Raw genomic sequence first — 72,089 nt, 5'->3', positions numbered from 1 at the left:
GTCGAGGCTTGGCTAATCTCTCCGATTCATTCCCGGGATGTAGAGTTTGTATTTATTCAGTTTTGATTGTAACCATGAACATACTACTTGTAATTATCTTTGATTGATCTATGAGTATATTTAGTATTTCTGTGCATTCAATCGGTTTAGGTTTACGTTGATCAGAATGATTAGTTTGTCGGTTGTTATAGTAATTGCTCATAGGGTTGTTTAACTAGATTGAATACAACGAAGCAGACAATTGCCCTTAGTTGAGTCACACTGGCAGGGACCGTTTGATAACCAATGTCGTGTGTTAGCGATTGTTGGTGCCTAAGGGTTAACTTGTTAATCAGTCTTTAGTCAGTCTGTGATAACTAATCTGTCGGTTGCATGAGAAACTGTTTACTTACATTCTTGAACCCCGGGGATGATTCATCTTTGTTAATTGCTTGGATTCGTTAATTTGCTTAATCATTATTGAAGCCAACTTATTTGCTTGTGTGGTCAGCACTAAAACTTACTACTTCATAATACTGAAACTTGTTTGCACGATTTGCGTTGACCACATACTCCTTGTGTTCGACACCCTACTTACCTAGCTTGCTTAGGTGATTAGGAACTGATTATAAGTGTTTTTGACTAGATAGTGATAGTCTAGCATCAAAATTGTATCTTTAATATGGGTATAATTGAAAAACACAATGACCAAAATATATAACATAATGCATACAAAACCCAATTAAAAACACAATGGACAACCAAATAACACAATATAGGAAAACCCACCAACTTTTTTTTTTAATTTTTATATAATCCCCCGTATTACGGGGTTGTTTTATTTCATTTCTAATGTTTATATATTTTTTAGGATTTTAATTTTATTTACTATAAAAAAATTTAATAATATACTTAGAATTTGATAATGAAAGAGTTTCACAAATAAATAAGATGTTATAACTTAGTTTAAAAGTTATCTAGGTTTGGTGAGACCCATTACCCGCTTTTTTTTTACTATAAATATCTTAGTTATAATTAATATCTTTTAAAAAAATCGAATATTAATTTTTAGTATATCCTTGTTTTATAGTTTATAGGATTTTTATATCAAATATTTGATGGATTAATTTTTAATATAATGAGATGTTATAACCCGTTTATAAGCTATATGGGTTTGATGAGACCCATACCTGTAAACTCGGGTTAAATGCATGAGAAGCCTTCATTTACAAATAAATCAATATGGTGGCTTGAGAGAATTTATGGAGGTTTCGTTTGTATATATTTAAGATAGACAAAATGGCAAAACTGGTCCTTTATGTTTGCATGTTTTTTCAATGGTTGTCCTTTAGCAAACTTAATGACAGAAAACATCCTTTATGTTTAAAAACTCTATCACGTTATATCCTTTAGTCCTAACCCCGTTAACTTTTCTCGTTAAATATGGTCATGTGCATTGCACATAAGGGTAGTTTTGTAATTTAACATAATTAATTTAATATATAAAATTAAAAGAATAAATATATGCAACCCAGGATTCTATTTTATCATCAATCCAGTCCCCGTTCACGTTTTTTCTTTTTCTTATCAATGAATAGATCTCTTTACTTGTATGACTTAGATGTCTCGTATTTCTCGAAAAAGTGATTCGATTGATGGGATTTGGTATGATACTTATGAGATCGATGATATCGATGAGATTGATATTCAAATATTTCTTCTTTGAGCGTCTTGATTTGACCCCATAAGCGGGACCACCACCCAATAGCATGTTGCCGCCTAGAGAAGCTCCTAATTGTTTCAGAGCAACTAGAAAGAGATTCTTTAACCAGAAAGAATTCGGTTCAGATGTAGGATACCTATCCAGAAGTTTTCGCAACTCAATCATAGATGATGGAATCATCAAAGATTTGACCTTTTCAAACTTTGTCTGTAACTCACTAGAGGCCCCGGAAACAAAGAGAAGCCAAAAATTTGTATCCATTTTTCATGAAATTATGCATGGATCAGATATATCATGGCGAATTCTTCAGAAAAAATTATGTCTTCCACAATGGAATCTGATAAGTGAGATTTCGAGTAAGTGTTTCCATAATCTTCTTCTGTCCGAAGAAATGATTCATCGAAATAATGAGTCACCATTGATATCGACACATCTGACAAATGTTCGGGAGTTCCTCTATGCAATCCTTTTCCTTCTCCTTGTTGCTGCATATCTCGTTTGTACACATCTTCTCTTTGTTTTCGGGGCCTCTAGTGAGTTACAGACAGAGTTTGAAAAGGTCAAATCTTTGATGATTCCATCATCTATGATTGAGTTGCGAAAACTTCTGGATAGGTATCCTACATCTGAACCGAATTCTTTCTGGTTAAAGAATCTCTTTCTAGTTGCTCTGAAACAATTAGGAGCTTCTCTAGGCGGCAACAACAAAAACCATCTATCTCTCTCACCCTCTCCAATCATCCACCATCATCTCTCCAATCATCCACCATAACTATCCAGTATCCACATCTTCTTTCTATCAATATTCTTATTTCTCAAAACCAATTATGAACAAGCATCAAAGGTTTCCGGAAAATCGAGTAAATACAAAGTTCAACAAGCAAATAGCCACCACCATAACCGCCGCCGCTACACCCTTTAACAATAACGACCCGACAGCACAATCAGAATACAACAAACTACAATCGTGTCAAAATAAGATTTAGTGGTGGAGTTTGGTTTGTTCTAACATAGATCTAGGGTTTCGATTATTGTAGATCTAGCCGAGGAGGAATGGGTTGATTTGATGGCGGCGGCGGCGGTTTCTGTTGGAATTACGTATGCCCGAGACACATACTTATACTAATGTGGCTAACTGTGTTTGATCCAAGTCGGGTCATACCCAATAACAAGCAAGACAACACCAAATGTATTCTTTTAATGATTTGATCATTTAAACGAATACCGAACACTACGTGTTTGGAAATTGGTTTTCTAAACAAACACACTTGAGGATTTAAATAAATTATCTGGATAATTTGTTTATATAAATTAATTATTTAATTAGTTAAATAATTATATAAATGTATGTACATTTTATAAAAATGAGTTTTATAAAATGAATGGAGATGTTTTAAATGGTTAAAACAAAAAAAAAAAAAAAAAAAAAAAAAAAAAAAAAAAAAACATAACCGTCCACCCCATGTGGGTGGAGAGTTTGGTCCAATCCTAGGCTTTGTCTTCTTGTGATGACCACTTTATCTACCTCCATTCACAACACATGCATTTGGGTCTTGTCTTTTGAATTTTTCAAGTGTAGAATGAATTCATAAACACTCTCTCTTTCTCTCTAAAACTCACGGCCATTTGGGCAGAAAATTGGGTGTTTTTGTGAGCTTGTATAGTGTTCAAATCCTAGCAATTAATTGGTGTTGTTGCTACAAAGCTTGGGGTATACTAGCTTGAGGGTTCCTACCTTGCAACCTTGCCATTTGGAGTCATCATCTTCTTCATTCACCTACATCTTCTTCTAAAGGTAGAAGAGGTACATTTTACATTATGTTAGCATTTAGTTCTTGTAATATTGATCCTTGTATTTCGGGTTTTAGTTTTACATAATGGTATGTTCATTAAACAAGTTCTAAAACTAAGCTTCCGTTGCGTTTTTCATGCTAAAGTGGTTAACTTGAAACTTTGATAAACTTGTATAAAACTCAACAATGGCATCAAGAGCCGGTTACAAGGACTTATGCTTCTTTTGTGTTCATACATTTCGGATTTTTCATGGGTGAAAAGGGAGGTCCGAAAATTTGGTGGATTTTACCCCTCATGGTTTTGTAAGATCTTGACATGCATGGAAAGATCTTAGGAAACCATTTAACATTTGGATGATGAAATATCAAAATTGTAAAAATTTTGGGGGGGGTGGCCGTAGCCTCATGGGGGGGGGGCCGTTTTTTTTTTTGGTGAAATTTGGGCATTGGTTGCTTAGGTTGCATGCTTAGAACATTTGGTATGTTTGGATGTGTCATAACCGAAACCTAGACCTTGGATGTGTTGATTGTTGTTATGTGTATTTTGATTATGTTTATTATTCAATATGGTTGTAATAATTCATAATCTTAGGCTTGTGTAATTTATTTATTCATAAGTTGGTATGTAATAAGTAGATTAGTTGCATTTTCTTTTTTTTAGAAAAATATGTATTAGGATACATTTTGTAAAAATTAGAAGTTGCAAGATTTGGTGAAATTGGTTGGGCCGAAATTTTGGGCTTGTTGGGCCTCACCGGCCCATCATGGGATTCAAGCCCATTAGGCCCATAAATTTCACTCTTGGGTCCAAGAAGACTTTTGGAAGTTTGGAGCCCATTAACAAGCCCAAAAAGAACACAACAACTTGGAGAGGATACTTGAAGCATTTGGATGCAAGGTCAAGTGGGAGTCAACATTCCATCCTTGTGTCATGTTTTGTCCCTTAGGTGTGACTTATGACCTACACTTGTTTCGGCTAACAAGTATGGTCAAATTTAGTGGTTTTCGGTTATGACTATATTTTGCATGTGTATGCTTGGTTGTTTGTTTTACTTAATGTAATGTGTGGTTGATAGATATTAGGATATCCAAACCGTCACAAAGGAACGACAACAAGCATAAAACGGGTTCTAATATATATTTGGTAATATCGCGTCAATTAGTTTAATTAAATGGGTTTATTAAAACTAAGCGATCACTCACATATAATAAAATTGGTTTTATTATAACTAGAACCTTGAAAATTGGTTTTCAAAATCGCCATATTACTAAATGCATGTTAGGATATGGCATAATGTTTTTCAACTAGAATATTTGAAAATTTAAAAATCCCTTTTTCATATTACCAAGGAAACAAGTCTAACACCATCCTTTTGTATGACACTTAACGTATTAGGGAACTTTTAATGGGATAAAGGTCACCTAACCATTTTGAGCAGACTAATATACTTAGGGTAATATTAACATATTTGTGGGATAAAGGTCACCTAACCACTTGTATGTTAATCTTACATGTTTATACAAGTAGGACGACTTGAATTGGAAACCATGTGATAAAGGTCACCTAAGCATGGGATCCAATGGTGTTGATGGGATAAACATGCCAACACGAAATAAGGATTTCGAATGGTCCCATACCTCTAGAAGTTGCAAAGGGTTGCAATTGTCAAGGTTGACTACCTTGTTAAATCAAATAACGGGATAAAGGTCACCTAACCGAAATTTGATTTATCGTTGGATTCTAGAATTTAATTATTATTTTAAAATCTGGAATAAAAGGGTATTAATAATTAAATTGTTTATAATACTAAAATAAAACTTTGTTAAATTTTGTAGATGGCCGCTAACAATGCAAACACCTCTACCCATAACACCCGTAACCTATCCTTAAGAACCATCCTTGAAAAGGATCGTCTAAACCATAATAACTTTATGGATTGGTATCGCAACTTGAGAATAGTTCTCAAGCAAGAAGAGATATCATATGTCTTAGACGATCCCATTCCCGACGAGCCTGACGTGGAAAATGAGGAGGCTTATAACGATTGGGTCAAGTACACCAAAGATTCGGTGCAAGCCTCTTGCCTCATGTTAGGGACTATGATTCCCGAAATCCAAAAGGATTTCGAGCATCATGGGGCATACGACATGATAACTCAGTTGAAGGAAATGTTCCTTCAACAAGCTAGAGCGGAACGTTTCGAAACGGTTCGAGCGTTTCATGCATGTCGTATGGAGGAAACCCAAACCGTCTCATCTTATGTCCTAAAGATGAAAAGCTACATCGAAAAGCTTCGTAGGTTGAATTGTCCCGTGTCTAATGAGTTGGCTACGGATTTGATCCTCAACTCTTTGACCAAAAGGTTTGAAACCTTTGTCATGAATTATAACATGAATGGGTGGGACAAAAGCATTGGTGAGCTTCACGCAATGCTAAGAACGGCCGAAGCGGGAATGGGTAAAAAGGCTTTACCCGTTCTAACAATCGATGAAGGAAAAAGGGGACATAACTCCAACCCCAAAGCAAGTGTTGCTAAGGGCAAGGGCCACGTCCGAGGAAAGGGAAAGAGGAAAGCCATCACGCCCACCAAACCGAAGGAAAAGAAGCAAAAGGTTGCGGCGCAAGATCCATGCTTTGAGTGTGGAGAGATAGGTCATTGGAAAAGGAATTGTCCGACCTATCTCAAAGCGTTAAAAGATAAGAGGGATGCGGGGCATACCTCAGGTATTATCTTTACTATACATATTGAACTAAATGTTATTTCTTCAAATACATGGGTACTTGATACCGGATGTGGAACTCACATTTGCAATTTGTTGCAGGGGTTCAAAAGAAGTAAACAACTTAACAAAGGGGACATTAGTCTCTTTATGGGCAATGGAGCAAGAGTTGAAGTCCAAGCCCAAGGAGACTACATGTTAAAGCTTCCAAGTGGTTTGGAAGTAATTTTGAAGAATGTTTTGTATGCTCCTAAGTTAAGGAGAAACATTATTTCCGTGTCCCTTTTAAAACAATGTGGCTTTGATCTTAAATTTATAGATTATGATATTCATGTTTTGATGAATGGCATATTTTATTTTAAAGCTATACCCATGAATGGTATATATGAAATAGATCAAATTGGTACGTCACATAGTAGTTCAATGTACAATATCAACACCAAGAAACTCAAGAAGGACTTGGGTGATTCCTATCTTTGGCATTGTCGCCTTGGACATATAAGCAAGAATCGCATGCAAACTCTTCGCAAGAGTGGTATTCTAGAAACAAATGAGTATGATTCATTTGATGTATGTGAATCTTGTTTACAAGGCAAAATGACAAAGCAACCCTTTAATAAAACTTTTGAAAGGTCAAAAGAATTATTGGGTATCATACATTCGGATGTATGTGGTCCTTTTAGACCAATGACTAGGAATGGTGAAAGATACTTCATTACCTTTATTGACGATTATAGTCGATATGGTTATGTGTACTTATTGAAACACAAAGATGAAGCTTTTGAAATGTTCAAAGACTTCAAAATTGAAGTAGAAAGACAACTCAAGACCACAATCAAAGTACTTCGTAGTGATAGAGGAGGTGAATACCTAAGTGGTGTTTTTCAAGATCATCTTAAGAGTTGTGGAATTATTTCACAACTTACTCCACCTGGAACACCACAACATAATGGTGTGTCTGAAAGGAGAAATCGTACCCTATTAGATATGGTTCGATCGATGATGGCTAGAAGCACTTTACCTCTATCATTTTGGGGCTATGCTTTACTTTCCGCTGTTCGCATATTGAATATGGCTCCAACCAAGAAAGTGGAGAAGACACCTTTTGAAATATGGCATGGAAGGGTTCCATCGCTATCATTCTTAAGAGTTTGGGGTTGTGAAGCTTATGTAAAGCAATACACCCCAAACAAATTAGAAGTCCGATCCACTAAGTGTATCTTTATAGGTTATCCTAAAGATGATTTAGGATATTACTTTTACGACCCTAGTGAGCAAAAGGTTATTATTGCTCGAAAGGGTAAGTTCTTAGAAACTAAGTTCCTTAAGGAAGGAACTAATAGTAGAACAGTGGAACTTGATGAGGATCAAGAACCACAAGATGATACACAATTGGTTGATACTAGCACTCAACAAGAGGTTGTTGAAAGTGATCAAGTGGTTGATCAAAACACACAAAACGTTCGCAGATCTGGTAGAGTTAGCAATCCACCTGAAAGATATGGATTTTTTGTAGAAGGTTGCTACGTGGTAGATTCGGATGAACCAACCACATACCGTGATGCAATGTCCAAGAATGATTGTGACAAATGGCTTGAAGCCATGAACGTTGAGATGCAATCCATGTATGACAACCAAGTTTGGGAATTGGTTGAACCACCACTCAACTCCAAAGCTGTTGGAAGTAAGTGGGTTTTCAAAAGAAAAACTGATATGCATGGAAACTTGGATACTTATAAAGCAAGACTTGTAGCTAAGGGTTTCACTCAAACTCAAGGGGTTGATTATGATGAAACTTTTTCGCCTGTAGCAATGCTAAAGTCTATTAGGATATTATTTGCCATAGCTGCACATTATGATTATGAAATTTGGCAAATGGATGTCAAGACCGCTTTCCTAAATGGATATCTTGAGGAAGATGTCTATATGGTTCAGCCTGAAGGTTTTGTCGATCCGAAACATCCTAATAAAGTATGCAAGTTAAAGAAATCAATCTATGGATTGAAACAAGCATCTAGAACTTGGAATCATCGTTTTGATGAAGAAATCAAAAATTTTGGATTCATCAAGAACGCTGATGAGGCTTGTGTGTATAAGAAAGCTAGTGGGAGTATAATAACCTTCTTAGTATTGTATGTCGATGACATTCTACTATTTGGAAATGGCGTTCCAACCATGGAAAGCGTTAAGGCTTGGCTTGGAAGTAGATTTTCCATCAAGGATCTTGGTGAAGCTGCCTATATTTTGGGAATAAAGATCTATAGGGATAGGTCAAGGCGCTTGATAGGTTTGAACCAAAGTACATACATTGATAAAATCTTGAAAAGGTTCAAGATGGAAAACTCCAAGAAAGGTTTGGTACCTATTCAAAGAGGGACTATATTGAGTTCAGCTCAATGTCCAAGCTCAAAGGGTGAGCAAGAGATAATGAAACAAATCCCATATGCTTCTGCTATAGGATCCATCATGTATGCGATGATATGTACTAGACCGGATGTGTCATGCGCTTTGAGCATGACAAGCAGATACCAACAGAATCCAGGAAACAGTCATTGGATGGCTGTTAAGAACATATTGAAATACCTTAGGAGAACTAAGGATATGTTTCTGATATATGGATCTGGTGAGGAGGAACTCGCTATAAAAGGTTACACGGATGCGAGCTTTCAAACTGATCGAGATGATTCTCGATCACAATCTGGGTATGTGTTCACTCTTAATGGAGGAGCTGTCTCTTGGAAGAGCTCAAAACAGGAAGTGGTAGCATTATCCACTACAGAATCAGAATACATCGCCGCTTCATTGGCAGCTCAGGAAGCTGCATGGTTGAAGAAATTCATTACTGATCTAGGGGTGGTCTCTACCATTCAAGACCCCCTAGAAATCTTTTGTGACAACGAGGGTGCGATTGCTCAAATCAAGGAACCTCGTTCGCACCAAAAGACAAGGCACATAGAGCGGAGATTCAACTACATAAGGGATGAAGTTGAAAAAGGAAAGATATGTATTCGCAAAGTTGGAACTGATCAAAATCTTGCGGATCCATTCACGAAGCTCCTAGAAAGACCGAAACATGAGCGTCATGCGAGTGGCTTAGGACTTCGATATTCTAGTAATTGGATTTGATCTATTTTGTATTTACGTTTAAAAGACTTTTGTAATTTAACTCTTTTATATGATTATGGAATCTTGAGTTAAATTCTAATTTTGCATGTTTAATCCATGAATAAGTTATCTTATTCTAAAAGTCCGTAGTCGATCACATTTGTGGGAACAAATATGAAGCAAGACTATTATGAACTAGAATTGGTGGATATTCATAAGGAATGAATATGGAGCATAGGTTTGCTGCCAAGGTTCATAGATATTTGTGGGATACAAATATTGGACTGACCCGCTCTCAATATTACTACATGGAGTCGATGGACCTGATCATTAGTAATTTTGAGTAAAGGAGAATTTCATATTATCCTTAGACCTGAGATGTATACTGGGTCTTGATTTTCACCAAGTATTACACTTTGACTCTCCCCTTCGCTATTCGTAAAAGATGGTACATAAGGATGAGCTCGGGTGGAGTATAAAGTGATAGTGAGAGGCGTATACAGTCAAGATGGAATTTGTTCCTCTTATGTGTTGAGAGTTTAGATGTCTAAGGCCTGATAAAGTTGAATTGTAAAGAGAATGATCGCCTATGTCTCTTAGATCCAACATGACATCTAGTAACAAAGGGATATAATGATAGATTCACCTAAATCATATCAAGTAAGGGACTTGAAGGGATGATGTTATTGAATGGCACTTCGTCAAACACATTAGGGGTGGTGAACTGTTGTTAGGCGGTATTCACCACTTGCATTAATTTTCTATGTATCTCGTGCAAGTGGGAGATTGTTGGAATTACGTATGCCCGAGACACATACTTATACTAATGTGGCTAACTGTGTTTGATCCAAGTCGGGTCATACCCAATAACAAGCAAGACAACACCAAATGTATTCTTTTAATGATTTGATCATTTAAACGAATACCGAACACTACGTGTTTGGAAATTGGTTTTCTAAACAAACACACTTGAGGATTTAAATAAATTATCTGGATAATTTGTTTATATAAATTAATTATTTAATTAGTTAAATAATTATATAAATGTATGTACATTTTATAAAAATGAGTTTTATAAAATGAATGGAGATGTTTTAAATGGTTAAAACAAAAAAAAAAAAAAAAAAAAAAAAAAAAAAAAAAAAAAACATAACCGTCCACCCCATGTGGGTGGAGAGTTTGGTCCAATCCTAGGCTTTGTCTTCTTGTGATGACCACTTTATCTACCTCCATTCACAACACATGCATTTGGGTCTTGTCTTTTGAATTTTTCAAGTGTAGAATGAATTCATAAACACTCTCTCTTTCTCTCTAAAACTCACGGCCATTTGGGCAGAAAATTGGGTGTTTTTGTGAGCTTGTATAGTGTTCAAATCCTAGCAATTAATTGGTGTTGTTGCTACAAAGCTTGGGGTATACTAGCTTGAGGGTTCCTACCTTGCAACCTTGCCATTTGGAGTCATCATCTTCTTCATTCACCTACATCTTCTTCTAAAGGTAGAAGAGGTACATTTTACATTATGTTAGCATTTAGTTCTTGTAATATTGATCCTTGTATTTCGGGTTTTAGTTTTACATAATGGTATGTTCATTAAACAAGTTCTAAAACTAAGCTTCCGTTGCGTTTTTCATGCTAAAGTGGTTAACTTGAAACTTTGATAAACTTGTATAAAACTCAACAGTTTCATGCAATGGTGTTGGAGGTTGCCGGAAACGATGCTCGACTTTTAGCTAAGGTAGATTTGTCCGATCACTATAAGTCTATGACCCTCGATTTATCTCCTAAAAATCCTAATCAAACTCTTGGTCTTAGATTTGGAAAAGAAGATGAAGTGGTCAGCTATTGTAACACCCCGTGACCGCAGCGGAAACGTAAACGGGATGCGACAGACACCTCTGATATCAACCACATTGTTTATAAAGAAAACCGAATGCATTAATATACTTCAAAATTACATTATCTCGTCTTTCATTACCGTCTAGGTGATACACACATCATACAATACGGTTCATAATTCTATCTGCTATAATGTATCCTAACGTCCAGCACGCAAACCTTACACACATCAAGCACTTAGCACGTAATCAATCACTTTATCTTAGTTGTACCTGAAAAGCATGTGAGAAAAACGGGTCAACTACGAATAGTTGGTGAGTTTCACAATTCGAATAAACCATGATAAATCATTATCATAAATAAGCGATGTAATTATGCTGAGCCTACAAGTGAAAACTCTGTTAACCCCAAAACATATCGATTATCCTCCGGGAACTCTGTTACCCCAGGATACTTCCAATAACCTCTGGGAACTCTGTTACCCCAGAAACACATTTAATAACCTCTGGGAACTCGGTTACCCCAGAACACTGTTTCGGGCCTTACACTGTTAGCAACTCAGACAATTACCATCTTAATTCATTACCGTACGATTCCCGTACAATAAACATTATATAAATACGTTCATTTCCATGCGATCAGCATGTACTTAAATACTTTGATAAAAACATGCTTTCCGCCCCGGGAAAATATTTAAAACAGTTCAGTAAAAGGGGCTCGTGAAAACTCACCTTAGCACATGCAAGTAGGTAACAACAATCAATATCAGTTAACTCGTCCAATCTGTAATATGATCCCTACGATCATTATTATACAATTATTGTTTATATAATCTTTAATCTTATCAATCGGTACACCTGGGGACACTGTCAACCCAGCACTGTACCCGTTCTGGGGGCAAGGTTAACCCAGAAACACTTCTCCAGACTTAGATTGTGATGTCGTTTAGAGTTCCATGGTCACAATTTCTATTAGTCGTTTTCTCGTTTTGTGTGCCTAGCACGAATATCCGTTTTATGTTTCAAAAATGAGTTTGGTCACACACGACCCGAAAATAGTGGTTGTCTGATAATTTAATTTAAAATGTGAAATTATAGCTCGGTTTAGACGTCCCGATTGGCCGCGGGACCCGTTTCCGTCTTTGGCGTACCGGAAACTGTTAAAATAGATTAAAATTACTCAAATCATCCGAATTATTTTCGGATGATTTATTTTTACTTGTTTAGCTCATTTACATGAAAATAGTTCATTTTTTTAGGGTTTTTTGTACACCAGTCAGCTCGCTTAAGCGAACTTTACCGGTTTACGCGTTTTACTTTAAAAGTTTGATAATTAGCACAAATAATTATCCATTTACTCTCGGATCTTGAAATTTTGCACAAATCACTCTTTAACAGTGGGGAATTTTATAAAAATAAATTAATTCTTATATTTAACATTTACTTATCCATTTTTAAACACCATTTAAACACTAAATATGTCGTAAATATCAAACGATCTTAGAAAAATCCCAAATTTCTCCTGGATGTCCCCTGCCATCCACATAGTCCCCTGTAATTTTTCCAAAACCAAAATCTTCTTTTAAATGCCATTTTCACTAAAACCGAGCTAGAAATCCCTAGAACTCGTTTAACCGAAAAGCCTACTTAGACTTCTCCAATGGATCTCAAATTTTGTGTGTGACTTATACATGATATGAAAAGCTTATCCACAATTTTCCAGAATTTTTCATGATATTTAACTATTTTTCACTATTTTTGGCCAAAACCAAGCATTAAATTCACCAAATATTCATCCTTCATCCAAAAATTACCAAAAATTCACAGAACTCATATTTCCATGTGTTTAACACCTCTGTAAAATTTCGTGACCTAACTCTAAACGTCCAACAATCTGTCCAAAAACACATACACCGACAAAAACCGAATATACCTTTCGTTTTCCGACACTACAAGCTACAAACTCATCTTTCCGCCTTATCTACCACTAAATACAGAGCCTACAAACAACATACCACAATACCAAGCAAGTTATACTCACGATCAAGCCATTTCTTTCATGGTTACGGTTATGATACTAAAACAAAGATTTTAACCGTAAAAATTCGTTTTTGACTCTTTTAACTCCTTTCTTGGACCAAGATCCCTTGTATAACTTGTATACATCACTTGATCATGCAAGAATCGGTTTCCATCTCGGGTTTTCACCCTTTTTCACTTGGAAACTTCCTTTTCTTGCAAGAACACTCAAGAAACAAAGATAAACACGTACATAACACGATCATTACCTCGTTATTCTTGCTAGAATTGTCTGTTTTTGGATTATGAACTAGAGAGAAATGAAGGATGTTGAGTTGGGATTGTGTAAAAAAGAAAGATGAATGGTTTGTGGTTGTGTGTGTTCCGATCGGAACTATAGGATGGGTGGGGTGGGACCCACTTGTTCAATCTAGTCCACTCATTTGGATTTCCATGATCTGGATAATGTTTTGGATAATCTGGTTCAGTTCGTTTTTCGGTTAAACGTTTAATTCCGCTCAAAACGAGGCCAACACGGTCGTTTTTTCGGCTTAAAAATAAAATTTATATAAAACCGATTTAAAAACTTAAACCATGACATTTATTAGCTTAAAACGTCATATTATTAGTTATTACGCATCTTTTTCGGCTTGATCGATCGTCTCTTGCTCGGCTTGGTATTAAAGGTTTCGTTTAACGTACCGACGTACTTTTAAATCGAAATCCTTTTTCTGTGCCTTAATCTACTTATCCCGAAGCTTTAATACTTCGTAACATCACTAAACATTATATATTTCGTCTATAATGTAATCCCCGATTCGTTCGGGTTTCAATAACCGTTCATCGATTAATCGTAATTTCGATACGACTAGCTGCATATTCGAGTATAATTCGTACTGTGAATCTTATATACTCGTATAAGCACATTAATTCCTATATTCAGTATTGAATAACACGTAAATAGTATATTCCGGCTAGGGTATACCTGAATTTGCCGGAATCGTTACATTCTCCCCCCGTTACAAAAAATTTCGTCCTCGAAATTTTAAGCATCAACTACTTCCTTTTGCGGAAATAGGTGGGGGTATTTCCTTCAGAATTCACTCTCGCGTTACCAAGTATAATCTGGTCCTCGCTGTGAATTTCCACCTAATCTTAATTAATAACGCTTGGTGTGTCCAAACTGTTTAGTTTCCCGTCTATTATCTTTACGGAATTAGTTATGATATCAAGCATGTCCTCTATGAGTACCTCTATTACTAGTACTCTCGTTGCCTCGTCGCTTAGGCACTTTTCAATCCGTATACATGGCAAAACCTCATGTATAGAACTTAGTCACTAGAATACTTTAATCGGTAAACTAAATGACCAACCATAGAGATAGTTCTCATGGGGTCCAAATTATTAAGAAGCTATCTTCGGTTTTGCCAAACCTCATATCACCTCTCTAAGGTGATGCCTTAAAATACCTTGTCACCCCTTTCCGGCGACAATGGTTTCCTTTGAATATTGGCATAACTCCTTTGCCAATTACGCGATGCATTCAATTTGTCTTAAATATTATAAATCTGATTGGTTGATTCTCGAATGAATTCGACTCTTATGGCTTGATTCATTTTCAATTTAACAAATTACTTCACCCATAAAAAGCCTCAAGCTCTCGATGCTTCCTCCCCCGCCTTCCAATAATGGAAGTAGGATGACTATTTTGATTTGAGATAATTGAAAATGGCACTCCACGTCGAGTTACCATTTCAACATTATGAATTTGGGCGAGAATTCATTGTGGTAATCGTCATAGATTGGGATGAAATGTGAGGATTGGTTAATCAATTCGCGATTACCCAATTTTCCTCATGCCTTTGATATATAACTTGGAAATTTGCATCTCGAAATCCAATGTAATTTATTCCCACTATCATTGGCGAATTTTCTGTCATTGTGGCGTTCCCTAGGGTTTTCGGTGTGCAGCCTTATCTCTTGCATAACTTAAATTTTCACCAATATACGTAACCATATCTTTCTCCACTCTCGGTCATTAACAACATCCTTTCAGAGATCTGTATCATCAATAGTCAAATCCGATCCCGGATGTATGGATTATTTCGATCCATGCGCTTCGTCAATGATTAATTCACGAAGGTCATGGAGGGTCGGGATCCAAATCCGATTTTTGAAGTAGAGAATTTCGTGCACGCATTGTTCGAAATTCTTCTCATTGCCGTAAAGTTCCTCCTTTTCCAATTGTTCCTCTTTCAACGCCTCACGTTGAGCGACTCGAATCAGATCCGAAAAGTTCGACTGGACTATCATCCCCAACGCCCTCATTCGCAATGGCTTAACCCGATCTTTCCTACTAAAGGCATCGGTTACGACGTTAGCCCTGCCGGGTGGTAACGGATGTCACAGTCGTAATTGTTTAACAACTCTACCCATCTTCGTTGCCTCATATTTAGTTCTTTCTGATCGAATATGTGATGCAAACTTTTATGATCGGTGAAGATGGTGCACTTCGTATCGTAGAGACAATGTCTCCACATTTTAAGTGCATAGATAACCGCTCCCAGTTCTAAGTCGTGAGTAGTGTAATCTTACTCGTGTACTTTTAACTGTCGGGAAGCATAGGTTATAATCTTCATATACTGCGTCAACACGCATTCTAACCCTTTACGCGATGCGTCACGATACGCAACAAAACATCGTCTCCATCGGGGAGACTTAAAATCGGCGCTTGGCACAGTTTTAATGGTTTCTATCTTATTTGGTTCTATGCGAAATCCTTGTTGTTTTAACAACCTGACCAAGGGACTATGCATTCTTTATTCAAAATCACATTTTGAAAACTTCGCGTACAGCTCCTCTTGCTTTAACACTTCCACAATTTTCCTTATCCGTCGTTCGTGCTCTTCTTTACGTTGCGAATATATTAAAATATCATCAATGAATGTTATGACAAATTCGTCAAAATAAAGTTACAGACTCGGTTCATGAGTTCCATGAATGCTGCCGGCGCATTTGTTAGCCCGAAAGGCATAACTAAGAATTCATAATGGCCGTAGCGAGTCCGAAACACTGTTGTTGCATCGTCTTCCTCTTGGATCTCTCATTTGGTGATAACTATATTTAAGATCAATCTTTCTGAAAATAAATCGTCCCTTGCAGTTGGTTAAACAGGTCATTCACTTCGAAGAAGTGAGCACCTACTCTTGATCGTCACTTTATTCAATTCTCCCTAATCAGCGTATATCCTAACACTTCCGTCCTTCGTTTCCCAATTAAAACGGGTGCACCCCATGGTGACTAACTAGGTCGTATAAAATCTTATCCCACAATTCTTGTAATTGATTGGTTAATTCTTGCATCTTGGACGGGGCAAGCCGGCAGGATACTTTAGCAACAGGGCCAGCTTGAGACATTAAATCGATTCTGAATTCGATCTGTCGGGTTGGCGGTAATCCAGGGAGTTCTTCTGGGAAAACTTGTGGAAATTTGAGCATCACCGGGATATCTTTTATATGTTTTCTTTTAAATACTTTGGCAATCATGTTTGTCAAATACACCACGTCTTCCTGTCGTAAATATTATAACATCTCAAGGTGAGATTAGAGTGGCAACATAATGCCGTACACTTTTCTCTGTATCTAATCGCTTCATCGTCCGAAGGAGAGCTTCTAATCATCTTCTTTTCCTATTTGATCTCAGCCTCATGTTGAGTTAGCCAATCCATGTTAACTATTGCGTCAAAACTTCTTAACTTTGTTGGTCGTAGGTCAATAGGGAAAGGTTAATCGTTCAGAATAATAGGACAATTCCGAACAATTTAGTTAACCATTAGGGATTTACCGTTAGCGATTCTACAGTATAGGGTTCTATAGTTTCACTAATCGGTATCTTTCCAAAGGGTAGGAGATTAACAGGAATTAACTACTATCGACGACCGTAAAAAAAAATCACTGGTGCCTATTGATTTGAAACTACAACATACTTAATACCACCTTTGGATCATGACGTGCTTTATTCGTATTACTCACAAAAGCACGGCTCCTTGCTTGATCAGAGGTTGATGCTTGTCATGAGGTTCGTCTTCCAACTACACCTTGGTTCAACTTTGGGCAATTTCTCTTGAAACGTTCTGTACTGCCACATTCATAGCAAATACAACTGTTTGGCATAATTTGATTTCTTTGGGAGGATTGTTATTGAAGTTGTTGGATTCGGAGTGGTTGTACACGAATGAGTTGGGGTTGTCGGTTCACCTGGCTTCAATTGGTTCTACAATTAGGGCATTACGTCCATCTTTACCACGCCTGTGGCCCACTATCACTCGACATTCTTCTTCCTGCCGATAACCATATATTTTCCACATTCAGGGAAGGACCCTTTATGCGGTTCATGGTTTCACACCAGAACTAGTCTTAGTATAATTCTGGGTTGTAGGACATACCTACTTATTCACAAGTCTATCTTGCACTATACCTTTATCATTTCCCTTCTTTAACACTCGACGTCTCACCTAACGTCTTTCCATTCCGCTTCCCATAAAGTCAAATATATAAATGCTGGCTTGTGCCACAACCCTTCCAAAGGTTGTATATATTTTACAGGGTTGGCTATACTCCTTATCGATGGAGTTAGTCCCCAATCTAGCACTCACTTTGCTTTGTTTCAGGAGTAATTAGCCATGTTACCAGACATGACAATTCCTTCAAACGATTTGCGTGTTCTAAGTGATCAGCACACAACATTTCTATCCTTCATAGTTCAGTTTCCAATCTCTGAGTTTAATTACTCGAATAACAATGCTCTAGCACAAGAACTTTAAATCCTGACCATATCATCTGAGTAATAATTTTCTAACTATAATTTGTACCATCGTGTTCCAACACGATACAACATAATCTACCAACATATCTGTAGCATATTTCACTACACAATATTCTAAACTTTTACCAATATCCTCAACCATTTCGATCTTTCCTATCCACTTGCTAATCTATTCCTCCTTTTACCAACAGTAAACCACTAATAATTCCTTTAACACAGCCGATAAACATATTCTTCACACCGGATCTAATTCATTACGACTACTATTCAAGTTTAGTATATAACTAATACTTGTAGTTATAATAGAATTCGGTGTAACATTTTCACTCTAATTACATTAAGAGTTGAAATATTCATAATCATGTGATTGCTCGATCTATAATTCTGCGATCACATTTGCATCAACACTAGCAGTGAACAGTGATACGACATTCGGTATCATCATCTGCTATCTTTGAGCAATCAACTGAATCATATCAACCTCCATCATTGGAGTTACTCTTTTTATGTCATTCTGCCGTACTCATCCCGTACGCAGTAATCAATACTAATCTCACCATATAACTCGTTACTAGCTCAATCATAACAACAGGTACACATACACACCAAATATTATCACATATATTACACATACCGGCATCTAGTATATATGTCCCACAAATATAATAACATATGGACTTAACCTGACATCGGTTAACGTTTAAATATGTTTCATAACCCTTGTCACCACTGACATATAGACCTTTCTCAACAAAGATCAATGTTTAATATGCTTGATTTCAATATCCTTTTGCATGTCAGCATAACCGATACATGCTCACCGTGAGCACCGAATGATTACGTACCACGGAGTTATAATATCCGTGTCTATTCGTATATCCGGCATACACAGTATACCTCCTACGAACGAACAACCAACTATGCCATAATGATTCCAACACTTCTTTGTGTATAGGTAATCATTCTATTCGAGCATACATGGTGTAAACATCTAACGGATGTAAGGATAACATAGGAAGTTATTAGAATAGGCGGTACCGGTGTTGGTAGGGTATGGGATTTATCAATTTTTGGTTGGGAGTGACGGTTACTAGACATTTCTGGTTAATGTCAAACGGGAGATGTGATTTGGTACCATCATAACTATAACCCGATAAGTCCGACTTAACACCAACCGATGCTCTAGAAATTTCAGCATCCTCGGTACTTTTTATTATCACATCCCCCGGTTCCTTATCCGGGTCTTATTTCCCAATACTTGAACCCACAAGATATGCACACGTATATATATATATACACATTAGCACATATAAATAATATTATATACTGTACACATATGTTGCCATTTTTACCTATTACTGTACCCCGTGACTTCCCCTGAATTCCCTCGTGCGGACAAGTCTGTTATTATGTTCCGGACCATAATAACTCACTTGTCCATCCAAGTTCATCCAGACCTCGTCACAATAAATTATTAGTTGATATTCAGATCCTATAACACTTGAGCTACTGGTTATATTTTAGGTATCTTTTAAAGACATCCTAATTCTTTTATAACCAATGGCTCTGATACCAAGTTCTGTAACACCCCGTGACCGCAGCGGAAACGTAAACGGGATACGACAGACACCTCTGATATCAACCACATTGTTTATAAAGAAAACCGAATGCATTAATATACTTCAAAATTACATTATCTCGTCTTTCATTACCGTCTAGGTGATACACACATCATACAATACGGTTCATAATTCTATCTGCTATAATGTATCCTAACGTCCAGCACGCAAACCTTACACACATCAAGCACTTAGCACGTAATCAATCACTTTATCTTAGTTGTACCTGAAAAGCATGTGAGAAAAACGGGTCAACTACGAATAGTTGGTGAGTTTCACAATTCGAATAAACCATGATAAATCATTATCATAATAAGCGATGTAATTATGCTGAGCCTACAAGTGAAAACTCTGTTAACCCCAAAACATATCGATTATCCTCCGGGAACTCTGTTACCCCAGAATACTTCCAATAACCTCTAGGAACTCTGTTACCCCAGAAACACATTTAATAACCTCTGGGAACTCTGTTACCCCAGAAACACATTTAATAACCTCTGGGAACTCGGTTACCCCAGAACACTGTTTCGGGCCTTACACTGTTAGCAACTCAGACAATTACCATCTTAATTCATTACCGTACGATTCCCGTACAATAAACATTATATAAATACGTTCATTTCCATGCGATCAGCATGTACTTAAATACTTTAATAAAAACATGCTTTCCGCCCGGGAAAATATTTAAAACAGTTCAGTAAAAGGGGCTCGTGAAAACTCACCTTAGCACATGCAAGTAGGTAACAACAATCAATATCAGTTAACTCGTCCAATCTGTAATATGATCCCTACGATCATTATTATACAATTATTGTTTATATAATCTTTAATCTTATCAATCGGTACACCTGGGGACACTGTCAACCCAGCACTGTACCCGTTCTGGGGGCAAGGTTAACCCAGAAACACTTCTCCGGACTTAGATTGTGATGTCGTTTAGAGTTCCATGGTCACAATTTCTATTAGTCGTTTTCTCGTTTTGCGTGCCTAGCACGAATATCCGTTTTATGTTTCAAAAATGAGTTTGGTCACACACGACCCGAAAATAGTGGTTGTCTGATAATTTAATTTAAAATGTGAAATTATAGCTCGGTTTAGACGTCACGATTGGCCGCGGGACCCGTTTCCGTCTTTGGCGTACCGGAAACTGTTAAAATAGATTAAAATTACTCAAATCATCTGAATTATTTTCGGATGATTTATTTTTACTTGTTTAGCTCATTTACATGAAAATAGTTCATTTTTTTAGGGTTTTTGTACACCAGTCAGCTCGCTTAAGCGAACTTTACCGGTTTACGCGTTTTACTTTAAAAGTTTGATAATTAGCACAAATAATTATCCGTTTACTCTCGGATCTTGAAATTTTGCACAAATCACTCTTTAACAGTGGGGAATTTTATAAAAATAAATTAATTCTTATATATAACATTTACTTATCCATTTTTAAACACCATTTAAACACTAAATATGTCGTAAATACCAAACGATCTTAGAAAAATCCCAAATTTCTCCTGGATGTCCCCTGCCATCCACATAGTCCCCTGTAATTTTTCCAAAACCAAAATCTTCTTTTAAATGCCATTTTCACTAAAACCGAGCTAGAAATCCCTAGAACTCGTTTAACCGAAAAGCCTACTTAGACTTCTCCAACGGACCTCAAATTTTGTGTGTGACTTATACATGATATGAAAAGATTATCCACAATTTTCCAGAATTTTTCATGATATTTAACTATTTTTCACTATTTTTGGCCAAAACCGAGCATTAAATTCACCAAATATTCATCCTTCATCCAAAAATTACCAAAAATTCACAGAACTCATATTTCCATGTGTTTAACACCTCTGTAAAATTTCGTGACCTAACTCTAAACGAACAACAATCTGTCCAAAAACACATACACCGACAAAAACCGAATATACCTTTCGTTTTCCGACACTACAAGCTACAAACTCATCTTTCCGCCTTATCTACCACTAAATACAGAGCCTACAAACAACATACCACAATACCAAGCAAGTTATACTCACGATCAAGCCATTTCTTTCATGGTTACGGTTATGATACTAAAACAAAGATTTTAACCGTAAAAATTCGTTTTTGACTCTTTTAACTCCTTTCTTGGACCAAGATCCCTTGTATAACTTGTATACATCACTTGATCATGCAAGAATCGGTTTCCATCTCAGGTTTTCACCCTTTTTCACTTGGAAACTTCCTTTTCTTGCAAGAACACTCAAGAAACAAAGATAAACACGTACATAACACGATCATTACCTCGTTATTCTTGCTAGAATTGTCGGTTTTTGGATTATGAACTAGAGAGAAATGAAGGATGTTGAGTTGGGATTGTGTAAAAAAGAAAGATGAATGGTTTGTGGTTGTGTGTGTTCCGATCGGAACTATAGGATGGGTGGGGTGGGACCCACTTGTTCAATCTAGTCCACTCATTTGGATTTCCATGATCTGGATAATGTTTTGGATAATCTGGTTCAGTTCGTTTTTCGGTTAAACGTTTAATTCCGCTCAAAACGAGGCCAACACGGTCGTTTTTCGGCTTAAAAATAAAATTTATATAAAACCGATTTAAAAACTTAAACCATGACATTTATTAGCTTAAAACGTCATATTATTAGTTATTACGCATCTTTTTCGGCTTGATCGATCGTCTCTTGCTCGGCTTGGTATTAAAGGTTTCTTTTAACGTACCGACGTACTTTTAAATCGAAATCCTTTTTCTGTGCCTTAATCCACTTATCCCGAAGCTTTAATACTTCGTAACATCACTAAACATTATATATTTCGTCTATAATGTAATCCCCGATTCGTTCGGGTTTCAATAACCGTTCATCGATTAATCGTAATTTCGATACGACTAGCTGCATATTCGAGTATAATTCGTACTGTGAATCTTATATACTCGTATAAGCACATTAATTCCTATATTCAGTATTGAATAACACGTAAATAGTATATTCCGGCTAGGGTATACCTGAATTTGCCGGAATCGTTACAGCTATGGTGGTTGTTGCTAGCAGAGGACGACGATGATTGAGATGCCTATGGTGGCCGTCCGTGGTGGTGCGATGCGGTAGGTGTTGCAATCCTGTTGGTGGCGAGTCAGTGGTGAGATGGATTGGGTACGGTGGTGCTGTTGATTTTGGGGATGGATTGGAGAGGGAGACAGATGGTTTTGGTTTTTGTTTTTAATATATTATTCTTTTAATTTTATTTATTAAATTAATTATGTTAAATTACAAAACTACCCTCATGTGCAATGCACATGACCATATTTAACGAGAAAAGTTAACGGGGTTAGGACTAAAGGATATAACGTGATAGAGTTTTTAAACATAAAGGATGTTTTCTGCCATTAAGTTTGCTAAAGGACAACCATTGAAAAAACATGAAACATAAAGGACCAGTTTTGCCATTTTTTCTTTAAGATATGATATTCGTATTAAAAATAAAAAAATGTTTGTTATTGTTGTAAAAAAATTTTCTAAAAAAAATGTCATATGAAAATGTTATAGACGTTTTAAAATGATTGAGGAATTGACATGTGTATTGCATGTGCTGAGAGAAAGTCATCATAAGTGGGTTATTACCTTCATGCCCTTTTCATCAATTTTTATTTTTAAATTAATCTCCACCATCCAAATCTAAGATCAATGGATTAAATTCCTTCTCACTCTTCTCATCCGTTCCTAAACCGTTCCCGGGACGGGGATTCAACTCTTATCGATGTTTCCATGCATCATAGCCAACAAGTATACATGGCACACTCCATTTATCGCTCATATTTGCCATCGTTTTTTTTAGATTTCATGTGCCATAAATCCTCCACGTTTCCTTTGAACTTAATAAGATAAGAAAGTTAGGAATGCTTGAACTGCACATTTAAAACTTTATTATAAACACTTTGAAAAAGAAAATAAAGCTAAAACTATCAAAAAAAATTATCATCATCATCATCGTACTCAGTAAATCCCACCAATAGCAAAGTTATGGTAGGGTCTGAGAAGAGTAAGATGTAGACAACCTTATGATACGGGACGATAATAGGACCCGGCCCAAGAAGGCGTTCCACATGAAGATGCTGGAGTATGGAACAAGTTAGAATATGATCTTTTAGTTATTAAAATAATTATTTCCTTTTATTTAGTATTTTGTTGCTAATATTAATATTCAAATATTTAGTATAAATAAGGGCTAGGATTTGTTGTTTATTTAGTTTTTTGGATTGAATTTTAATTGAAGAGAACTTTGTTCTTGGAACCTATGGTTCATATTATCGGTCTTTGATTAACGAAAGAGTCATGAGCCATTTGAATGCTTCCTTTCTCGCATCATTTGGTATCAAAGCTTTTGGTTTTCAAATGGCTCGACGTGAGGATGAATACTTTCTTGCTCGTAGATTCGCCGCTAGAGGAAACGACAGAAGTATGTTTGATTCACGTGCCAAGTGCCAACGGTAGATATTGGTATTCTACTAGCAGAGTCGCTGCGAGAGGCAGCAGTGGAACCCATCCCGACCCGTGGGATCTTAAGATCGAACGACTCCGGCAACGAGTCCGCGATCTTGAAGAGATTAAACGACTCCGACAACGAGTCCGCGATCTTGAGGAGATCAAATGGCTCCGAAAACGAGTCCGCGATCTCAAGTTGCAACGGGAGATTCGTAAGGCGGAAACCGAGTCGAGCACCGTCATCTGGGACGTAGGTGACGACGGAGAGGAGCATCCGTTTAACTATCACCCACCTCGGTTCGACGAACCAATCTATCAAGAAGAGTGTGTATCGGAAGACAAACCCAGATTCGATGAAGACGGAAATGATTTTGATGAAGAAGAATATTCGATTGTGCAAAAGGTGGTTAGCGGAATTACCGTTCAAGAAGATGAACTAATATTAAGGGGAAAAATGATCCTTATCGGTGGTTCGTTAAAGCGTGCAACAATTGATGGTAATGTTTCTACGACGGTTGTAGGTGGTCCCATGGCAGCTAGGGGACCTCAAAATCTATCCGTCATAATCCCGGAGAGCACGGGAAATCACAAGGTTGGTTACATGAATAATATTCTTGTCATGGTGGAAATTCAAAATCAAATTGAAGATAATAATTTCGTTTCCATAGATAAAGATGTTATTCCTAAAAATAAGGATTTGGTGGACTCCATGGAAGAAATTAGTAGGTGGGTTGGTGTGAATCAAGATCTGAATACGAATCATATAGGAGTCCACTTGAGGATGGGTTCCAAGCCCACTATTCAGCCTATTCAGCCTAATGGGTACTTCACAAAAACAGAAAATAAGGCATACGTTTCATCACAAGAAGTGGTGGTGATTAATAGTAATCAGGTAGATGCTCCCTTCGACCCGAGCGGTACAAGTTCACAACCAAGCGAGACAATCCATGAAGTCGAACTGTTGTGGAGGGTTGTGATAATAGTGCAAGGGAATCGGGTTGATGTTCCCTTCGACCCAGGTGGCTTTGATCCAAAGGCAAAACTCGAGGACGAGTTTTTTCGAAGAGGGGGGGTATGATACGGGACGATAATAGGACCCGACCCAAGAAGGCGTTCCACATGAAGACGCTGGAGTATGTAACAAGTTAGAAGATGATCTTTTAGTTATTTAAATAATTGTTTCCTTTTATTTAGTATTTTGTTGCTTATTTTAGTATTCAAATATTTAGTATAAATAAGGGCTAGGATTTGTTGTTTATTTAGTTTTTTGGATTGAATTTTAATTGAAGAGAACTTTGTTCTTGGAACCTATGGTTCAGATTATTGGTCTTTGATTAACGAAAGTGTCATGAGCCATTTGAATGCTTCCGTTCCCGCATCATCATCATCGTACTCAGTAAATCTCACCAACAGCAAATTATGGTAAGGTCTGAGAAGGGTAAGATGTAGACAGCCTTACCTCTACCCCGTAGGAATAGAGAGACTGCTTCCAGTGAGACCCTCGGCTCGATAGTAGTTTTGCATCAAACATTGGATATAAAGCCATAACACTCAACCATTAGGACACCCACTGATTGGTGCATGAAAGAAATTATGCATACTTGAATAAATTGACCGGCCATCTACTCCTATAATAACATGTATCACGGCGAGTAAACGGTTTTGAAATACCCTTTACTTAGAATTCGAGCAAAGCTCGAGCTTGAGCTAGCCCAAGCTTGACTAGACTCATGAAAAGTCCTAACTTACAAAATTCAATGCTTTTAAGTTTTGGCATATTTAATACTGAAATAAAACTGAAATTTGGAACCAAAATACTTCTCAACCAAATAGAATTGCAAGGAACATATCCAGTTTTGAGTCGATAGAGATTATGACTCATCCGCTTCAGCCTACGTGGCGGTTCAGGTAGACTGTAGACACCTCTGTAAGCATACCTTTCAATAATTACCTGCTACGCAGGAAGAATATCGTGGTGATTCACAACAGAAGTGAAATGTGAAAGTTTATAAAGATATTAACAAGACCAGCTTCTTGGTCAACTGATGTGATTACCCCCAACGGCTAGACAGGAAGAACACTACAAAAGCAATGCTACAATCATACACCAAAATAGTTTGAACCTGGGCTGATTTTACAAAAGAACAGCTCGTGATTAAAGCTATGGTATCCACTTTTTACAATAAAACGTCATGTCTTTAGAAGGAAACTACAAATAAATAAATAAAAAGCAACTGCTACTATCCATGAAAAAAACTCATAGACTGTTATCTAGGGTGGAGTGACCAATAAGTATTTTGGCACAAGCCTACCTATCAACTTAAGCATACTTCTAGGTATTGAACCAGCTGTGATTCTATCTATTAGCGTTGAAGCATTAAGGGTGTACCTTCTTCTATCCATTTCCTGTAAAAGCATCTCTACATCATCGTAATGTTGGTTCTTAAGCTGCCTTGGCTTTGCTCATTTCACCTCGCAAACAGTAACCATCAAGAAGCGCATTGTATGTGACTATGTTAGGAACCTCGCCTCTCTCAACCATGACGTCTATAACAGCCTGCGCTACATCCACTTTACCTTCCTTGCAAAACGCATCAACTAATATACTAAAGGTTTTCAAATCAGAGAGGTGTATGTGATGACATTTGGTGAAATGTTTTTTCCAAACACCATTTGGTTGAAAAGCTTGAAAGCATCATCTATCATTTTGTCCTTGCACAGACTATCAATGATGGTAGTGTATACAACAACGTCGGGCTTACAACCTCTTTCGTCCATGAGCCTAAGCAAGCCAATGGCGATATCATTATTCCCAAACTTGCAAAGCCCTTTAATCATTGTGGAGTAGGTAACTACAGTGGGCTCACAGAGTTTATTTATGCCTGATGATCTTTTTGAACAGTCTCTCCGCCTCAAGGATTCCATCTTCTAAAACAAGTCTGTCTAAGAAGCTAATGAGAAGTTACCTTTGAATTTGATGAAACCATGAAGATGATGACAACTAGTGCGAGCCATTAACCTAACACAAACTTTGCCACTTTGGTTTGTTTGATAAGAAACGTTACAAGTCTAAATAATTCAACTACAACCTATTTCACAAATAATAATCTTAACTTCACATTTGGCTAGCTGATGGTGGTTAAAACTAATCATGGGTTTCTCTCTATACGAAACAATAGGATTGTCATGCTCATTGTAAGACTTAGTATATCACTTTCTTGAAATGAAAATTTGTAATGTTCTCTATCGGAATACAATCATTTTGTGTGTGTGTGTGTGTGAATAAGTTAAGGTAATCTCAAATCTTTTAAAGAAAAAGTAAATTAACATCTCAAATCCACACATTCAAACTGAAAAAACAGTTTACAAAACCATATAACCAAAATCCTAAAACAGAATGCAGCATTTTAAAACACAGTTGGATGGAATAAGCATTATCATTATCATTATCATTATCATTATCATCAATCAATCAAAAGGAACACCACATCATGATAATAAGTTATGAATCAACATACAAAAATTCAAACCCAAATATCTTCCCAAAAATTCAAGATCATTATTTAATTTCGAGAGGGCTTGATTTTTTATTTTTATGAACCGAGCAGCTTCTTCCATCTAGTGTATCCGAGAATAACCATAAAAAGCATGATAGACGCGACTGTAATGGCTCCAACAAACGGCTCAAATATTCCTTCTACGTAATATAAATCACACGGGATATTCATTCCAAATAATCCAGCCACTAGGGTCTCAAAGGCTATAGCAAATGACGCGATCGTTAAAGTCAACTGCAGTTGTATAAGCTCATTACGTTGGTTGTCCAGCTGGATATTCACATAATCCTCTGTGTCATCAATGTACTCACGAACCTGCATTTTACAAAAATAATAAACAAAATCATATGATTCCTTTAATAGAAACAACACAGACAGGTCGGATCATTGCATAGTGGGTCAAACCAATGTTGGGTCAAAAAGAATAAGTCCAAACGGGTTAGGTTATTGACCAAAACACTTGTGTGTCTACATCTTTTAATTTGTATGTTAAACTATGCATTTCAATAAAAATACCATTTTTTAACATAAAGGTTTCTGCATTAAAGTTTTTTAGAAGGTTTATCTCAATAAAAATATCATTTTTAAATAAAAATATATATAAGGTTTATGCATTAAAATTTCTTATAAAGTCTATATTAATAAAAATTAACGAGGGGGGGGGGGGGTAAAAATGATTATGTATTTAAGTTCTTTAGTACATGTATTTCAATACAAATATTAGCTTTTTCAATTAAAAATAATTAAAGGTTTAAGCATTAAAGTGTTTTGAAAGGTTTATGCATTAAAGTTTTTTAAAAGGTTTATTCCAATAAACATATCATTTTTTAGGATAAAAGGATTTAAAGGTTTATGCATTAAAGTTTTTTATAAGGTTAATTTCAACAAAATATTAATTTTTTGAATAAAAAGATTTAAAGGTTTATGCATTTAAATCTTTCAAGAGGTTTATTTCAATCAAAATATCAGTTTTTGTATAAAAAGATTAATGCATTAAAGTCTTTTAAAATATTTATTTCAATAAAAATATCATTTTTTTTCTGAACAAAAAGATTTATAAGGTTTATGCATCAAAGTTTTTTAAAAGGTTTTATTTCAATCATACTATCATTTTTTCTGCATAAAAAGATTTGAAAGGTTTAATATGCAATAAAAACAAAACTTTAGAGACCATTTTAACTCGTTTGACCAGTTTTCTTTTCACAATTTTATACAACCCGTTAAAGATAATGTAAATGGAGTCATCGATCCATTCACAAGACAATGAGTCAAAATTGCTACTCTACTTAATAATATAGAAAATGTGTGCATTTATATAATTTACTCACAGATAAGATTTTGTTACGGGTTCCATCAAGCTGCATAAAATAGGCCTCGAGCAACATCTCAAGATCCTCAACATCGTCATCATACAGATTAACACTTGTCACCATACTTCCACTCTTGACAGAACTAAGCCGTCTAAAATGGTGGGCCCCATTGTTAAAGCTAACACCTCCCGACAACCCCTCAAGTTGTTGGTTCTGTAACCACTTTCGTGTTAAGTACAACTGCGTCATATCTTCATCGTCATCAAGAAGATGTTCAAGTTCATCCCTCACCTAAAACCACAATTATTGTGTTATTGTTATTCATCACCTACATAATAATAGGACATAAAATTAAATAAAAACATGCCAACACCTTATTATGACATAAGAAAAAAACAACAAAAGTGCAAAAGACAGAAACTAGAGGCGTGAATGAAACATAAACGGGCAGTTTGGTTTTATGTATTCGTAAAACCGAATTATGGATTATGGTTAAGCCTGAGGCCAAAGCCGACCACCGGTGAACACCCCTAACATATTCATAAATCATAAATCAAAAGATGTTAATGACAGCATATACCTTCTTCTGCTGTGACTATGGCCTTTATATGTTCCAGATTAACTACCATTGCCTTTTCCCTAGCTGCAACGATTTGAGTAAAAAGAAAACCCTAGAAAACAAAGAAAATGAAAATACCTACCAAGAATATTTGAGGAGTTGGAGAAAACCGGGCCAAGAATCCTCAAATCCCAGCCCGTTTGATAATGGTGTTCTTGTCACAGCTCCGACTCACCACACCGGTCGAACCGCATCCACAGCCTTCTTCTTCACCTTCGGTTTCTCCGACCTCGTTGTTCGGAGATTGAGTCTTCCGACGCCTGGTGGTGGTAAAGGAGAAAGGGTTTTTTGATTTACCCATTCTACTTCAATTTTAATTTCACCCCTCCTCTATTCTTCGGGTTTATTATTATTATTATTATTATTATTATTATTAATTGTAATTTGGAAACACATCAGGACTTTTACTTTTCTCCTTATCAACAAGGCTAAAAAAGAGGTTTTCAATAAGTTGAGATTTGGTAACTTATCAACTTATAAGTTTGGAATTTTCATTCCACCCTTTCATTCCACACATCTCTCTTTAACCATTACACCCTTACATAATAAGCTAAACCAAACACTTTTTAAAAAACAACTTATTAATTTATTGGCTTTAAAGTTAATTCAAACACTTTTTTGGAAACTCCTTCTTAGAAAGTCATAAGTTCTTTTCAACTTATTACAAAAAGGTCTTTTCAACAAAAATAAGGAATCTTAAACACACCCTTACTTACTAAGATGATTGTTATGTTATGTTATGTGTAATTTGGGGATGTAGACTAAGGGTGTGTTTGGGATTGCTTATTTAAGTATAAAAAGACTTTTTGTTAAAAGGACTTATAAATTTATTAATTTTTGAAAAGTAGTTTCTAAAAAAATGTTTGGATTAGCTTATGCATTGGGGAAAATCAAAATGACAAAAATGGACACTTTTTTTTAAAATGAGTGTAATGGGTTTTGAGGGGTATAATAGGTAAATCAAACTCATTAAGTTAATAAGTTAGAAATTCCTAACTTTTCAAAACCCCTTTATTTTGCCTTCACCATAAGTTAAAATCCATAAGGCCTTATGGTTAGCCAAACAACTTATACACCTTATTAACTTTTCAAAAAGTTTATAAGTTATAAGTTAATGAAAATAAGAAATCCCAAACACCCCTAGATGTAGTTACGGCCTCACCTACACATGACCCCTTTGTTTGGGCTTAAATAATTATCAATCAATCCACTTTAAAAAATAATAACTGACATGACCCTAATAATAAACCAACGACTTTTATCATCCAATAACTTGTACATGATTAGACGTGGTAATGGCAGTGGGTTAGGTTGGATTTGGGTGATGAGTCAGGATGGGTATGGGTCAGGATGGATATAGGGTCAGGATGGATTTTTAAAATAGAGGGTTAGGATGGATATGGGTCAAGATGGGTAAAACTAACACATTTTGACCCAAGTGAAGGTTGACATACAAAGGGTTTTAAAAACCCCTCAAAAATAAAAAAAACTATTAAAAAAATAATAACTCAAAATATAAATAAAAAACGCAAAATGTAAAGTAACTAAAATGTTTCCCCCATCATCCTCGTTCATACATAAAAAAAAAAAAAAAAAAAAAAAACTTTTTGTACCGGTTCAGGTTCGAGTTTTTCGGGTGTTTTTTTCGGTTCGGTTTTGTTTTTTTTTTCATTTCGGTCGGTTTCGGCATTTGCTCGGTTTCAATGATTTCGGTTTCGATTTCTCGGTTTTTTGGGTTTCAATGTTGTTTTGTTTCAGTCAGTTTTTTCGGTTTCATTTCGTTTCGTTTCGTAACATTTGTTTTATTTTGGTCGGCTATGTTTCAATTTTTTTGTTTCGTTTTGATAAGCTTTTTGATTGCATTTCGTTTTTTTTTGTTTCGTTTTGGTCAGTTTTTCGGTTTCATATCGGTTTTTTTGTATCCTTTTGGTCGCTTTTCTATTTCGGTTTAGTTTGGTTTCAGTTTTTTGTTTCGTATGGTCAGTTCGGTGTTTTTGATTCGTTTTGGTTCGGTTTTTAAATTGCATTTAGTTTTTTTTATGTTTCCTTTTGGTCAGTTTTTCAGTTTCAATTTGGTTTTTTTGTTTCGCTTTGGTCGGTTCAGTGTTTTGTTTTGTTTTGGTCAGGTTTCAGTTGCATTTCGCTTTGGTCGTTTTTCTATTTCGGTTCAGTTTCGTTTTGGTTTTTTTGTTTTGTTCGGTCGATTCGGTGTTTTTGTTTCGTTCTGGTCGGTTTGGTGTTTTTGTTTTGTTTTGGTCCACCACTTTTCAGTTACATTTCGCTTTTTTTGTTTCGTTTTGGTCAACTTTTCGGTTTCATTTCGTTTTTTTTTGTTTCGTTTTGGTCGTTTTTCTATTTCGATTCAGTTTTGTTTCGGTTTGGTCGATTCGATGTTTTTGTTTAGTTTTGGTTAGCTTTTCGGTTGCATTTCACTTTTTTGTTTCGTTTTGATCGTTTTTTGGGTTTCAGATGAGTTTTGTTTCGCACGTGATAGTTTGAGTATTTTGAATTAGATAAATTTTGGATGACTTGGATATTTTGTTTTGACCCATTTTAACTTATAAATGAAACTCACTTGTATATTTCCAATCCATCCTGACTCACTTGAATAATTTTTATGATCCTAACTAACCCATTTTACTTTTAAAGTTTATCTATCTTGACCCAAAACAATCCATTTGGGTTGGGTTTGCCACCTTATGCATGATGCTTGGCTTGATAAATGAGTCACCTACATGACCTAGGCATATGAAACTACCCATGGAGTTACAACATTTTGGACATAATAAGACTTTGGGTGCCTAGTTTATTCACATGTAAACTAGGGGAAGCTTGAACCAACAGCTTAAATTGTGTATTTTTGGGGAAAGGCTACAAAACTTTAAAGGTTAGATGATGTGGGTCCAAAGTTTATTGCAAATAGGGATGTGGTCAGGGACGTTTTCGAGAATACTAAAAAACCTTAAGGCCTGGGACATGAAAAACAAAAGGCCTTAAAATATAAAATCAAACTCTTACATAATTTAAACAATAATAATAATAATAATAATAATAATAATAACAATAATAATAATAATAATTATGAGTGATTTAATAGACCCGAATCTCTCTAAGGACATGGTTGGAGATAGGAATTCTTGGAAAAGTAGGATTAAAATTAAAGATTATTAGGGACAAAGGAGCACCTTATGGCTTCTATTTACCTTATTTTGATCACACATCATATAGTATTATTATTATTATTTTATTATTACCATTATTGTTTTTATTAATATTATTATTATTATTTGTTTTACTATTTCATTTACTTTATATTGTCTCATACATATGTATTTTAGAGCTGAGGGCCTCTCTAGAAGTCACCTCTTTATCCTTTTGGATAGAGGTACGGTGTGCCTACATCCCACCCTCCCCAAACCCTACTTATAGCTTTACTGTTGGTGGGACTTAACTGGGTATGATTGATTGATTGATAATAATAATAATAATAATAATAATAATAATAATACACAAAACAATAGTTTTTTTAGCAAATTGATCTAGCTACAATTCTTAAACAATTTGTTCCTTTCTTAACTTTTTCTTTCTATTGTTTTTATTTTTATGTTTTTTATTGAACTATATATAGTCAATAAACATCAATAACTTAGTAAAATGTTAATTCTAAAATTTAATAAACATTAATTTTCTTTCCTTTCTTTTTTGGGGTAGTAAATCCGATAAATAAGTTTCTGTAATTCAGTTTTTAAAGGTATATGATTGGTGTTCGGAGATTATATTATCCTATACTTTGGTACTAGTAAGGAGCAGATAGGGTAATCTCTTATCATTTCTTCAACACTCGTTCTTTGTTTCGGTGGTGAAACCAAGAAATTTTATCTAAGAGGTCCGAACAAAACTTTACTTTTAGCCAGTAGGTGTATTCAATGTGAGAATACTTGTCGCCTTCGTATAATATTACTTTAGTCGGTATTTAAAGGGTAAATAAATACATATAAGGGGTTAAAGAAATAATTTTGAATGGCAGAGAAAGAAAATAAAATTTAAAAAGAAGCCTTGCTAAATTTTGCCAACCAAAAAGGAAAAATAAATAAATAACATAGTTTCTCTTTCAGAATTAATATGATAAAACGATGGTGCGTAATTCCCACCCATTAAACTAAAAATCATATAAAATAATAAAATAAAAGTGGTATTTTAGTTTAAGGTCAACTTCTTCATTTCTCAGGAACCACACCTGTCGCCTTACAGTTCTCGTCCTCGTCGAAAAAAATTCCAGAAACTCAAAATTTGTTGTTTCTCGTCTTACGTAATCTATAAACGAACTTTACGACCCAAAGTTATATACATGTAAAAACTTTTTTAAGAAAACCATGGGCCTCTTTGAGGGATGAGCCTGGGACTTGAGCCCTCCCTCATGGCCGGCCCTGAATGTGGTATTCCAAAAACAAATTATATATAAAGATGCTGCGGGCTGTAAAGCAAGGCCATATTTTACACACACACTCTTGTTTTTAATTTTTCTCTATGTTTTAATGCTTTGTATCTTCACTCGTAGATTGGGACAATGTTTGGTGCCTTTGATTGTGCCATGTGTGGCATTAAGTTGTTTATTACCCGAATGGTTTGGACCAAACCGGTTTTCTATTATACGATGACGTTAAGTTGGGACATTTTACAAGTTTATACACCTCTAGTCTAGGTATATACGATATTCATACAGATATAGATTTTTTAAAAATTAACCGATTAACTTATTCGTATTATACACAAGTTTTGTCTTGAGTAACTCACGTAACAAAGTTGTGAACTAATTTCTTATTATTAATTATTTCATGACAGAATTACAAATTTTGTCCTTTAAAAAAAGCCAAATTACGGTTCGTGTCCTTTTCTAAGTTTCCTTGCAGGCGGTGTACTTTAAACTTTTTTTTTCTACACGTTATGTCCTTTACGCTAACTGGGTTAGAAAAACTCAGTTAAATGCCCTCACGTGAGGTGCATGTGAGGGCATATTAGTCTTTTTGCCTACCTGCAACTACTTCTTTCTTCTTCATTTTCACTGCTGCTGCTTCTTCTTCTTCATCACCATACCTCCCACTCTTCTTCTCCATCTTCTTAACCATCTACCCCTTTCTTCTTCAGCCATCACCGTCACTCACCACATCTCACTCACCATCTTCTTCTTCTTTATTTCTCCCTTGTAAACCTTAAACATCATCTAAGCTCCATCATCACCACTACCACCACCACCTCCTCAAATTCCGGCCACTACCAGGATCTTTCTTCTATGTTACCGCCAACCACCCTCTGAACATCACAGCCGCCTAGAATCCGTCTAACTACCATCCAATTCACCTGTAACAATTACCCCCTAAACCGGATCTAAATCAGAAACGAACCGGATCTAACAATTACCACCACCACCATCTTCTCGTTTTTCCGGCAGCTTCTAGTCATGGTGGTATGAGTTGTTGCTCATCACCATCACCATCACCAAAACCCAGTTTAAATCCGATGCTAATTCGACGCTTGTGCACCACAATCCCGTATTCCAAGCTCAACCCATTATTCTTCACCACAAAATCCACTAACCCTTTACTCGTCTTCACCCAATTCGCACCCAATTTCAAAACCCCCAATTTTCAAACCCTAAAATCAATTTCCAGCATGTCCGACAATCGCCGACCCGCCGCCCCAATTCCGTTGCCGGAATCCGCCGAACGGACCGAACTGTACCGGTCACTGGAAACCACCATGGGCTCATCATTCAGTTCCGAGTCTTTAGCCCCAAATCCAAGGCCTTTGGTTATTGTTATCAGTGGCCCAAGTGGTGTGGGCAAAGACTGTTTGATAAAATACGGGATTGTGGTTATGGTGATGGTGTGGTAGAACATAGAGAGAGAAGTGAGATGAGGCAGCTGGCGGCGATTGGGCGGAGGGTGGTGGTCCAGTGGCGGAAGAGGAGGAAGTGGGCGGAGGAGTAGATGGTTAAGAAGATGGAGAAGAAGATTTAACAGAGGAAGAAGAAGATGGAGAAACAGAAGAAGAAGAAGTTGCAGGTAGGCAAAAAGACAAAAATGCCCTCACATGCGTCTCACGTGAGGGCATTTAACTGACTTTTTCTAACCAAGTTAGCGTAAAGGACAAAACTTGTAGGAAAAAAAAGTTTAAAGTACACCGCCTGCAAGGAAACTTAGAAAAGGACACGAACCGATTTTTGGCTTTTTTTAAAGGACAAAATTTGTAATTCTGTCTTATTTCATTGACTTAAAACTTAAAAAAAATATAAAAATCACTCATAAATTTTGAAGATATAAATATAATTAGTTGCTTACCCTTTTTATCTTACACTAAACGTTACTTTGTATGGCTATAATAAAAATCGCTCATACAACATGGCAAAGGTGGTTGTCTAGCTGATTCCTCTTAACTTTATTTATTACCTTTGTTTAGTCCATATTTCAAGTTTCGGTTGATGATTTTGTCATTGGAATGTATACCATTAGCCCATTAAGCATGATAACATGTCTATACATTCCTTTAAAACCAGATTTGTTTATTTCCCATATTTTGATAAAAAAAAAAAAAAGATTTCAACATGTCATGATTGAGATGAGTCAAGACTAAATAAAAAAAATTCACATTCAACACCACTATTCAATGTTAGAACGTCGTGGCAAAAAGCCTTCTAGATTTGTCAAATTACAAAATAATAACCAATCAACAAGACAGTTTTTCATTGATATTGATAAAATAAACCAATAGGACATAAAATTGAAACTCGTATGAGTTTCTACGATGAAAGCTGAATTGAGTATTGCTTGATTGTACCAATTATAGCTTTCTAGGAGCCTAAAGATGACCGTAGGATGAAGCAACGAGAAAAACCATTCTACAATCATTCACTATTATATGTACGAGATGTTTAATGTCAGTATATGTGTATGTAAATGACATATATGAAATGATATGGTGTAATAAAGAGTGACGTTGGTAGAGAGGAGTGAAAACAAGGAATGGGTTTCTCATGAAATTGCTTCTTAACATTTATTAAAGGGGTTGTGTGTCGAATCGGGCTTCATATCCCAGCCTAACTCAATAATTGGCATACCCAACTAGCAAATAACTAGCCATGACACAAAATATAGTTACATACTAAGAAGCCTGCTTTTAATCCGCTCGACCCAACCAACCTTCTTAACTTTACAACTGAATCAAATATAACTAGAAAACCATAAAATGAAATACTAAAAATCAAATGACCTTTTTCTTTGTTATGCAGATAACATTATAACTTATTTGTGAATCTTGTAAATGTATAATAAGTTGGATAGTACACAATAGCTGTTATAATAAAATATGTACTTTGCTTTTACAAATGGAAAAAGGTAAAAAAAACACAAGGGAGGAAAATTGAAATGAATTACAAAGATAAAAATTAATACGACCACAGTGGGAGTCGAACCCACGACCTTCTGATCCGAAGTCAGACGCGCTAATCCACTGCGCTATGCGGTCGATATGCTCTAATATAAATAATAAAACTATTGAACCGGATACAAACTAAGCTAAACATGAATATTAATATATACATGCAAGTGTGGTCTCTGTTTCTTCTTTTTAAATATAGACATAAGATCCCAAATTATTTGCGGGCTTAAGTTTACCATTATTTTATATACTATATATTCATTGAATGCATAATTCAAATTGTTCGTATACCTACGTGTTTTACCATGTAAAATGGTAATCGTCATGTTGGAAACTGATTCTTAGATTTGATGTTACAAAACTCTGCTTAAATGAACTAACTACTTACAGGACCAAAAGTTTGATAAGCAATTAGTAGAAATCAAGGTCTACCAAGACTCAGAATGCACATAAGAGAAGGTCTTTTCTATGAAGACCAACTAAATGCTAACAGATAATTTACAACAATCCATCTGACATCATTTTTCGAAGCTTTGTGGAAATGCAATAACATTTTGGCTAGATGTATGGGCTTTCAAAGTACTACTTTGCGAGTGGTTTCCCATTATATACAAGCTTGACCTGATGAAATCATGCTAAGAACTGCAAGTGTTGACCTGTGTTTGAAATTTACGGTCCTCAACTATTGTATCTGAAGCCAACGATGAATTGGTTTTGGAAGGGGAATAAGGATGGCGGTTTTATTAGTTAAATCAATTTAAGTCTTAATCGAGCAAGTAAGGCCCGATAACAAATGGTTTATATTTGAGTGGAACAATTGGTTGCCATTAAAAGTAAACATTTTGGATGGCGAGAAAAGATGGAAAGAGTGCTAAGCTTTGTCGAATTGGCAATAAGAAACATAACAATCTTGACCCTATGCGGGGAAAACTCCGGAGTCATCCGAACATGTACTGGTTTCTTGCAACCTAGCCAATAAAATGTGATTTATCATAAGTCAAGTGTGCAACGTCCCAACCATTAACGTTTTTTCATTGAAAGACCAAACTTACACGTGGAAGCACCGAAGAAAATATTGTTGCAAGCAATAACCTTAACAGCGTGTTGGTCTTCGTGGATGGCCTACGTTGATAAATTTTTAACAAGAACGCGCCGGTATCAAAATTAGTGGTGGAGATTAAGACGTTCAGATATTTGTTGGTAAAAGATAGGTTAAAAATTACACGTCCAGAATGATTCTTTGAACATGTTAATGTTTGGCTAGCCTTTATTCGTTATATTTGACTCATTATTTTGTTTACAAATTGGTACAAAATAAACATATGAAAAAACAACCACAGTGGGTGTAGAAAATAAACATATTATAAAAAACGACCACAATGGGAGTCGAACCCACGACCTTCTGATCCGAAGTCAGACGCGCTAATCCACTGCGCTATGCGGTCATGTATTTATAGGGCATTAAAGGAAGCTGTTGTGTTCAATATCTTTTTTGATTCGTGTTTGTTAAATGTATGAATGTGTTTGAATGTTTGATTATAAATAAATACGTTATTGTTCTGACTAAAATATATGAAACCTTTAAAAGGAATTTCTTTTCATAGACTAGGGATGTCAGATGTGTATTGTTTGGACCGATAGTACCTAAGAAGGGCAGTCAGTTACGGTTTAGATTCGCGTGGTTGGTTTAGCTGTTTGAGACTGGTTATGTCGATTGTGCATTTTCATGTTTGGATATAATCTTATAGGTTTAAAACTATCTTTAGAAAAGACAGTGTCTAGTCTAAAAGATTTTAGAAGAAAAACATGTCTAGTCTAATACAACATGTATGACCTAAATGATTTTTAAATTAGTCCGCTATAATGTTTGATTTTGCAAACAAATCTTTGCTGTGCGATTTTCGAATAAATAAACAAAGAGCGGATCTTGGTTTTAGTTTGCCTTTACAGTTTGGATCAGTTGAAAAACCAAATCTTAAGGGATATAAAAAAATGTATAACTAATAAAATAAGGTTGTTTAGGCTCGTTTCAAGGCACTAGTATGCATAGTTAAAGGTTGGTTCGGATTCGCTTCAGTGAGTTATGGGAGGTACTCAGGGACGTTGTTTTCAAACATCTCAATTTCATATTGATAGAACCAAGGTATGATTTATTAGTTGTGGAGAGTAGAGGCTTGGGTATTAATGGACTGTTGAATAAGTTTTAAGAATATATGATAGGAAGGAGATCTTGTTGTTGCTCCTTATGATTGGGTATGTGCTTGGCTGTTGGGTTGTTTAACCAGGATAGAGTTTAGCAAGTTTGTTTGCTAGGCACTGCTCTTGTCAATTTTGGTGGGGAAATCCTTGATTCCACTTAGCTAAGCGGGTTCACGGGTTTGCTAAGCGGTTTACCAAGTTTTTTTATATGAACCCGACCTACTTGGCTAAGCAGGTTCATGGATTCGACCCGAAATTGACCCAAACCCATTTAATGCATACCCAAACCCATAAATTTTATGTTCGTCGTTTCATGTTAGAAATTCCCCCCCTTAGACAAAACCTTAGTATAAAAAATTCCGTTTCAAGTCGTAGAAAAAAAAGTACTTAGATGTATGAAAATTAAAATCAACACCACACTAATAAGCACAAAATTAATATACAACAATTGTCATAAAAAGAAAACTGTTGTAAATATAATAATATTATCAACACCATTGGCTTTCTCCTCAAGTTTTTCTATCCTATATATACATCCCATTGTACCTTTTTGTAATACACACCTAATCAATGAAAACTTCCATCTCTCTCCCTACATCTCTTGTCATATGTTCAGCTATTAGGCTTATTTCATAACACGTTATCAGCACGAGTTGCTCAACTCATTTATTTTGACTCCTACCATTGGTTAAAACCCCACAGAGATAGGAGAAGATGAAAATTAATTATTAGCTTTCCAAAAACCTAAGGGTGAGGTAGTCGTCTCAGCCAAACATGGTCTTCATTCGTAACTCAGGTAACAAGACTAGCCCTTGTAATTTGTGTTTATACTAATAATATGTGAACCCCTTCGATTTGTAAGAGGCTGATATTTTGTTTCTATTAAACTAACTGGAAACAAAAACAATTAATTTTTTTTGAATTGTCCATTACTTTACAAATTGAGTAGTTTGGTTATGATTTCATAAAGTTTAAAGGACGATTGAAAAGTAGGTTAAAATATTATATGGTTTATGAAAATCACATATAACAGTTATTATAATTTCTGATAAGTCAACTTTTAATTAATCAAAATGATATAAAGTTAAAATATTCGATTCACATCTTGTATTCCGACTTTTGTCATACGCACCTCTATGGCTTGGGACACTATATTCTGGAAATCACATATTACTAAGTAGTACTTTGTTGATCAAACTTTGGCTTTCATATTTAGTTTTATTAAGATAAATACTAGCTTATAATTACCAATTAATATGTTAATTTGTTTAACCTTATTTTCTTTAGCGTGAACAGAGAACAAGTTATATTTTATTGAAAGTTATTGATTTCATACGATCTCGATCATATATCTAAACAATTGATTGATTTATTTCCCTTCTTATAGTTCTCTAATTTTGGATAAAATTGTAGTTTGTTTATATATTCTAATGTAAAGTTAGTATGATCGATGTTTGTGGGGATAATAACTAAATTTTCGGTGATATATAACAAATAAGGAGAAATGGAATCCATATGAATTTTAAAGCCGGTTAAATGATTTACATTCTTGGAGTTCATCTAAACATAATATTTATTATTTAATTTAACCTTTTAAAATGAGTTTAACCCTTTTCATGCAAGTATTAATTTAATGATTTTATGCTCTTTTAAAAGTTGTATTCATATCAAACGATGTAGTTATTTTTTGGTTTGGTGATATTGTCTTGTGTTAGCTAGTAATAAAATCAAGAATGGTAAGAGTATTGGTGTTTTCGTTATATAATTCTTTGATGTGTTGCTTTATATACTTCGCCATATTCTATTGACCACACCATAAAGTTTCACGTTCAAGAAGGATTTAGGAAAGATTCTTTGTTTTGTTTAACTAAAGAAAAATTAGAGGTCCTTTTATTTGATAATATCTATATTCTATGACGGAAAAAAAAAGTTAAGATTCCAGTAAAAGATACGCATATGTAGTAATCTATAATATATTTAAACGAAAACAAAAAAATCCTAGGTGTCGCGATGTGGTCGCTCCCTTTTTTTTGGAGTCACCAGATTTGCTTGATTTTTAAATGGAAGCTTTTCATGCATTTGACCCGAATTCACGGGTATGGGTCTTACCAAACCAGATATTTCTTAAACGGGTTATAACATCTCATTAAATTAAAAATTATTCTCACCAAATTATTGATGTAAAAATCCTATAAAATAGGATATACTAAAAAATATTATATGATTTTTTTAAAAGATATTATTTATAATTAAGAAACAATTTTATAGTAAAAAAAATAAGCGGGTCTTGGGTCTCACCAACCTAGATAACTTTTAAACCGGGTTATAGCATCTTAGTTATCTGTGAAACCCTTTTATCATCAAACATAAGTATATTATAAATTTACTTAGAATAAATAAAATTAAACTCAAAAAAGTATATAAATATTAAAAACAAGTAATGTAAAACAGCCCCAATAATACGGGGGACAAAAACTAGTATAACTATAATTTATGATTCAAGGTTTATGATTTCATGTTTCTGTTATCATATATCAGTTTTGTTATTTGTGTTCCAAAAAACATGTTTCGATAATAATAAAATAGAGGATGATGTATAATCTATCTTTGTTGTATGTCTTTTAGATACTACCAAGTATTTATGCATAGAATATATTTATTTGCTTGCAAGATATGAGAAAAAAAAATAGTTTATAAAGTTTTATTATAACTTGTTTTATATGGTGGCATGTAATAACGTCGTGAAGTGTAATGTTGAAGTATATTTTATCATATACGTTGTTATTTTTATATAGATTGTATTGAAAAGAACAACTAAGCAAAAGTTGTGATTGATTAATCACTACTCTTATAAAAGAGTATTAGTATACATTGATATGACACTTGTAGTGTAATACTTTGTAATCTCATTATTAATTATGTGAAGAGAAGATTAATTATGAGGAAAAACTGGATAAGTCAAATTTTCATTTGCCAAACCTCATATTTGCTCAAGAAGTACCATATCATTAAAACGTATGAAAGATTTGAAGTGATTTTGTATCTATGTCCGAGAAAATTATAAATAAACCATGAAAAATGCTTGGTTTGATATCATTCCCCGAAGTGAATGTGAATACGCACTGATTGTTGCGATCATTGACATAATAGAAAATTTGTAACAATAATTATATTAATTAATAATGAGATCGGCTATCAAAATTATAATGTTTTTCATGCAAATGAGATCGACCACCACATGTGGCAAAGAGATTGATCATATATGAGAACAAAATCTGGAAATACAAAAGTGAAATCACATGATCGTTTGAAATGATAATACAATGTTCACTCATATTTACAATCTTGTACTAAAGAAGCATGATACATATACGATCATAAACCTGAAGTTTATGGATCATGAAGCGTGACCGGTTAGACCACACCGAGTCGATGATGTGAAATTTAGTAAGGAACCAAAAGATTCTTCATAATAATTATACATGTAATATTGCTCTCAAGTGAAATCATTTATTTACCAAATGAAGGAGGGTGTGAATCCCTAGATGTTATGGAATTGAGAAAATGATAAGCATATCCTAACATGATACCATTTAGTGTTTTTAAAATCGATGCATCGTCTAAATGGTTATCAAGATCGCAACTTCATGTTTGCATAATCTATGGCTTAGCTAATAAGATAGCAAGCTTATTATTATAGATTGGTATATTTACATTCGATTATAATGATGAACTTGATTCCGAAGTTAATAATGATCATTGGAATAAGTATTGAACTTAATAACAGATTATGTTCTTACATAAATTGTTTTGTTAAAGATGATTACTCAACGTATATAATTGGTTGCAAAGGCAATTATCACGAGAGAAATTGTTCATGTTTGTATTTAAGTACATATGATTTTACATGTCTTAAAAGCTAATCCACATCAAGCCAACAAGTTATGATACTTCATTCCCATTGTATTGGTTTTTGGTCAGTAACCAAGTATTTCTCATCTAACGTGTGTTATATACTGAAATTAATCCACCACAAGACACAAAGATGATGCCACAATGGAAGTTGGGAATTTATATAAATTATATACTTAGAGCCGTTAATGTGATATTTGTTTATAGCTCATTAGTTTTCACTTCAATGGATCAGCATTCCCAACATTAGTGGGATAAATAAAGCAGTTGGAAAGCGAATTTAGTTGGAATGAATTATCATTGATCCTCAAACTAAATTATATGAACTAAAAGTTCAAAGGATAATTCATGTATAAGGATTAACGAATCATCTACAAGACGATTCACTGACCAAAAGAGAGTGTCTAACTAAGACACCTATACGAACTGCTAATGCTCCAATTAATAAATGTCCAAAAAGACAAACACGTATTGATAATAAGTATAACGCACGCGTGTAGCGTGGTAGACCGATCGGTTCCAAAGGTAAAATATCCTCGAAAATTGGAGCAAGTAATGAAGATGGTCAAGTCAAGGTGAAGTAAAAGGTCTCTTGAAAGAGATTAGACATGATAGTTCTTGAAGAACCTTAGGTACCTGAAAACAAAGAGCTCTCAATAAATTATATTGTATCATGTCTAAAAGATATATGGAATCGAAATAAAGTCGACGTCGCTATACTTATACATATATAATTAGCGCTTGAAATGATGATGATGAGGATCGAGATTTTAAATATGCCTATGAAAAATGATTGGCCAAAGCGAAAAGACGCAAACAGGGCAGAGTTTAATTCTCTAAATAGCAGAAAGTGTTGGACCAGCACTCCGTACAAATAAAGTTGTAAAATGTGTTAGATACAAACGGGTCTTGTATATGAGTTATAAATTCATCAAGTGATATAAGGAAAAATTGATGAAATAAGGATTTTGCAAAGACCCATGATTAATTATGAGGAGACACATTCTCCAATGGTGGAATTTATGACTTTCCGATAACAAAACAGTCTGGTAATATAAAGAGAGAATTGATATGCGTCTAATAAATATTGTTATTAAGTTGATACTGAAAGTTTACAAGAAAATCTATGAAGGATTTGAATTATCAAATTATGTAAAGTAAGTTCTCGAGAACATAATGATTATTGTTGTGTATAGAGTCATATTTGAATACGTTACGATTATTGAATATGTTGAACATGAATGGAACTCCTGAAGAGTTTCCTAAGGTTGTTGTATACTTGAAAGGTTACTTGATACATATTAATGATGAAATTCTTGTCCATCAATAAACATACACATAAAAGAGAATGTACATGATGAGTACAATATCTCAATAAACAAAGAAATTGTACAAAATGGATTTTTGATATTTGACACAAAATTATGTGTTAATGAGCAAGTTTATGCAGCAAAAATCCTAGAAAAGTGAATGTGTATGTATAATTTGTCAAGTTGACAAGAAGTCCATGATGGATTGGTGAATGCATGGATTTATGCTTATTACGTATGGACTAAATTATTCGGATTGAACTTGGCACAAATCAAGAGATATTTTGATAAAGAGGGAGATAAGTTGGATATAATTAGTCATACTTTTATCAAAATTTCACTTTTAAAAGTTCACTATAATCACAGTTTACAGTGATAATGTACATATCACCGAGAGAAACTTATGAGCGTTTAAAGAGAAAATTCTTTTTGAACCTTGACATGGTCTGATTATTGCTTGACTTATAGTTCGAGTATATGTGTAATTATATGTTTATAAATCCATCAAAGTACATCTAGAAAATGTTGAAACATTTTACCATGGACAAATTTAATCCTTTTAGCACGTTAAAGGATGTCTAACAATGACTATTTAAATATGATATATTATTGGTTCGGAAATACCATAATTAAATGCATTTGTGCATTATGTCGTACTCTTAGCTATATATTATTATTATTATTTTATTTATATTTATCGGCATGTATCCTGCTATGAGACATCAGAATGGGTTAAAACATGTATTTTAGGTATGAAAGATATGTGTTTATATTTTACTAACTCATCAAAACAAGTTTGGTTAGTCTTGTTGATGCAGAGAAACACAACAGGATTATAGTGTTGTAAGGCCCCGTTACCGGTAGCCCTACTTTTGTGTTGGATTTACTCATAAACGCAGTTCTAATATCAGAGTTAATTAAAAACATTCGCGGAATATAAAAACTTTAATAAAACATTTCATAACAATTCAAAACTTGTCTTAAACAACCAACTTGTCTTTCGAAAACTAAGTAATTAAAACATAACACGCCCTGAGCCTTCCGATGCCAGTCTCTTATTCAACGCCACTTGTCTCCTCAAGCGAGCTGCCTCATCCTACTCACCTGCGTGCATACTAAAAGTCAGCTACGCTGAGTGAGTTCTAGTTAATCATACATTATACAATACACACAAACTTATATTCTTTCATTCATACTTTCATACTTTCATACTTTCTTTTGTACTAACTTGCTTTCATATAAAGAGCATTACGCCCTACATTCCTCGAGTATTATTAGGGCTCGGTACCCTCCTTTCTCGAGTATTATTAGGGCTCGGTACCCTCCTTCCTCGAGTATTATTAGGGCTGGTACCCTCCTTCCTCGAGTATTATTAGGGCTCGGTACCCTCCTTCCTCGAGTATTATTAGGGCTCGGTACCCTCTTTCCTCGAATATTAGTAGGGTTCGGTTCCCTAGTTCTCGAATATTAGTAGGGTTCGATTCCCTCTTCGTTACCATACAACCATACATCATACCTCGAGTATTATTAGGGCTCGGTACCCTTTTTGTAACCATACAACCATCCTTTCCTTCTTTTATTAACTTTATCACGTTCATACACATAAGCATACATATCATACTTACCTTATACATAGCGTTACAACCTGACAGTACGTGCAATATCCGAAGGTCGTTCACGTACCATTAAGCCATCATTCATACATATCACATTATTCACATAAGGCATACACTTATCTCTTAGGATAAGCGTATTAACAAACATATTGAGTATGCACACAGCCCCGAAAACATAACACATAAACGGGCCTAGAAACTCACCTGAATGCGGTTACGTTCACCGTTAATCGTAATCCCTTTATTCAGTTGTGCACGGCTGACTGTATAATAAGTACACGTATCAATTAACTATCACTACTCATATCATCTTTCTAGTCTGAGCTACTACCCACAACGAACGGGGGTCCGGGGGCAGCGCCCCTGGCAGCGGGGTCTAGGGGCGGCAGCCCTTAGCAGGGTCCAAGGGGCAGAGCCCCTGGCTGGGGTCGAGCTGCCAGGTCAGCTTGGAAAAATTTTATTTTCATTAACTGTCTTAACGCATTTCCTATTAGGATTTTAAGTTACTATTTTATTCACCTACTCATTCGTTAGCCCGATTCGGTACCTTAAAATGCATGTTAAGCGAACTTAACTTAAGCGAACTAAAGGTTCGGCGAACTTAAGACTCGGCGAACTTAGAGTCCAGCGAACATATGGTTCAGTGAAGTTGATAAGGTAGGCGAACTTGCTGGTAGCGAACTTAACATCAAGCGAAGTTAGGTTTGGCGAAGTTAACCTTAAACGAACATATGCCAGGCGAAGTTGTCAGGGGCGAACTTGGCTGGCGAACTTGCTTGCAAGCGAACTTGCTTGAAGGCGAAGTTGGCTTGCAGGCGAAGTTATTCAGCATTCGCCTCTGTTCATTCGTAATCACCAGAATCACCCTCGTTTCATCGAGAAATTCTTGGATATGACGTTAACAAGTCCCGCGATCATTCCCATGGCCTTGTTCGGGTAAAACTTAGCCCAGAATGACTTAAAGTTTGGACCTTTATGGTAAAAACGTTCAATACAAGATTTACGGTTTATCCTATACGAACCTGTTTACCTTACCGTTTAACCACTTATCTGCCCCTTACGTCTTAGCCACTTGTTTACGGAAGCACATAGAGGCTTGCCCTCCCACGCACTCACGTTATGCCATTTAATAATGAAGGCACGTATAGGCTTACCCTACCACGCACTCACGTTATGCCACTTTAATAACGAAGTCACGTATAGTCTTACCCTACCACGTACTATCGTCATGCCACTAACACCCTTACTAGACCCTTGCCACTTCTATCACACCCTACCTCTAATTGTCTACAACACACTCTCTAACATTACATCATTTACATAATAACAAGTTACATCATAACATTTACACACACTAATAACCACTTGGAGATCATTCCCGTTGGCGGTACGCGCAATATCCGAAGATCGTTTACGTACCGACAAACATTACCTTCCCTGTCTACACATTCAATATCCGAAGATCGTTCACGCATCGACAGACATCCATTCATAACATCTATATATATATATATATATCAAACATTATAGCATACATTTACCATTTAAGGTATGTATATTCACACTTCACATCGAGTATGCACATAGCCCCGAAAACATAACAAGCAAGTGGGGCAAGAAACTCACCTGAAAACTGTTATGTTCACCGTTTACGGTTATTCCTTTCTTTTAGCTATGCACGACTAACTGTATAAAAATTACACGTATCAATTAACTATCACTACCCATCACATATTTTTAGTCTAATTATAACCCTCAACGAACGGGGGTCCGGGGGCAGCGCCTTTGGCAGCGGGGTCTTGTAAGGCCCCGTTACCGGTAACCCTACTTTCGTGTTGGATTTACTCATGAACACAGTTCTAAATATCAGAGTTAATTAAAACATTTACGCGGAATATAAAACTTTCATAAAACTTTACATAATTCATAACTTGTCTCAAAACATCCTTTGACTTTCAACATTAAAGCATTTAATTAAAACATCATAAGTCTTCAGATGCCAGATTCTTGTTCAGTGCCATGTGTCTCCTCAAGCGAGCTGCCTCATCCTACTCACCTGCGTGCATACTAAAAGTCAGCTACGCTAAGTGAGTTCTAGTTAATCACATAATCATACAATACATTCTTACGCTTCATACTTAATCTCTTAACTTTCTTTCATATACACCTAAGTGTTTTTACTTACATTTTTACTTTCATACTTTCTTTACATTCATAATCATACGTTCATTTTTACCTTCATGCTTTCCTTACATACATAATCATACTTTTTAAAGAGCCTTTCGCCCTATAACCTCACAGATATTATAAGGGTCTGGTCCCTAGTTTTCGAATATTAGAAGGGTTCGATTCCCTAACATCACAGATATTATAAGGGTCTGGTCCCTATCATCACAGATATTATAAGGGTCTGGTCCCTAGTTTTCGAATATTAGAAGGGTTCGATTCCCTCTTCGTTACCATACAACCATACATCATACCTCGAGTATTAGTAGGGCTCGGTACCCTTTTTGTAACCATACAACCATACATCATACCTCGAGTATTATTAGGGCTCGGTACCCTTTTCGTAACCATACATTATCATTTCTTTCTTCTATTATCTCTATCATGTTCATACACATAAACATACATAACATACTTACCTTATACATAGCGTTACAACCTGACAGTACGTGCAATATCCGAAGATCGTTCACGTACTATCAAGCAATCATTCATACATATCACATTATCCACATAAGGCATACACTTATCTCTTAGGATAAGTGTATTAACAAACATATTGAGTATGCACACAGCCCCGAAAACGTAACACATAAATGGGGCTAGAAACTCACCTGAATACGGTTACGTTCTCCGTTGAGCGTAATCCCTTTCTTCAGTTGTGCACGGCTGACTGTATAACAAGTATACATATCAATTTAACTATCACTACTTATAACATCTTTCTAGTCTTAATTACTACCCACAACGAACGGGGGTCCGGGGGCAGCGCCCCTGGCAGCGGGGTCTAGGGGCGGCAGCCCCTAGCAGGGTCCAAGGGGCAGAGCCCCTGGCTGGGGTCGAGCTGCCAGGTCAGCTTGGAAAAATTTTATTTCCATTAACTGTCTTAACACATTTTTCATTAGATTTTTAATTTATTTTCTAAACGAACTTGGCTTTAGGCGAAGTTAAACCTCAGGCGAACTTGTCATCAGGCGAAGTTAAACCTCAGGCGAACTTAGCTTTAGGCGAAGTTAAACCTCAGGCGAACTTAGCTTTAGGCGAAGTTAAACCTCAGGCGAACTTGTCATCAGGCGAACTTAAACCTCAGGCGAACTTGTCATCAGGCGAACTTAGCTTGCAGGCGAAGTTCATCAGGCGAACTTAGCTTGCAGGCGAAGTTCATCGCTTGAAGGCGAAGTTGCCCAGATGAAGGCGAAGTTGCCCAGACAGCCTGCTGTTTGGTTTCTGTCCAACATTTCGAGCGATTTTAACACCCCCGCTATGGTTCAATATCACCCACTACGCTTCCCGACCATTTCCGGTCACTTAACACTAAAAAGCTTGGATCTTTAAACTTCAAAGTTCAAGAATCTTACCTTTTTGAGCTTGTTGGATCTTGTTTCCTTGCTTAATCACAACCAACCGCTCTCTCTTCTCTCTCGGATCTTGGTCTCTCTCTCTACGGCTCTCGGCCTCTCTCTCTCTCCTCGGATCTCGGCCGCCGGTCGGCTTGTGTATGGGGTGTGTGTGTTTTGGAAGTGTGAAGGAATAGATGTAAATGAAGATATTTTTGGGTTTAGGGGATATTTATATCCCTTAAATCCCATTCTCATTTAACCCATCTCAATTAATCCAAGTCCCTGATCCGCTCCTACCCGATATTAATAATTAAAAACGCGAAACCACTAACATAACTTTCTTTATTCAACATTATAAATTTTAGGATGTTACAGGTCTAGGGGCGGCGGCCCCTAGCAGGGTCCAAGGGGCAGAGCCCCTGGCTGGGGTCGAGCTGCCAGGTCAGCTTGGAAAAATTTTATTTCCATTAACTGTCTTAACACATTTTCCATTAGGATTTTAAATTATTATTTTATTATCTAACTCATTTGCTTTAACGAATTAAGCCTGATTCGCTATCTAATTCGTTATCTTTCGTGATCTGATTCGTTAGCTGATTCGTTAGTCTGGTTCGTTATCTTAACATAGCGAATGGTGAGTAACGAACTAACTGATTCGTTATCTTATCATGGTCTGGTTCGTCATCTGGTTCGCTATATCGGCTTAGCGAATTGGGTAAGTAACGAATCACTTGATTCGTTGTCTTAACATAACGAACTGGGTGAGTAACGAATCACTTAACGAATTGCTTCTAGTTTGTTATCTCTTCTTAACGAATGTGCATAACGAATTGCTTGCTAATTCGTTATGCCTCCGCTAACGAACTAGGGTTAGGGTTCTGACATTCTTTTCAACCTCGTACACGCTTTTCCGGCGCCGTCATCGCCGGAAAACTGGGATCTCGCCGGAAAAACGAGATCTCAGTTATTTTCCACCGTTCTTCACCGTTTTTCGTCTCGTTCGATCCAGATATGAGCTATGGTGACCCCTAAACTCATCTTATGATCGGTTTACATCCAATTCCACCCAGATCTCGTTACTTTATCGGTTTAAGGGTGCCGGCTCGTCATTCCGTGACTAGATCTAGCGAGTTTGGGTCCATACAATATCACACTATCATCACCTCGGGTAGGGAATCGATTCTTCTTCTTGGTTTCGGCTAGAGAGAGAAAGTAGGATGAGAGAGAGCTAAGTGTGTGTTTTGGGTGGTGTATGGAATATGTGAAAATGAAAGGATTAATGGGTGATTATGGTTTATATATTATGGGTCATGGGCTTGAGCCCATGGTCCATCTTCCTTCCTTTCTAATCCAAGTCCATTACCCATATTACTTAACCTAACACAAGCCCGACTCATAATAACTCCTACTTTATTTTATTATTTCTCCACTAACCCGAGTAAACTTTTCCACCATTATTAAGTAATATAATTAGTATTATTTTAGAAATTTTGGGATGTTACACAAGTATGTTGAGAAAATAATTTAAAATTAGTTTAAAATATATCCTTGAAGAAAAAGATGTGTTTCGGTGGCCCAAAACACACTTGTATGTCTTAAGCGAGTGAACTCGGTTTAGTTCGGTTTTGGTTCGGTCCTTGACTCGGAATAAGACCGATGTTGGTTACCACATACCCAAATACCATAGAACTATGAAAACGATTTTTGAAGTTATAATATTCAAATCTTACATATAACATGTTTATTTAACTATTTAAACCAAACTTGTAAATAAGAGTTCGGTTTCGATTCAGTTCTCAACTCGGGAGAAAACCGAGGCTAGTGACCACATACCCAATACCATGGAACTCATTTAACATGAATTAGAAACTAAACTACTTATAATTTAAACAAGACTAGTAAGCATTAAAGAAAATATAATATAATCAAGGACTATAATGAGTCCTCCATGTAGCCTTGCCTTGTAGCGTATCAACTCAACCGACCGTGATTGGAGAAGTGAAAGCCGAAGGAAACAATGGGTATATATTATTTATATTTTGCAACAACAAGCTTTAATTACTAAGAAGTTAGTTAGAATGTAAGATTAAACTCAGTTTGACTTTGGATAGTAAAACTGCCAAGAACTTGAATAATAACCTTAGAAATCTTAGACTGAGAGAGAGAGATTTGATGAATGAGTAGGGAAAAATGAATGGAATAGACTTGTATTTATAAAATAAGTTGAATGGGTCATGCATGGGGTTTAGTTTAAGTGTTTGCATGCAAATGGGTAGAGAAAAAAGAGTCAAACAAACAAAAAACGGTATTGCTGCTGCAGAGCCCCTTAGCGCGGCGCTAAGGTATTTGCCCTTGACCTTAGCACAACGCTAAGGTCGCGGAGGGAAAAATCTGATTTTTCAACTTTGGCAGTTTTAGTCCCTGAAGTTCGTTTTGAGCGTTTTAGGGGCATTTTAAGGGTTGTAAAAGATATTTTTGAGATCTGACAACCTTAAAACAAATATGTAATATAAAATTCATCATTTTTATATTATTAAAAGGTTGGGGATACAAAACGGGTCGGTTTTCATAATAAAAACAAATACAAATTGACCCGAAAATGGGGAATGTCACAGTATCCCCTACTTTTTGGAAATTTCGTTCCGGAATTAAGATGATGTTGAAGAAAACAAGTGTGGATACTTCTCTTTCATAGTGTATTCTCGTTCCCATGTAAATTCCGCGCCACGCCGTGATTTCCAACGGACTTTAACTAAATGGATGTGGCTACGTTTGGTTCGTTTCTCATTGCGGTCCATGATTTCAACGGGTTTTCCTATCATTTGCAAGGTTTCATCGATATGTACTTCGTCGAGAGGTATATGGAGATTACCTTCGGCTAATCACTTTTTCAGGTTTAGACATGAAAGGTTGGATGAACACCGGTAAGTTCTTGCGGTAATTCGAGTTTATAAGCCACTTTTGCAATCCTTTCGAGGATTTTAAATGGGCCTACGAAACGCGGAGCTAGCTTTCCTTTCTTTCCAAAACGGACTACCCCTTCCAAGGGGATACTTTGAGAAGGACAAAGTCGCCAACATTGAACTCGAGGGGTTTTCGTCGTTTGTCGGCATAGCTCTTTTGGCTACTTCTAGCAGCGAGGAGATTTTTGCGGATTCTATCGATACGATCGGTAGTGTCTTGGACCATCTCGGGACCGGTGATTTGGGCTTCACCAATCTCGTTCCAACAAATCGGAGAACGACACTTACGACCATAAAGAGATTGGAAAGGAGCCATATCAATGCTATAATGATAGCTATTGTTGTATGAGAATTCAGTAAGCGGGAGATGAGAATCCCAATTTCCACCAAAATCAAGAACACAAGATAGAAGCATATCTTCAAGGGTTTGGACTGTACGCTTGGAGCAACCATCGGTTTGAGGATGATAAGCGGTGCTAAGATCAAGGCGAGTGCCCAAAGCTTCTTGAAGCGATTTCCAAAAACGGGAGGTGAAACGAGCATCACGATCGGAAATAATGGTCAACGGAATACCATGGAGGCATACAATTTCACGAACATAGATTTGAGCGAGTTGTTCGACAGAGTACTTCTTGCAGATCAGGATGAAGTGAGCCGATTTGGTTAATTGATCAATGATGACCCAAATGCTATCATTTTGCTTTTGAGTGGGGGGGTATTTGGTGATAAAGTCCATAGCAATGTCTTCCCATTTCCAAACGGTAATAGAAGGTTGTTCGAGTAAGCCAAAAGGTTTTTGATGCTCGGCTTTAACCTTTGAGCATGTAAGACATTTTGATACATAAAGTGCTACATTTAACAATACGCTATGATCTTATATCCAAACGCAAGTACCAAATCAAAAATTGTATCATCCGTTAAGCCGAAAAAGTCTTATAAAACATTTATTTGGGATGTTTTGAGCAACCCGTAAAAATATTTCGGATTTTTACAACGAGTTAGTACATTTTTTTATTTACAAAATTAAGCCGAAAAACGCTCATTTCGTGTTGTTTATCGCATCCGAACTAGTTTTCTGGCCAAAAACCGAAACCAAACTAAATTTGGAACCGAGATTTCACGTATGGCACTCAAATGAGGCAAGTTGTAACATTAGTTATTTTTCAAACCCGAAAACCCGACCCGTTTAAAATATATTTATGATAATATTTTTTTCATGTTTTATTTCATTCAAACAATTGTTAGTTAAACCAAACCAATAAATTGATTGTTTATTTAATCTTTGATGGTTATTTCTTTACACGCCACTCAAAATTCGTTAGTTAATTAAATGAGTTATGAAAACTTTTCGGCATGTGCAATTTTAACCTCTTAACTATATTTTACCCTATCTTGATTAACAAACCAAACCTCAGGGACTCTAAATGTAAATTTGTTTTCGTTTCTCTCCCACTCTCTCTTCAATCCCGTAAACCCTTCCTCCTTTCCCCTTTTTATTTATTTATTTATTTTTCTTTTTCTTTCTTCTTTTTTTTTTATTTTCCCACAACATATGCAAACCAGCCCCACATCGAGCCTGATTTTCCAGGATTTTGATCAATTGACAGTTCATACATCGTTACGACTTCATTCTAGATGGAATACTTGTTAATTGATAGAAATCACAAATCAAATCGAATCAATTTCTCATTAATGCGAACCGTGGCTAAACTTGATCTAATCCTCTTATAAATACGTTATTATAATGTAATTAGATGGACCTACACACTCCTCACATCGACTCTAAGAAAAACCCTATAACAATTTCTGCCCAAAAGTAGTCCAGAAGCAGTTTTGATCTCCTCTTCTTGCCGAACCCTAGCTCACTCATTTTCATTCAATTCAACATATTTTCGGGTAATTTTTTTGTGCATTTAGTTCTTTGCAATCACAAGAACCAAAGCCCTTTGTCCATTTGTATTGACAGAGGTGAACTTGATCGGATTTTGGGATTAATCAATTAGGGTTTATATTATGATTTTGGGTTGAGTGGAAAGAGTGTATAAATATTTTCAGTTCCATTCTATAAACGTGTTAGACGCCAGCCAAGTTGGCTGGCACAATTTTCGTTAAGACTCTGGACCGGAGAAACCTGGGTTCGAGTCTCTCCTAGCCTGTTTTTGTTAAATTTTGTTTACTTCTCTTTTTGTTATTAGATATAATTATTTTATGAACGTATTAAAAAGAAACTTACATTTTTTTACCATTTAACGGACAGATAACCGTCACACTCTCAAAATGCGTTCTTTCGTTATATATAAAATACGCACTCATATAATTTTCCGTATATTAATAAATCTATTTATTTTTTATATTTAACCTAATATAATAATTAAATACATAATTGCTCTAATAATAGTTTTACTCGTCCTAAACAAGATTATTTTTTTTCTTTCTTTTTCTTCTTTTTAATATGTAATATTAAAGGGAGTGTTTCACCATTTAAAGAATTGAAAGTAAATTGTATTTATATTTAATTGTTTTTGTTTTTAATTCAACTTCATAAAATTTGTGATAATTTATATTATATTTTTTTATCGATCCCAAATCTGTTATAAATCTATTTTATCACGTCTAAAACGTTTAATTCGATTAGATACTTATTTCTTTCATGCCTTTAAAATTAGGACAACTGGTCGGGAATTCTCGCGCGATCAACTAACTCGATTAAACCATCTACTTGTTATCACCCTCTTTACTTCATGTGAGTTTACATACCCCTTTTTCTCCATCTTTTATATATTGGTGGTAGCATGTATACCTTATTCAAGTTTACTTATGTTTTATTACCACATCTATTCAAGACACAATTCAATAAATATTTAGGTGTGATTATTGCATGCTCTATGATAATGCTCTAGGTGCTTAATTGTTTATTTTATGTTTGGTGGTTGGTATCTCATCCTCACATATCCCCATCTAGTATGATCATACATTTACCCTAGTACTTTGATTTCGTATCAATAAGAACGGGTCCACATCTATTTAGTTGTTTATATTTTCATAAGAATTGTAATACTTATCATTTACATATGAATAGTGATTTCTCTATACATATATAAAACTAAAACTTATGTATTCTCACTAACATTCATGTTGATAAACTCTATTTTCATACATGTTACAGGTACAAGTAGTTGATATTATTCAAGATTGAAGACAATAGTTTGACCTTAGGATATCTATTCATATTACACAAAAGGGCGATTTATTTGATTTAATTATTGTAATTGCGTACTTGATTTAATGTTAATGAAATTAAATAATAATTGTCACGTTAATAGGTGTCTTTTGAGATACTGTCCAATCATTACGTTACGCCCCGACATGTTCCGCCGCCTTTGGTCGGGGTGTGACAGATTGGTATCAGAACCGAAGGCTATAAGATAGATGGTTATATTTAACGACCTAGTATCATGCTTTGGGTCCTTATACGTGATATGCCTTTACGTGTTTGCATCCTGAATTATTTTATTGATTGCAGTAGCTTAAATATTATTTAATGATTTAATATTATTCTTGTACAAAAAAGTGCACACTTATTCCTAGGCTATGCCTAACTATCAAAATTATTTTTAAAACTCTAGGACGATTTTTAATCGGGAAATTTCCTTAAGAAATCCCACCTTTTTACTCCCCTCCTTAAGGATGATTCGGGTGACGGATATGTAGTAAACTATAATAGGGACACAATTATCCACCGAACCCTTGACACCAAGGCTTGCGAGCCTAAGGAAGTGCAATGCGTATAAATCTCAATCAACCGCTAGACCCGGTTGCCTTCCGAGAGTGTTCGGTGAGGGTGTGGAACTTATTAAGCCAAAGCATGTCACACCAAACGTACCCGAATCTGCTACCCTCATTGTATCAAATGTGATTATGTGACGATCACACTCTTAAATAAACGATGAGATTTTTGTTTACAATTTTCAATTTTGTTAAGAATGAATATTTTCTCAAATTATCAATTTCATCAATACTCTAAGTTAAGGTTATTAAAAATTTTATTTTGTATTCTCATGAATTTTCAAAAAACTCGAAAATTCACATAGGTATACAATTTTTTCTTCCAAAACATAATAAAATTTTCACGTGTCGTCATTGTAGCATGTCTTCTTCCCGCCTTATCAACCGTAACCGTCGCATCGGCAACTCGGGCCGTAGCATGTCATCCTGCATCGCTAAGGGAATCGTGGAAGCCCTCCCAACAATCAACTCTTAACTCCAAACTGTGAATGCTCCTACATCATCCACAACTCCTAACCCAATTGCTTGCTCCATCACACAATTCAAGAGTGCCAACCTGCCCGAATACTTCGGTATCGACGGTGCTACTATTCTCCTCCAATTGTTCTAAGAGGTGGAGAGCGTGTTCCTCCACTGTGAATGCCCTGAGGACAAGAAAACCACTTACGCCTCTATCGTACTCAAGAAGAATGCCCTCAAATGGTGGAACGGTGAGAAGAGCACGCCTGGAGCTGAGGTTTCCATGGCCTTGCCATGGGATGAGCTCAAGAAACTCTTGCTCAAGAAGTTTTGCCCCAAAACATGAGCTACGGAAGTTGGAAAAGGAGTTTTGGAATTTGAAACAAGAAAGTGGTAATGACACCATCTACAACGATTGTTTCCATGAACTAAGCCTTCTAATCCCCCACATGGTCACTCCCCTTGAACGTTCAATCGACAAGTACATCTCGGGTTTGCCTATGCAAATCCGAGATTCTGTCATAAGTCGTGAACCTCCAACCCTCCATGATGCCATCACCTTAGCCGGTACCCTAACCAAAAACCACGTTAAGGCCGGGACCTTGACGCAGAAAAATTCCAAGAAACCCAATGATAAGCCTACATCCGAGCCCATCAAAGAACCTAAGCCCGAATCTTCCAAACCCGAGTCTTCTAAGCCCGAATCCTTCAAGCACAACAACAACAACTCTCCCCATTACCTCAATAAAAGAAAGTCAAATTCCCAAAACTATGTCTTGGCCTAATCGCAAACCCAACCCACCAAGAAGCCCTACACAGGACCCCACCCATTATGTGATACATGTAAATTTCACCATTCGCCTAACCTTAAGTGTCGTCAATGCACCCAATTGCGATCGATTTGGTCACCTCTTTACCACATGCCATGAACACAACCAACTCATGATGCAACCATTTACCTCACCTCTTACCCAACCCCAAACTTTACCTTATGCTCAACCGTTTACTCAAGCACCCTCAACTATTAGAGCTTGTTACAATTGTGGAGACCCTAGCCATTATCCCAATGCATACCCAAGACTCTCACATGTGAACCAAATTCAATCCTACCTAACTCAAACCACTTAATATCAAGCTTACCAAGCCAGGTAAATCAACTTTAACCAATCTAAGCTCAACCTATCCGAGCAATTCCAGCCCAACCCATTCAACAAATTTAAGTCAACCAACTAATCAACCAACTTCAAGTTAACCAAGTCACTCAAGGTGCTCAAGGACATGTGTGTTACATCAACGGTTCCCAAGTCTAAGCCTAACCCCTTTATGAAGACGTGTTACGCAGAAGACGTTTATTTTATTTAGTTCTTTTCTTTTAAATATAATGTATTGACTTCATTAAATCTCCAGTTTTGTTATGAATGAAAATTATGATTATTTATAATGGTATTCAATCTCTCAATCATTCCTATTATGTCTTTAGTGCACTATTTATTCTTACACAATTTATTATCATAACTTAAGTGGTCTATGACCGGTTATTTACCGGGACTATGTACATAGTTATCTAATAGTATCGTATTTGTATCATGAACTACCTATGACCGATTTCCTATAAATGTTTTGTTTTGGAAATTGGGACTATGAACATGTGTTGTACATAGTCATCTAATAGGAGCTGCATGTACAAAATTTTATTTCAGTATTTTAATACATGACTACCCAAATCCTCCAAAACTCACCTCACACTCATAGCACTCTTTCCTCATCTTATCTGATTTTATAATCGTAGTTCCAAGCCTCATGTATTATTATATTCTTTAACCATGCGATTGGTTGACCTATTTATGTGAATAGTTATTCATGAATTTCGTTGTCACCTAAAGAATTTCAATACACCGAATGTATAAACTAATTATTTAACTTCTAAAATTTTTTTTCCACCTATTAATTTCGTTTTGTAGCTATTACTTTCGATGGTTAACTTCAAATATTTCGTATATTTTTTTTCAAAGTTTAATTTCTAGTCATTTAGGTCATCAAATTTCACACATTTATTTAGTTACATTTTTTTATTTTATCAAATAATTTCATTTAAATATATATATATATATATATAATGATAATACCTTGTTTTCGAACCCTCACAACGGGACTAACCATGTGCATCATGCGACGATCTAAATAATTATGAGTGCACGCATAATTATCAAACTCCTCGCATCGAACTCATAGTGAATATTGTTGTGTGTCATAACTCAGAACCTAGGGTGATTTTGGGTAATGATACAAATATCGATGTGACAAGGGCATGGCGGATACGCCGCTGACACATCCTATATATGTGTCCTTATCATATTATCCTTTTGCAGCATTATTCAAGTCAATTGAAAATCTGTGTTATTCTAAAAAAAAGTTTTCTCTTGGCACCTACTTTCTTTGTTTCTATTATGGTTTTTATTTCCTTTAATTTTGGGACGAAATTTCCAAAAAGTTGTGAATACTGTAACATCCTTGATTTTTCAAACCCGAAAACCCGACCCGTTTAATATATATTAATGACAATTTTTTTCATGTTTTATTTCATTCAAACCATTGTTTGTTAGACCAACCCAAGAAATTTATTGTTTATTTAATTTATGGTTATTTCTTTACACGCCACTCAAAATTCGTTCGTTAGTTAAATGAGTTATGAAAACTTTTCGGCATGTGCATTTTTAACCCCTTAACTATATATTACCCTATCTTGATTAGCAAGCCAAAGCTCAGGGACTCTAAATGTAAATTTGTTTCCATCTCTCTCCCATTCTCTCTTCAATCCCATAACCCTTCCTCATTTCCCCTTTTTATTTATTTATTTATTTTTCTTTTTCTTTCTTCTTTTTTTTCTTTTCCCACAACAGATGCAAACCAGCCCCACCATCGAGCCTGATTTTCTGGGATTTTGATCAATTGACAGTTCATACATCGTTACGGCTTCATTCTAGATGGAATACTTGTTAATTGACAGAAATCACAAATCAAATCGAATCAATTTCTCATTAATGCGAACCGCGGCTAAACTTGATCTAATCCTCTTATAAATACGTTATTATAATGTAATTAGTTGGATCTACACACTCCTCACATCGACTCTAAGCAAAACCCTATAACAATTTCTGCCTAAAAGTAGTCCAGAAACCGTTTTGATCTCATCTTCTTGCCGAACCCTAGCTCACTTGTTCTCATTCAATCAAACATATTTTCAGGTAATTTGTTTGTGCATTTAGTTCGTTGTAATCACAAGAACTAAAGCCCATTATCCGTTTGTATGGACAGAGGGGAACTTGATCGGATTTTGGAATTAATCAATTAGGGTTTATATTATTAATTTTGTTTGAGTTGAAAGAGTGTATAAATATTTTCAGTTCCATTCTATAAACGTGTTAGACGCCAGCCCAGTTGGCTGCGCATTTTTCGTTAAGACTCTGGGCCGGAGTGACCCGGGTTCAAGTCTCTCCTAGCCTATTTTTGTTAAATTTTGTTTACTTCTCTTATTGTAATTAGATATAATTATTTTATGAACATATTAAAAATAAACTTGCATTTTTTTATGATTTAACGGAAAGAATACTGTCACACTCTCAAAATGCTTTCTTTTGTTATATATATAATACACACTCATATAATTTTTCGTCTATTAATAAATCTATTTATTTCCTATATTTAACCTAATATAATAATTAAATATATAATTGCTCTAAAAATAGTTTTACTCGTCCTAAACAAGATTATTTTTTTCTTTCTTTTTCTTTTTTTTAATATGTAATATTAAAGGGAGTGTTTCATCGTTTAAAGAATTGAAAGTAAATTGTATTAATATTTAATTGTTTTTGTTTTTAATTCAACTTCATAAAATTTGTGATAATTTATATTATATTTTTTATCGATCTTAAATCTGTTATAAATCTATTTTATCACGTCTAAAACATTTAATTCGATTAGATATTATTTCATGCCTTTAAAATTAGGACAACTGGTCGGGAATTCTCGCGCGATCAACTAACTCGATTAAACCGTCTACTTGTTATCGCCCTCTTTACTTCATGTGAGTTTACATATCCATTTTTCTTCATCTTTTAATTTTAGGGGTTGCATGTATACCTTATTCAAGTGTACTTATGTTTTATTACCACATCTATTCAAGACACAATTCAATATATGTTTAGGTGTGATTATTGCATGCTCTTTGATAATGCTCTATGTGCTTAATTGTTTATTTTATGTTTGGTGGTTGGTATCTCATCATCATATATCCTCATCTAGTATGATCAACATTTAACCAAGTACTTTGATTTCGTATCAATAAGAACGGGTCCACATCTATTTAGTTGTTTACATTTTCATAAGAATTGTAATACTAACCATTTACATATGAATTGTGATTTCTCTATACATATATAAAACTAAAACTTATGTATTCTCACCAACATTCGTGTTGACAATCTCTATTTTCATACATGTTACAGGTACAAGTAGTTGATATTATTCAAGATTGAAGACAATAGTTTGACCTTAGGATATCTATTCATATTAAACAAAAGAGAGATTTATTTGATTTAATTATTGTAATTGTGTACTTGATTTAACGTTAATGAAACTAAATAATAATTGTCACGTTATTTAGTGTCTTTTGAGCTACTGTCCAATCAATACGTTAAGCCACGACATGTTCCGCCGCTTTTGGTTGGGGTGTGACATAAGTGGGCCAAAAGAGGGACCTATGGGCCCCCCTTTTAGTTACGGCCACCAAACCCCGTAGATATTTTCTTAAAAGTCTTGTAAGTTCCATTATCCATTCATATTTTAACACTTACCAAATATTATACCAGATGAGTGATTTCTCTATACATATATAAAACTAAAACTTATGTATTCTCACCAACATTCGTGTTGACAATCTCTATTTTCATACATGTTACAGGTACAAGTAGTTGATATTATTCAAGATTGAAGACAATAGTTTGACCTTAGGATATCTATTCATATTAAACAAAAGAGAGATTTATTTGATTTAATTATTGTAATTGTGTACTTGATTTAACGTTAATGAAACTAAATAATAATTGTCACGTTATTTAGTGTCTTTTGAGCTACTGTCCAATCAATACGTTAAGCCACGACATGTTCCGCCGCTTTTGGTCGGGGTGTGACATAAGTGGGCCAAAAGAGGGACCTATGGGCCCCCTTTTAGTTACGGCCACCAAACCCCGTAGATATTTTCTTAAAAGTCTTGTAAGTTCCATTATCCATTCATATTTTAACACTTACCAAATATTATACCAGATGAGTTATTCACTTTTTCAAAAAAAACCCTTGAGGTAAGATCAAATTCATAAGTTTTAAAGCTTGTTAATCTTGTTTAAACATATAAACTTATGATATGATTAGTAAAAATCATAACTAACCATGTAAAAAACCTTTAAAATGATCCAAAAACATATTTTGATCATAAACATGGTTACAAATCAGAAACATATACTTTTTTGGGCCAAACACGGATTATGACGTTTATATCATGTTTTTACGAAAACTCGATTTTAAACCCTAACAAAAACCCTATGTTACAACGTTTGATGATTGATGTTAGATGCTTGGTTTTGTGTTACTTTGTCTGTAGATACAAGATATAGCTAACCAAGAACCCGGAAACTTGAAAAGATGGCTTAGCCGATTGAAAATCGCAAAGGTATCACCCGAAACACTCGTTTAGGGGCTGTTGTGCTTCTATTGTGAAGTGCTTGTTGTTGGTATATGAAACTTTTCAGGGACATTAGGACCATATTATTGATTCCTTGTCTAACTTTGGTGATTTTTTTGATAAATGGATAATATTTGGCAATTTTATTACCGTTTATTGGAGATATATTTGGAAAAATAGATACACTGCTTGAAAAATTATGACATGTTGTGGAGACGTCAAAAATGTTATTTTAGAATCACACATGAAAGTTGGGATCCATTGGAGAAACCTAGATGTGGTTTCTGGATTCTCGTTTAATTGAATTCTAATAGTCGAAATATGCGTAAAAAGATATATCAGAGAAAAAGTTAAATTCTGGGAATTTTACTGAGTTTATTTTAGGGTATTTTGACCACCCAGAAAAGTTATCAATTTTTTGGATATCTTTTGGTATAAACGGAGGATTTATCGGTTAAAAAGAACATATAAAATGAATTTTTATAATTAAATAAACAAGTTTACAAATTATGAAATTATTTTTATAAAAATCTGCATATTTTAATTTTCTAGTATAAAAATTTTCATAATCTAATTATTTATATTTAAAAGTTATAATAATTTAAAGATTTAATTTATATATGTTTAGACAAAACCAGCAACGTTATGTGTAACGAGCTGATTGGTATAGCAAAACATCAAAATTGGTCAAATATCATAGTTTTGGATAAATTTGATAAAAACAAACTTTTTAAGAGTTTTCCGAACCATTCGGGTGAATTGTACAATCAAACCCGTATAAAAAGGGAAACAAACCAATAGACCAATCCATATACTGAAACCCTAATTTTCTTTTAAAAATCGAATCATTGTATCTAATAGTATGTTTACTTCAGTTTGTGTGATCTAATCGATTTTTGAAACGCGTAAACAACCAACTTGGCCAGACACGAAAATGGTGAAACTGAACCAAACCCAATTTCGATTATTAGACATAATACAACGTCACAATCTAAGACTATTGACATATTCTGGGCGTAACAGCCATACCCAGTGTAACAATCGTTACTTTTCAAAACCGAAAATCCGACCCGTTTTAAATTTTCGGTTTTTATTTATAAATATATGTATAAAAACATATTATAATATCCAACTCCATAATAAAATATGCATTCAACATTTCTAATCGCCGATGTGACACCCGGTATTTTTAGGTTAACTCTATTAACTAAACCCAGTTAAATCCTGTTGACTGTGTCAGTAAACCGGATTAGTTCTGTTAACTACGTTAATGAACTCTCATGCATATAGTGTCGTGTGTGCATGCATTTGAGTTAGACGTGTCGTTGGTGACCTAAACAAAAGTAACTTGTTACACATGTTATAATAATAATAATAATAATAATAATAATATGTTACATTTACCTTATACGATAGGTATAATGTGCTATATAATCAATATGTTACATGACTAGTTGTTATATACTTATGTGATTTATAAGAAAGTTAAATGATTAAACTTGTTACATTATATGATATGTTACATGTAATGTTGCTTAGCTAGACCAATAAACCTTAGACACTATAATACTTAGAAATGGTTTAAAAAGTTGTATCATGTCACCTATTTTAATATAAAGTTACCTAAGGTTGAATTTTATTAAAGTGAGATTAAAAGTTTGCTTTATGTAATAATTACCTAGGTAATCATATTTAACATATATTTGATTTATGTTTTTTCTTTATGCTTTTATCTTGGAAACATGATATGTGTATTGTAAGCCCCAGTTACCGGTGCCCTACATTGGACGTTGGATTTACTCATAAACACAGTTCTAAATATCAGAGTTAATAAAAACTTTCACGGAATATTAAAACTTTCATAAAAACATTACATATTAATCCATAACTTGTCTTAATAAACATATTGTCTTTCAAAAACATAGTTTATAAAAACTTCTTGCTTCTTCAGATGTCAGCCTCTTATTCATTTGCCACGTGTCCCCCTCGAGCGTGTTGTTTCATCCTACTCACCTGCGTGTATACTAAAAGTCAGCTACGCTGAGTGAGTTCTAGTTAATCATACAACATTCAACATACAACACATTCATATTTACATACTTTCGTTCATACTATCATACTTTTACCATACACTTACTTACTTTCATAGCTTACGTTATAAAGAGCATTACGCCCTACTTTTCTCTAATATTATTAGAGTCTGGTTCCCTCTTACCTCAAATATTATTAGGGTTCGGTTCCCTCTTGCCTCGAGTATTATTAGGGCCCGGTTCCCTCTTACCTCGAATATTATTAGGGTTCAGTTCCCTCTTACATCGAGTATTATTAGGGCCCGGTTCCCTCTTACCTCGAGTATTATTAGGGCCCGGTTCCCTTTTCGTTACCATACAACCATACATCATTTTCATTCATCCATATATACATACATAACATTCATACATTGTCCATGCATACTTTATCTCATATACTCGTTCCATACTTACTACATATACCTCCCTTAACAGTACGTGCAATACCCGAAGGTCGTTCACGTACTGATAAGCATTCTGATATGGTTTAAAAGATACATGTTATTATATAAATATTTTCTACATTTTCAAGTATTTTGAGCCCGGTTTTCATTGAATATATTTCTATTTGGCTCATAATTGGATTTTAAGGGTTCCATGAGACAAAAGCTAAAGAGACATTTTTACTAACTTTGAGTCCGATGAACGAATATTATTACTTTTAATATATAAATTGATTCACGTTCATTTTGATTTAATAGTTTATTCTAATCCGAATTTAGATCATACTAATTGAATTATTATTTATTTATTTCATCTTTGATGTAGGTGACGGATTCATGGACTTGAGCTACAAAAGAAACGATTGAATTTTTATTGTGTTGGGGGCCCACAAAATCAAGAAAGGTTAGGCTTATGTTTAGTTACATGGACTCTCAAAGTAAAAAGAAATATTGATTCGGGCTACGAGATTAATGGTAAGAGCCCGTTGCTGTGAGGCTATTACTTGGGAAAAAAGAATAAAACCCTACAACATAAATAATATATATAAAAAAGAGATTGTTGGACGAATATTATATTGACTTGGAGGGTTTGATGGTTTTCTTTTGGTGGTAACGTAACAAAAAAATATAATTATATATATTATTTTGGGGTTTTTTTGGTTTTTGAAGGCGCTGTAGACAAGAAACAAGAAAGGAATAATATTGGTTTGTGCTTTTGGGTGGAGGAATTCAACGTGAGCAAAAGTCAGAAGGCAAAGGCTACGTGGGTTTTGGACATTAATTTTGTTGTCTCATAGTAGGTGACAACAGGGTAGGCGAGGAAAAATAAAAAGAAAATAATAATAACAATACAAAGGAGGGCTACGCTACTGTGGAACAAGAAAATAAGAAAGCAGACAGTCTACCGGGTCAACCATATATTTATATATGATGAACCATAATTTCTATTTTAGTTTTGTTTCATACTTAGTGGGTAAACAATTTATACTACCTAGGTTTTGGTTGAGTACTAGTTTAGATTAATGGTTTGACGTGCTATTATTTGACGTTGGTTGATTTAATATTATGATAAAGGTTTTTAATTGGTTTGGTCATGATATAGTTGAGTAATTAAATCTAGTTTATTACTTTAATATTTATTCCACTTGTGTTTAATAGTTTTTGGTGATTGTTAGACGCATGATTAGGTTGTCTACTTTGTGTTTTCAACTTGTTTGCGGTTTATGGTCGAAATAACCGTAGGAATGATTTATAAAAGTTTATTAGATTTTATTGTTCTTTCACTAGAGAGGCCGGGAGGCAATTTAGTGTTGTGTCATATTTGTCTTTTGCGGGTTTGGGTAATAATTGCATGAGAGTGAGTTATCCTAGGTCTCTTAGATTATTGTGTCACAAGTCATGTTCAAATTAATTATTAATACCCCCTTTATTTTAATATATATTATATCCGAAGAGTCCGGGAGGTGATTTGGGTTTTGGGGTACCATAGTATTATTAGGTAAGGTGAGACCGGGAGGTGAACAAAATCTTTAACAATTGAGCTTCACATGTCATTAGAGTTCTAGGGTGTCGTTGGTGAGGCCGGGAGACGATCTAGCGCATTTTTAGTGGTCTCTAGTGTCATATTTTTAAGATATTTTTTCAACCAAGTCAAGTTCGTTAGCTATTAATTTAACTAGTAGGATTCCATTACCTAGGTAGTCGTTTCTCATATTTGTTTAATACCCAATTTTTATAAAGTTTTATTTTTAATTTTAGTTAATTTATTTTTAGTTAAGTTTTATTAGTTTAATTAATATAAAAAAATTCTAAAAAATCAAAAGAAAGTCTAGGTTAGTAATCTTTTAGGTTTAATAATTAGAGTATACCCATAGTGTCCTAGGTTCGATATATGTTCTTACTTGCTAACTACATTGCGACCGGTACACTTACCGATTGTTTGTTTTTTTAGATGAATTCGGTAAAACGTGGTTTTTAATATTATATACGTTTTTCACACATCACATTCATTCATCATATAACATAAATATATCACATTCATCATAAAGGCATACACTTACCATTTAAGGTAAGTGTATTAACATTCACATTGAGTATGCACAAAACTCGGAAAACATAACAAGGAAATGGGGCTAGAAACTCACTTAAACTTTGTTTCTTTCTCCGTTAATTGTTAATCCCTTCTTTAATTGAGCTTGGCTAACTGTATATAAATTACACGTATCAATACTCATCTGATCTAATCTAATGGCCTAGTACTATATTACTTTTACTTAGCATATATAGGGTTTTCATTTATTTTAACGTTCTAGTACTTTATCTTCTTAGGTCTTTTCAATGCATACCAACAAGTGTATACACGTATACATGTATACATATACGGGTCGCCATGTATCCGGGTCTCAATATAAGCGAACTTAGATATAAGCAGACTTAGATATAAGCGAACTTATATATAAGCGAACTTAGATATCAGGCATATTTATATGAGGTGAACTTAACAGCAGGCGAACTTATAGCAAGCGAACTTAATAAGCAGGCGAACTTGAAGTGGCGAACTTAATCAGCAGGCGAACTTGTAGCAGCAGCTACGGGTTTGATCTTAAACCCACTGACCATTTCCGTTTCAACATGTGGACCCTCAATATGACATTAGCCAATCCGTAAATGTTCCCACGGACATTTTCAGATAAGACTTGACCTGGGAAATCGTAAAGTTTGGATTTTTTTGGCTTAAAACGTTCAAACGTAGATCTAGGGTTTTTTTTAACGAGCCATTCAAAACCGCAGGTCCGTTAAGTTCATTTTTAACATCAAGTTTGCTACTTTATGGTTCGTTTCTATCCAATCTACCCCACGTTTAAGTTTTAAGGCTAACCGTTCATAAAAACGTAAACTTTAATATGAATAACATACCTTTATGTGTTCGTTTGGTCTTGGTTAGCTTGATTATGAACCTAAATCCTTGTATCTATCTTGAATATCGAAGATCTATTAATATTCAACGTTCGATCTCGCTTCTCTTCTCTTTCTTTCTCTCGGCCGCAAATAGTAAGTGTAGGTGTGTGTATGTTTTGAGTGTATAGAGATTATGGAAAGACGGAATGAGGATTTAGGGTGGTTTAAGGGAGTATTTATACTCCTTAAGGTCCATGGACCCAAGGCCCATCCCATCCATTATTCCATCTTAATTAATCCAAGTCCATATCTCCTTCTTTATTTAATATTAATTAAATATTTAACACACGTTTCACAGACATAACTTTCTTTTATTTAATCTTTATAAATTTAGGATGTTACAAGTCTTCCCTCCTAAAAGAGGTTTCGTCCCCGAAACCTAACTATTATTCAAACAGATTAAGGGTAAAAGTTGCGCATCTCATCCTCAGCTTCCCAAGTAGCATCTTGTAAGTCCCGAAACCGGATCTATGCAATATGATATCAACCCAAACACGATGTTAGTGCGGAATCCTAACACAGTGGTGATTCAAGAACGAGATAGAAGAACAATATGAACACGATATAATATGGTTTCAATGCATACGATTCTATTATCAATAAATCGTCGGATACATAAACCACTTAGCCAAACAATATAATGCTCTCTAGAATTATGGTGGCTCTCAATAACTGCCAACTTCTAACCTTAAATGATTACTAAACATTAACTATATATAGGGTTACCATACAAAGCCCAAAGGCCAAGCCCAAACTAGTCTAACCGAAATCCATCGGGATTTTGGTGTTACTAGACAACCGAAATCTTTAGGGATTTCGGTATTACACCATCACAACCATAATCCAATTCTTCAACTCATCCTTGTTTATCTCACTTTAGTCTTGATCACGTCGTGGCCTTTTGATATGCGTCAGTGTAACCAATTTATAACCAAACAATCTCCCCCTTAGACCGATGCTTTCAAAACCTTCTGAATCTTTACTAGAGCATGATCAGCAACTTCAGCATCTGCATCCAATACTCTAACATCTCCCCCTTTTTGACAGCGTCATCCAATTTGAATCTCAGATACTTCATATGCTTTCGTTGCTAGAAATCAGTCTTGAAAGAAATATCAACTTTGATAGAAAGATCAACCAAAAAATTTTTGAAACAATTAAATAAAACAAAATAAGACAGACATAATTTTTGTAATTTTTTATTTTTCTGATTTTTATGATTTTCTTGAAAAGACTTGAGATGAGATCATACCAGCTAAACCAACTATAACACACATAATCGACATCAGATTTCATGGGATGAAAACAAAAGCCTGATCCAAATTTAAAACGATTTCTTAACCCATTTTGTTTCGACAAGAGTAATCATGATGTAAAATTAAAATAAATAAAATGGAATAAAATAATATAGACAAAAATAAAACCAAAAACAGTAAATAAAACAAATTTAATCACCCGGTCTTCTTGTAATTTAGCAAAAATTTGAGATCAAATTTCAGTTTTGATAAAATCGCCCTCTTTTATGAAAAGATCCGAACATGGAATCATATTGTTTAAGGTGTTGTAACAAAGATTAATGTTCAGCGTTATTATGACATAAAGAGACAGGTTGATGGCAGGTATAACGAACTTAGCATGATTTTCATTGCATCAGTGATATGAATTAGGTTCAGTTCGACATAAAGCTTAGATGGACATCACTCATGGACCTATGTTACCTCCTATCTCTTCTCAAAGCTTATTTGGCTTTCCCCAGATCACCCCAATTTGACTCCAACCCCCTAGTGCTTGATCAAAAGAAATTTTATAGATGATTAAACAATATTTTGAGCTTTAAGGTTAAACGTTGGACTTAAAAGCCATCCGGACTTACAGGACTTTCATTCGAGACATGACAGGACTTACTTTTATGCCCCCATCTCTGTAGTTCTAGTTTGACCTTTTAAGCTTTTAAAATAATAATAATCAATTTTTTTATTTTTTTATATAATTTTTATTATGTTATTATTTTTTTCTTTTTCCTTCTTTTTTTTTATAACTTAAGCAATAACTTAGAAACATCATATTGTTGGTGATCAAGACACTAATGGGCTCGTGTATGACTGGGTAATTACTTTTCTGCATATCATTCGGAGAGATATATATGGAGACATGCACATTTCTTCAAAATGACTCTCCACAGTAAGTTTAGCAAATTTAGTTTATATCACTTCAACTTTTACGTATCATGGAAAGCTACCATATAAATCAATGACTGTTCTAGAGCCTTTTAAGCTTAATAACTTCACCCGTTAGGCACGCAGAAACAATGTATCTATCATTTTCCAAAGGTTGGATTAATTTTCATTTGAAAATATTTTGAAGCTTCAAAAAGCTGTTAACTGAATAATCATATCACTTCCTATAGAATTATAGAAGATAGTTTAAAACTCAGTCGCCCCGGTAGCTCTTAGTTTTCAGGTAAATAGCTATCCCGTACGTCCACAAGTGGTTAACAAGACCAAACACATATGTAAATACATGTCCCTCAAACTTAGAATAACCGACATAATTTTAAGCGAAAGAATTAAAACAAAACACATCACAATTGCCCCAGATGCTTTCAGTCTTTAGGTGAATGGCTATCTTGTATGTCTACAAGTAGATGACAGGACCAAACATATACAAGTATATGTCCTTCAAACTTAAGCAACCGACATAATTTTAAGCAAAAGTGAATTTTGTATTTAATTTTTTAATAAAAACGCACATTTAATTTTTTTTAAAAAAATGTACACACACTCTTTGTGAATTTTTTAATTTTCTCCCCCCTAAATTTGTGCAAAAATTTTGACCGAAGGGAAAACTTTTATGTACAAATTTAATCTCAAAAATACTCAATCGCCGAAACATAGCATTTAAAAATAATATATGAAGAGGTGTGATAGTCAGCCAACTGATGTACTATCATTTCTCATGTACGTTCAAGTCATTTTCTCATTTTTGAGAAACAAAATACACTATACTTGTAAAACTATACGTGAACATCTTTTTGTATTTTTTTAATAAATTTAAAATTTTAAAAACTTTTTGATTGATCAATCTTTCATACCAAAGTGATACGGTTACCTTTTATCTTCAAGACATCATTTTCCTATTTGTGAGAATCTCCCCCTAAGAGTAAGCTTGTTTTGAGATTCTACACCCTTGCGAGTTGAATGTATGGAACAAACCTTTTAATATGCAATGTATTCACTGATTTGTTCCTACACACTTAGAGAGCAGATTAAAAATGTTCTATCACCCTAAAATCTCGTCCAGGCAACAAATAATCCATTTTATGGTTTAAATATTTAAAAACAATGGATATTTGCCCTGTCATGTGCCTGAAACAACCCATTTAATAAACAATGAATTTGGGGTGTTCCTACACGCATAGCGGGATCAGTTGGACATAGGAACCCAAGTCATAAATGTCTTGGGTTCCCTTGAGCATCAACATATGTGACCTCTTGCCAACTCATATCTTTCCCATCTTTAACAAAATCATTTGTTAATACAGTTTCTGTTTGCTGAGTTTTAAGTTTCCAAGTCTGTCTTGGCTTAGTGAAATTTGAAAGAACAGACTTTGGAGTGAAGCAATTCGAATTCGAATTCTTAGAACTCTCAACACTCTTTGACTTCTGAAAATTTATTTTTCTTTTAACATTTTCTAAATCATTTGAGTGCAAACCTGTCATATTAACTTTGAATCCTTGAGTATCTGTGACCCGTTGTATAGATACTCGTGGTTTTGTAAAATGAGCATTTTGTTTAACCACTGGATTCGGTTGAATGAAACATGTTACCTTTTACTTGAGAAGCTTGTCTATTAACAGCACGGTAGTGACACTCCTTTGCCAAATGCCTGTCGTTCCCATAGACGAAACACGCCTCCATCCTTCTTCTAATATCAACGGAAGCAGTTGCCTCATGTTGGAATTCCTTCTTAGGAAAGGTTCTTCCATTCCTCTTGCCCCTTGGTGCAGCCTTCTGATCTTGCTTGTAATAGGGAACATATAGACGATGAACACAATTTCTGGCT

General features: G+C 35.1%; 2 non-coding genes and 1 pseudogene across 3 annotated transcripts; all 3 read right to left on the bottom strand.

The window, feature by feature from the left end:
• Positions 1-27,469: 27,469 nt before the first annotated feature.
• On the bottom strand, positions 27,470-34,688 carry LOC143614294 (magnesium transporter MRS2-4-like; annotated as a pseudogene). Its single transcript, XR_013150269.1, has 6 exons — positions 34,669-34,688; positions 29,657-29,781; positions 29,536-29,598; positions 29,454-29,485; positions 28,974-29,246; positions 27,470-27,960 (listed from the first exon to the last, which is right to left on the bottom strand). The product of XR_013150269.1 is annotated as a magnesium transporter MRS2-4-like (transcript).
• Positions 34,689-37,021: 2,333 nt separating this feature from the next.
• On the bottom strand, positions 37,022-37,095 carry TRNAR-UCG (transfer RNA arginine (anticodon UCG)). The gene has a single exon. It is a non-coding gene; the product is annotated as a tRNA-Arg (tRNA).
• A 1,284-nt stretch (positions 37,096-38,379) lies between these two features.
• Positions 38,380-38,453, bottom strand: TRNAR-UCG (transfer RNA arginine (anticodon UCG)). The gene has a single exon. It is a non-coding gene; the product is annotated as a tRNA-Arg (tRNA).
• Positions 38,454-72,089: the final 33,636 nt, after the last annotated feature.

Source organism: Bidens hawaiensis, unplaced genomic scaffold, assembly GCF_021521415.1.
Source record: "Bidens hawaiensis isolate Kalapana, Puna unplaced genomic scaffold, B.hawaiensis_p1.1 tig00039554_1, whole genome shotgun sequence".
In the NCBI taxonomy this organism is placed as follows: Eukaryota; Viridiplantae; Streptophyta; class Magnoliopsida; order Asterales; family Asteraceae; genus Bidens; species Bidens hawaiensis.
The sequence above is the reverse complement of the archived record's forward strand: the minus strand, read 5'-3'. Positions and strand labels throughout refer to the sequence as shown.